At 43.8% G+C, this 72,089-nt stretch overlaps 1 protein-coding gene and 1 pseudogene across 1 annotated transcript; one reads left to right on the forward strand and one right to left on the reverse strand.

The window, feature by feature from the left end:
- Positions 1-16,454: 16,454 nt before the first annotated feature.
- Positions 16,455-29,623, reverse strand: MRPS5 (mitochondrial ribosomal protein S5). Its single transcript, XM_058534567.1, is given in 9 exon segments — positions 16,455-16,746; positions 19,228-19,364; positions 22,242-22,313; positions 22,620-22,668; positions 23,136-23,154; positions 23,156-23,180; positions 25,423-25,513; positions 26,905-26,939; positions 29,485-29,623. Coding segments are annotated over 9 exon segments (792 nt in total). The 3' UTR covers positions 16,455-16,521.
- Positions 29,624-46,580: 16,957 nt separating this feature from the next.
- LOC131399972 (MAL-like protein) lies at positions 46,581-50,901 on the forward strand (annotated as a pseudogene).
- The last annotated feature ends 21,188 nt before the right edge of the window (positions 50,902-72,089 follow it).

A 72,089-nucleotide genomic window follows, 5' to 3' on the forward strand; every position in this document is an offset into this window, starting at 1 on the left:
ATCAAAGACAGAACCTTCCAAAAAAAAGAAAAACCTGAAGCTTTCCAGTGTCACGTCACCCTATCACTGTGTCCCACTCTGTGCTTGACCGTGAAGCTCATGGGGTTTTTCTAAAGATGTTGTTTAACAACCACAGTCATCAGAGTTCTGGGTCCTTCACTCTGGCAGGGGTGGGTGTCCCCTACCCGTGTGTGCCTGGGGCCTCAGCTCTCTCTTGACACTCGGGTGCCACATAGGGGCAAGACACTGGTGTTCCCAGGGGAAATAGCATGCGTGGCTTCCGGGCCCCTCCCCCTTCAGAGAGCACCATGTCAGGAGGGGCATCTGGATAGGCACAGAACCCTCCTTAAACCACCAGCGGCTCAAACTTTCCCCGGGGCGGGGACTGCTTGATACCAAAGAACAAAGGCCCATTCCTGCACGGAGTCCAGCTGCCCAGCCAGGGGAGGTGGTAGGCCTGCTGCCCAGGTGTGGGGAGGGGGACGCCCGGGGGGCGCCAACCAGGACCCAAACATGAGCATGCCCCTGTGCCTGCCCTCCCTAACTCCGAGTTGGGGACTGTAAGGACTTCCACGACCCAGGGAGCCCAGGATGGACATCCTCGGGGCGCCTCCCCACCGGGACCTTTGGGCTCCGGGAAGCTCCAGGACTATAGCGGCCCCGCCAGCCAGGCGCCAAGGTCAGCGGGGGCGAGGCGGAGCTGGCCCGAGTCCCGGGCACTGTCAGGCACACCCGACAGGCGCTTGCCCGGCTGTCCACAGCTCCTCCCTCTGCTCCCCAAAAGCCCCCGCAGCCACGTGTCTCGGGATGGTTCAGGCCCCCCCGCCCCTCCCCCACCAGAGCCTCCAGCTAAGGCTCCGAACCAGCCACGTTCCCTGACTTCTGTGGGCGTCCACCCGCAGTCCCTCTGCCTGGAGGGCCCCTGACACACACCCACACAACTCCTACTCATCCCTTCAGACCCTACGCAAAAATCACTTCTCAGGGCTCCTGGAACTTTCTTCCCAAAGGCCTATGAAACCCGGTGACCTCCCCTTGACCCTCTGAGCTGGGCTTCTCCCCTCCACCCCCAGAAGGATTCTGGATAAAGGAACTTCTCCAGCCTTATTGGGGCAGCCTGGCCTTAGGGGCTGGGCACTGGAGCCAGCCCGCCTGGCTGTCAACCCTGATCTTGCCTCTTACCAGCTGTGTCACCTTCAACAAGTTATTTCATCTGGGAATCTCAGTGCTTAAGGGTTATTAGTTTAAATACGTAAGTGGATTACAACTCTGTGTAGTGCGTGTTAAGTGCTCAGTGAATGTTAGCCATCACCAAGCTCATTGTGAAAACACTGTTAGGGATCTGCCTGGTGGCGTAGTGGTTGAGTTCCAGCACTCCGCTTCCGTGGCCTGGGGTTCACAGGTTCAGATCCCAGGCGCGCACCCCACGTACCGCTTGTCAAGCCATGCTGTGGCGGCGTCCCATACAAAGTAGAGGAAGATGGCCACGGATGTTAGCCCAGGGCCAATCTTCCTCAGGAAAAAAACAGCAGAATTGGCCTTGGATGTTAGCTCAGGGCTAATCTTCCTCACAAAAAATAAAACAAAACAAAACAAAAAAACACTGTTAAAATCACAGGACATACGAACACGCCACACAACATTCTGGTAAGAATGAGAGTCTCACCATCAAAGCAATGAGCAAGTCTCTGAGGGTCTGGAATCACCTACTTAGCACCAATAAAAATGCAGGGGTTTCCCTGCCTGGCTCGGGTTGTAGCATAAAGACAGCTAATTACTCCCAGGAGTCTCAGAGGGAGGCACCTTCCTCCCTGTGCCCAGTTCACGTTTGCTGGCAAGTGCTGCCTTTTTCCGAAAGGATGAGCCTCTTAGCAGCAGCGGCGCTGGACTGTGAGAGAAGCTGGCTCCGCCTGACACGCCACAGGTCCAGGACGCCCGACTCAGAAGGCTCCACTCCCTGGCCTGCCCTCTGTCCCCTGCAGCCCCCCAGCCACCGCTCTCTCCTCTGCGTCCCTGGCTGGCATGCTTCCCTCCCTCCCCCAGCAGCTATACGGGCCCTGGGCTGCACTGGCGGGCCGTGTGGGTTTTATACACAACACTCGGGTGACGTAGAGCTCATTCCTCATTTTTAGAGAGCTGAGACTGGGGCTGGTGGTGGACAGAGTGGTTAAGCAACTTTACTGATGTCACACAGGGAGTTGATGGACTTTCAAGCTATATTTCCGGGATCCCACGTGCTTCCTGCAGCCGCCCCAGGACCCTGACTACACTTTGGTCTTGTGATAAAGGTCACCTTGAATGCAGTGACACGCAGCTGAAAGAAGTTTGAAAACAGCTCAGGAGAGGAAGAGAAGCAAATGTGATTCTTTCAAGACAGTCTTCGTAGCACAAATCTGGACGCGTCACTTGACTATGCTGCCAGTAGGGGCTTATAGCCCCTGGGGAGCCCGCGTCTAGCATTTCAGATGGGAGTGATTTTCCAGTGTGGTCGGCCAGCATTTTCTCCTGCAGATATTTCTCTGAGAGGAGAGCTGGGTTTCTGCTGGAATCTTCAGCTTCTGCCTCATTCAACAAACCCAACAGGGGCACCTGGGGAGCACTCCCTGCCCCCTGGTGGTTGTGACTGTAACTTGTTAACAGTGTTAGTGAGGTTTAAAGAACAAACTGCACATATTTAAAGCGCACACTTGGTAAGATTTGACATATGTGTACATGGTGAGACCATCACCACAACCAAGATCTATCACAACGGATCTATTACCCCAAAAGTTCCTTTGTGCCCCTTTGTCACCCTCCTCCTGCCCCTCCCCCCTCTCCTATCCCCAGGCAACTGCTGATTTACTTTCTGTTACTATAGATTAGTTTTCACTTTCTAGAATTTTATATAAATGGAATCATACAGTATGTGGTCATTTTGTCTGCCTTCTTTCACTCAACATCATTATTTTGAGATATATCTCTGTTGTGTGTGTACCAATAGTTCATTCTTTTTTATTGCTGAGTAGTAATCTTTATCTGTATAGAACACAATTTGTGTGTACATTCACCTGTTGAGATATATTTGCATTATTTCCAGTTTTGTCTATTACACTAAAGCTGTTGTGAACATCTCTATACAAGTCTTGGTAACGGCAGGGGCTTTTGTTTCTCTTGGATACATACTGAGGAAGGGGATGGCCAGGTTATACGGGTAAGTGTGTCTTTAACATTTTAAGAAACTGTCAAATTATTTTCCAAAGTGGCTGTAACATTTTACCTTCCCTCTAGCAACATATGAGAGTGTCAGTTGTCCCATATCTTCACCAACATTTGGTATAAGAATTTTTAATTTTAATTTTCTTATGACATTTGGTATAAGAATTTTAATTTGTAAATTCTAATAGAGGTGTAGTGATATCTCTGAGTGGTTTGAATTTGCATTTCCCTAATGATCGATAAACATCTTTTCATGCCTAACAGTGCACAAGGGTTCTGATATCTCCACATCCTCTCCAACAACTATGATTTTCTGTTTTTCTGACAGCAGCCATCCTAATGGGTGTGAGGTCATATCTCCTTGTGGTTTTGATTTACATTTCCCTAATAGTTAGTCATGTTGAGCATCTTTTCGTGTGCTCATTGGCCATTTGTGTGGCTTCTTTGTAGAAATGTTTATGAGAATTTCTTGCCCAATTTTGAATCAGATTTTTTGCTTTTTTGTTGTTGAGTTTTAGGAATCATCTCTATATTCTGGATATTAATCCATTAATCAGATATATGGTTTACAAATATTTTACCTCATTTTGTGGGTTACCATTTTACTGTGTTGACTGTGTCTTTTGATGCACAAAATTTTTAAATTTTCATGAAATCCAATTTGTCTATTTTTCCTTTGCTTGCCTGTGCCTTTGGTTTTCTATCCAAGAAATAATTGCCAAATCCAATGTTGTGAAGATTTTGTCCTATGTTTTCTTCTAAGAGTTTTATAGTTTTGGTTTTACACTTAGGCCTCTGATTCACTTTGAGTTAATTTGTGTATATGATATTAGGTAAGAGATCAACTTCACTCTTTTGCATGTGGATACCCAGTTTTCCCAGCGCCATTTGTTGAAAAGACTGTCCTTTCCCCATTGAATGGTCTTGGCGCCCTTGTCAAAAATCATTTGACCATATACGTGAGGGTTCATTTCTGGGGTCTCTATTCTATTCCATTGGTCTATGTGTCTGTCTTTATGCCAGTACCACACTGTTTTGATGACTATAGCTTTGTAGTAAGTTTTGAAATCAGGCAATGTGGGTCTTTTGGTTTTATTCTTCTTTTTCAAGATTGTTTTGGCTATTTGGGGTCCCTTGAGATTCCTTACGAACTTTTGGATGGGTTTTTCTATTTCTGCAAGAAAGATCGCTGGGATTTTGGTGGGGATTGCATGGAATCTGGAGATCACTTTGGGTAGTATTGACATCTTAACAATATTAAGTATCCCAACCCATGAACATGGGATGTATTTCCATTATTTATGTCTTGCTTAATATCTTTCATAATGTTTTGTAGTTTTCATTGTACAAGTCTTTGACCTCCTTGGTTAATTAATTACTAAGTATTCTATTCTTTTGATTCTATTTTATTTTTTTTTTGTGAGGAAGATCGGCCCTGAGCTAACATCTGCCAGTCCTCCTCTTTTTGCTGAGGAAGACTGGCCTTGTGCTAACATCCATGCTCATCTTCCTCCCCTTTATATGGGATGCCGCCAAAGCATGGCCTGACAAGCAGTGCATCAGCGCGTGCCCGGGATCCGAACCGGCGAACCCTGGGCCACCACAGTGGAGCGCGCACACTTAACCGCTTGCACCACCGGGCTGCCCCCTCTTTTGATCCTATTTTTTTTTTTTTTTTTTTTTTTTTGTGAGGAGATCAGCCCTGAGCTAACATCCGCCAATCCTCCTCCTTTTTTGCTGAGGAAGACGGCCCTGGGCTAACATCCGTGCCCATCCTCCTCCAACATCCGTGCCCATCCTCCTCCACTTTTATATGGGACGCCGCCACAGCATGGCTTACCAAGCAGTGCGTCGGTGCGCGCCCGGGATCCGAACCAGCGAACCCCGGGCCGCCGCAGCGGAGCGCGCGCACTTAACCGCTTGCGCCACCGGGCCGGCCCCTCTTTTGATCCTATTTTAAATGGAATTGTTTTCATAATTTCTTTTTAATTGTTCATTGTTCATTTATAGAAATAAAACCCATCCCAATTGGAAAGAAAGGAGTAAAATTATCTCTGTTTGCAGACCACATGATCTTATATGTAGAAAATTCTAAAGATTCCACAAAAAACTCTTATAATAATGAATTCAGCAAAGTAGCAGGATACAAAGTCAACAGGCAATTCAGTTACCCTGTTGGTGGGAATGTAAAATGGTATAGCCACTATGGGAAATAGTATGGGTGTTCCTCAAAAATTTCAAAATAGTATTTCCATATGATTCAGCAATTTGAATTCTAGGCATATGCCCAAAAGAATTGAAAGCAAGGTCTTGCAGAGTTATTTGTACACCCACATTCATAGCAGCATTATTCATAGCAGCTAAAATGTGGAAGCAACCCAAATGTCCATCAACAAATGAGTAAGTAAGCAAAATGTGGTCTATAAGTACAATGGAATATTATTCAGCCTTAAAAAAGAATGAACTTCTGACAAATGCTGTATCCTGGATGAACCTGAGGACATTGCGGTAAGTGAAAGTCAGTCACAAAAACAAATACTGTATGATTCAACTCATATAAGGAACTTAGAGTAGTCAGAATCATAGAGACAAAAGTAGAACGGTGGTCCCCAGGGGCAAGAGGGTGGACAGAATGTGGAGATATTGTTCAATTGGTATAGAGTTTCAGGTTTGCCAGATGAAAAGAGTTTTATAGATGGATGGTGGTAATGATTGTACAGCATTATGAATGCATTAAATACCACTGAACTGTATACTTAAAAATGGTTAAGATGGTAAATTTTATGTTATATATATGTATTACAACCTTAAATATTGTAAAGAAAAGGAACAAGGGAAATGAATAGAAAATGGAATGTGGTAGATATTAATCCAATTATATCCAAATAGACCTTTAAATGTCAAGGTCTAAATACATCACTTAAAAGACAGAAATTGTCAAAGTCAATCCCAAAACAATATTCAACTACAGTCCAGTCACTTAATGATGGGGATACATTCTGAGAAATGTGTCGTTAGGCAATTTTGTCATCGTGTGAACATGATAGAGTGTACTTACACAAACCTAGATGGTATAGCTTACTACACACCTAGGCTGTATGGTACTAATCGTATGTGACTGTCATTGACTGAAACATCATTATGTGGTGCATGACTGTACATGTCATCTATAAGAAACCCACTTTAAACATAAAGATACAAATATAAATATAGATTAAAACTAAATGGATGGAATAAAATGCACCATGATAACACTGATCAAAAGAAAGTGGGGGATAGCTATATTAATTTCAGACAGAACAGACTTTAGAGCAGGGAAAATATCAGGGATAAAGAGAGGCATTACATAGTGATAAAGGAATCCATTCTCCAAGAAGACATAACATTCCTTAATGTGTATGAGCCTAGCAACAGATCACTAAAATACATGAGGCAAAAACTGATAGAATTGCAAAAAGAAGTAGATGAATCCACTATTATTGGTGGAGACATCAACACCCCTCCATCAGAGGTGGACAGATCCAGCAGGCAGAACATCAGTAAGGACATGGTTGAACTCAACAGCACAATCAATCAACTGGATGCAATTGACTTTTTTAGACCACTTACAGTTAACGTGATTCTGGATTTGGTTGAGTTTAAATCCACCTTCCTGTGTCCCGTTTTCTATTTGGGCCATCTGTTCCTTGTTCCCCCTTTCCCCTCTTCCTGCCTTCTTATGGATCTAGTTCTTTTTTTTTTTTTTGTGAGGAATATCAGCCCTGAGCTAACATCCGATACCAAGCCTTCTCTTTTTGCTGAGGAAGATTGGCCCTGAACTAACATCTGTGCCCATCATCTTCTACTTCATATGGGACGCTGCCACAGCATGGCTTGACAAGCAGTGCATCAGTGCGTGCCCGGGATCCGAACCTGCGAACCCTGCGCCGCTGAAGTGGAGCGCGCGCACTTAACCACTATGCCACTGAGGCGGCCCCTTGAGTCCTTTTTAACGTTGCATTTTGTGCCCTTTTTGGCCTAATAGCTGTCACTCTGTGTCATTTTTAGTGGTTCCTTTAGGGTGTTTTTTTTGTGTGTGTGTGAGGAAGATCAGCCCTGAGCTAACATCTGCCAATCCTCCTCTTTTTGCTGAGGAAGAATGGCCCTGAGCTAACATCTGTGCCCATCTTCCTCCACTTTATGTGGGACGTTGCCACAGCATGGCCTGACAAGCGGTTCACCGGTGTGTGCCCAGGATCCGAACTGGCGAGCCCTGGGCCACTGCAGCTGAGCACACGCACTTAACCACTTGCGCCACCAGGCTGGCCCCTAGGGTGGGTTTTCTGATACATCTTTAACTTGACCAATCCACTGTGAAATGATACTGTATTACTTCACAGATATAAGAACTAGATGATAGTGTACTTCCATTTCTCCCCTCCTGGCCTTTGTGCTATTGTGATCATACATTTCTGTATATGTTTTAAACCACAGAATACATAATACATTGCTATTATTTTTGCTTTAAATAGTCAATTTTGTTTTACAGATATTTAATTTTAAGTAGTAAATATATATGTTTGTGTGTATATATATACATATATATGTATATTTACTTATGAAGTGACTATTTCCAGTGTTCATTGCTTTCTTGTTTCCATCTGTTATCATCTTCCTTCTGCTTGGAGAACTTCCTTTAACAATTCTTATAGTGAAGGTCTGCTGCTGATGAATTCTTTCAGATTTTATTATGTATGGAAAACCCTCCATTCTGCTTTCATTTTTGAAAGACATTTTCACTAGGCAAGGAATCCTAGGTTGGCAGTGTTTTTCTTTCAATCATATAGATATTGTCCACTGTCATATAGCTTGCATTGTTTCTGATGAGAAATCTGCCGTCATCTTTACCTTTGTTCCTCTGTGCTTAATGTCTATTTTTCTCTCCTGCTTTTAAGATTTCCTCTTTATCACTGGCTTAAAGAAATTTAATTATGATATGCATTGGTGTAATTTTCTTCATATTTCTTGTCCTTGGGTTCATTGAAATTCTTGGATCTGTGGATTTATAGTTGTCATCAATTTGAAAAAACTCAGTCATTATTTCTTCAAGTATTTTTTCATACCTCCCTTCTTCAAGGATCCCAGTTACTCATATATTTGGCTACTGAAGTTGTCCCATAGATCTCTAATGCTCTACTCCTCTGTCACCCCTTTCTTCTTCAGTCTTTTTCCTTTCTATTTAATTTTGAGTATTTTTTATTGCTATGTCTTCAAGTTCACTCACCTTTTCTTTTGCGATGTCCAACCTGCTGTTAATCCCATCTAGTATATTTTCCATCTCAGATATTGCAGTTTTCTTCTCTTTAAACTTAATTTACATGTTTTATACCTTCTCTTCTTAACATGTTTCTCTTCTTAACATGTTTATTTCTCTAGTTTTTTGAACATATGGAATACAGTCTTTGTCTACTAATCTATTTTAATGTCCTTGTCTCCTAATTATCATTGTGTTATTTCTGGGCCAGTTTCAATTGGTTGATTTCCTCTCTCATTATGAGTTTTATTTTTCATGCTTCTTTGCATGACTGGTGATTTCTTATTAGAGGTCAGGCATTGTGAACTTTACCTCATTGGGTGTTAGATATTTTTTGTATTCCTATACATATTCATGAGCTTTGTTCTAGAACACAGTTAAATTACTTGGAAAGAGTTGTGTTCCAGTTGGGTCTTGCTTCCAAGGTTTGTGAGCTGGGACCAGAGCTAGATTTAGCATAGGATTAATTCTTCCACTATCAAGGCAAAACTCTTCTTAGTACTCTTCCATTGCCACATGAATTAGGAGGTTTTCTGCTATGGCTCTTGAAAACAGACACTAATTTCAGCTCCAAATACTGTTCCCTCTAGTCCTTTTGGGTGGGTCTTTCCCTGATCTTGTGTCATTTCCTCACAGGCATGCACTGTTTAGTACACAATGGAGTATTCGATGGGAACCCTCTGCAGATCTCAGTTCTCTTGCTTTGCAAGAGAACTTTCTCCTCTAAGGAATTCTCCCCTCTGAACTCTAGCCACTCTGACTGCCCTTGACTCTCAACTCCATCTCCAGAACCCAGGGAGACCACCAGGTCCTGATGAGATGACCCTTCCTGGAGCCTTGAACTTTCTCCACATAGTAAGTGGGGATAATTTTATTTGTTTCTCATCTCTAAGGGATCATGGTCCTTTGTCACCTGAAGTTCAATATCTTGATATTTCTTAGATATTTAAGGAGGGAGAGTAACACAGCAAGACAGAACACTGTTTTTTTTTTTTTTAATAGAGTAGCTGTCTTTTTATTTTTTTTTATTTTTTTGAGGTCATATTGACTTATACTATTGTGTAAATTTCAGGTGTGCATTATTATATATCAGTTTCTGAGTAGACTGCATTATGTTCACCACCAATGGTTTAGTTTTATCTGTCACCATACGTATGTGCCCCTTGACCCCTTTCTCCCTCCCCCCAACCTCTTCTCCTCTGGTAACCACTAATCTGTTCTCCTTATCTATGTGTTTGTGTGTTTGTTTATCTTTCACATATGAATGAAATTACACAGTATTTGTCTGTGTCTGGCTTATTTTGCTTAGCATAATACCTTCGAAGTCCATTCATATTGTTGTAAATGGCATGATTTTGTCTTGTTTATGGCTGAGTAGTATTCCATTGTGTATATATACACTATATCTTCTTTATCCATTCATTTATAGATGGACATTTGGGTTGTTTCCATGTCTTATCTGTTGTGAATAATGCTGCGATGAACATAGGGATGCATAAATCTCTTTGAATTGTTGATTTCATGTTCTTTGGATAAATACTCAGTAGTAGGATAGCTGGATCATATGATATTTCCGTTTTCAATCTTTTGAGAAATCTAGATACTGTTTTCCATAGTGGCTGCACCAGTTTGCATTCCCATCAGCAGGATATGAGGGTTCCCTTTTCTTCACATTCTCTCCAATACTTGTTGTTTCTTGCCTTGTTAATTATAGCCATCCTGATGGGTGTAAGATAATATCTCATTGTAGTTTTGATTTGCATTTCCCTAATAATTAGTGATGTTGAACATCTTTTCATGCGCCTATTGGCCATCTGTATATCTTCTTTGGAAAAATGTATGTTCACATCCTCTGCCCATTTTTTGAGTAGGTTGTTTGTATTTTTGTTGTTGAGTTGTACAAGTTCTTTATATATTTCGGAAGTTAACCCCTTGTCAGATACATGATTTGCAAATATTTTCTCCTAGTTGGTGGGTTGTCTTTTTGTTTTGTTGATGGTGTCTTTTGCCTTGCAGAAGCTTTTTAGTCTGATGTAGTCCCATTTGGTTACAACATACTAACTCTTACAGGATTCAGCAAAAGCAGTACTAAGAGGGAAATTTATAGCAATACAGGCCTATGTCAACAAACAATAAAAATCTCAAATAAGTAATCTTAAACTATACCTAAAAGAAACAGGAAAAGAAGAACAAACAAGACTCAAAGTCAGTAGAAGGAGGGAAAAAATAAAAATCAGAGCATAAATAAATGAAATAGACACTAAAATAAAGTATAAAAGATCAATGAAACTAAGAACTGGTTCTTTGAGAAGATGAACAAAATTGGCAAACTGTTAGCCAGACTCCCTAAGAGAAAATAGAGAAGACTCAAATAAATAAAATTAGAAATGAAAGAGGATAAATTACAAAGGATATCAAAGAAATACAGAGGATTATAAAAGAATACTATGAAAAGCTATATGCCACCAAATTGGATAACTTAGAAGAAATGGATAAATTCTTAGAATCATACAACCTCCAAAAACTGAGTCAAGAAGAAATAGAGAATCTGAATAGACCATTCACAATTAAAGAGATTGAAACAGGAATCAAAAACCTTCCAAAAAACAAAAGTCCAGGACTAAATGGCTTCTCTGGAGAATTCTACCAAATATTCAAGCAAATTTAATACCTATCCTTCTTAAACTATTCTGAAAAATTGAAGAGTATGGGATGCTTCCTAACTCATTCTACGAGGCCAACGTTAACCTGATATCTAAACCAGACAACGACAATACAAAGAAGGAAAATTACAGGTCAATATTACTGAAGAACATAGATGCAAAAATCCTCAGCAAAACATTAGCAAATCAAATACAATACATTAAAAGGATCATACACCATGAACAAGTGGGATCTAGTTTAGGGATGAAGGGATGGTTCGATATCCACAAATCAATCAATGTGATACACCAAATTAACAAAATTAAAAGTAAAAATCACATAATCACCTCAATAGACACAGAAAGCATTTGACAAGATGCAACATCCATTTATGATAAAAACTCTGAATAAAATGGGTATAGAAGAAAAGTACCTCAACATAATAAAGGTCATATATGACAAACCCACAGCTAACATCATACTTAGTGATGAAAAACTGAAAATCATTCCTCTGAGAACAGGGGCAAGAGAAGGGTGCCCACACTTGCCACTCTTATTTAACATAGTACTGTAAGTTTTGGCCAGAGCAATTAGGCAAGAAAAAGAAATAAAAGGATGCAAATTGAAAAGGAAGTAGTAAAACTTCCACTGTTTGTGGACGACATGACTCTATGTATAGAAATACGTAAAGAATTCACCAGTAAACTATTAGAAATAATCAACTACAGCAATGGTGCAGGGTAAAAAATCAATGTACAAAAATCAGTTGCATTTCTAACACACGAATAATGAACTAGCAGAAAGAGAAGTCAAGAATACAATCCCATTTACAATTGCAGCAACAAGAATAAAATATCTAGGAATAAATTTAACCAAGGAGGTGAAAGATCTATACATTGAAAAGTAAAAGACATTATTGAAAGAAATCTGAGAAGACATAGAGAAATGGAAAGATATTCCATGCTCATGGATTGGAAGAATAAACATATTTAAAATGTCCATATTACCTAAAGAAATCTACAGATTCAATGCAATCCCAATCAGAATCCCCGTGACATTCTTCATGGAAATAGAACAAGAATCCTAAAATTTATATGGAACACTAAAAGACCCCAAATAGCCAAAGCAATCCTGAGGAAAAAGAACAAAGCTGGAGGCATCACAATCCCTGACTTCAAAATATACTACAAAGCTATAGTAATCAAAACAGCATGGTACTGGCACAAAAACAGACACATAGACCAATGGAACAGAACTGACAGCACAGAAATAAATCCACATATCTATGGATAACTAATCTTCCACAAAGGAGCCAAGAACATACAATGGGGAAAGGAAAGTCTCTTTAATAAATGGTGTTGGGAAAACTAGATAGCTGTGTGCAAAAGAATGTATCTTACACCATACATAAAAACTAACTCGAAATGGTAAAGATTTGAATGTAAGACCTGAAACCATAAAACTCCTGGAAGAAAATACAGGCAGTACACTCTTTGACATCAGTCTTAGCAGCATCTTTTCAAATACCATGTCTGCTCAGGCAAGGGAAACAAAAGAAAGGACAGAAAACTTTTAGACAATAACTACCTTCTTAAGCCAAATATCACCAAAACAGAATACTCATCTGATGATGTCACAAGCTGAGAACTTTCACCACCATCCAGGCTCACAAAGCCTTATCCCTATCCCATATGTCACTGGGTGCTCCTCCTCCTTCTAGGCAGAAGGGAAGCCTAGAGGGGACCCTCAGTAGGGAACGCAGACTTCCACTCCCACTTAGCAGTAAGGAGGTAGCACCCCCATTCCACCATCAGCACAGCCAAGAGGAAGCCTGCTAAAAGAGATTTAAAGAACACCCAGAATTTCATAACACAACCCCAAAAATGTCCACGATATAGTCAAAAACACTTTTGTCATACCAAAAATCAGAAAAATTTCAACTTGAATGAGAAAAGACAGTCAAAGGATGCCAACACTGAGATGACACAGATATTGGAATTATATGATAAAGGTTTTAAAGCAGCCACCATAAAAATGCTTCAGTGAACAATTACAAACATGCTTGAAACAACACAAAACTAAATCTCAGCAAAGAAATAGAAGATAAAAGAAGCAGCAAATGGAAATTTTAGAACTGAAGCATACACCAGCCAAAATAAAAATACTGAATGGATGGGCTCAAAAGCAGAATAGAGAGGAAACAGAAAATAAGCAGTGACCCTGATCTGAAGATAAAACAATAGAAATTACCCAATCTGAACAACAGAGAGTAAGCAGACTAGAAAAACCAAACAGAGCCTCAGGGACCTGTGGGGCTATCACAAAAGATCTAACATTTGTGTCATCTACGTCCCAGAAGGAGGATATGGTTGGGGTTGAAAAAATATTCAAAGAAATAAGAATATATCCCACAAAATGGGACGAAACTCTTGCAAGTCATACATCTGATAGGGGGCTTGTATCTAGAATCTACAAAGAACTATTACACTCAATAAAAACACAAATAACCCAATTATTTAAATGGGCAAAGGATCTCAATAGCTGTTTCTCCAAAGAACATAAACAAATGGCCAATAAGCACACGAAAAGATGCTCAATGTCATCAGCCGTTAGGAAAATGCAAATCAAAACCACAATGAGGAACCACCTCACGCCCACTAGGACAGCTCTCACCAAAAGACAGGACAAATGTTGATGAGGATGTGGAGAAACCCTCATATATCACTGGTGGAAATGTAACATGGTGCAGCCACTGTGGAAACAGTTTGGCAGTTCCTCAAAAAGTTAAACATAGAATTACCACACGACCCAGCAATTCCACTCCTAGGTATACATTCAGAAGAAAACATCTGTCCAAGCAAAAACTTGTACACAAATGTTCATAGCAGCATTATTTATAATAGTGAAAAAAGTAGAAACAACCCAAATGTCTATCAACTGACGTATGGAAAAAAAAAATGTGATATATCCATACAATGAAGTATTATTTGGAAATAAAGTGAAGTACTGATGCATACTACTACATGGATAAACCTTGAAAACATTATGCTAAGTGAAAGAAGCTAGTCACAGAAGACCATATATTGTATGAGTCCACCTATATGACATGTCCAGAATAGGCAAATCCGTAGAGAGGAGATCAGTGGTTACTAGGGACTAGGAAGAGGGGGTAATGGGGAATGACTGCTAATGGGTACAGAGTTTCTTACTGGGTGATGAAAGGTTCTTAAATTGATTGTGGTAATGGTTGCACAACTCTGTGAATACACTAAAAACCACTGAATTGTTAGGAAAAAATAAAAGAAGAAATAATGAGGGAAAATTTCCCAAGTGTGGCAAAAGATTGATAAAAGTGTGGATTCAAGGAGCTGAGCAAACCCCAAGTAGAATAAACTGAAAGAAATGCATCCCAAGACATGTCATAACCAGATTTCAGAAAACTAAACACAAAGGAAAATTCTTGAAAGCAGACGGAGCAAAAGAATACCTTGTCTGTAAGGGGAAAACAATTCAAATGAAACCAGATTTGTCATCAGAACCATGGAGGCCTGAAGGAAGCAGCACATTTTTCAAATTCTGAAAGAAAAGAACTGTCAACTTTGAATTCTCTACCTGGTGAAATTATTCTTTAGGAATGAAAGGAAAATACGTTCTCAGATGAAGGAAAACTAAGAGAATTTGTTGTCAATAGACATATCCTAAAAGAATAGCCAAAGAAGTTCTTGAAGCAGAAAGGAAATGTGTGAGATGATAGAAAATATACATATTGGTCTCTGCCCCTGGTTCCTGGCACAGAGTTCCTAAAACCCTTTTAATTTCCCAAGTGACAAGGACACTAGGAGCATCTTTTGTTCTAAGATTTGGTCTTTGACTCAGGTTTCTGGCAGAGTTCCTAAATCCCTTGGAATTTCCTGGGTGATGGCAAAGTGTTTTGTCCTAATGAGGTGACTCTGGATGGCTCCTGGATGGGGGCTGGACACCAGAAAGACTAAGCCACGATTAGAAGCTTGGAATTTTCAGCCTCATCTCCCACTCTCCAGAGAGGGGAGAGGGACTGGAAATGGAGTTAATGATCGATCATGCCTATGTGACGTACCCTCCACAAAATCCTGAAAGTACAGGTTCCGAGAGCTCCTGTGGTGAACACGTGGAGGTGCTGGGAGAATGGCACACTCGGAGAGGGTGTGGAAGCTCCGCCCCTTCCCACATGCCCTACCCTGTGCATCTCTTCCCTCTGGATGTTCATCTGTATCCACTATCATATCCTTTTATAATAAACTGGCAAACAGTACATAAACTATTTTCCTAGCAAGTTAAAACTATTTTTCTAGCAAATTAATCTCAACCAATGAAGGAGTCATGGGAACCTCCAATTTACAGCCAATTAGTCAGAAGCACAGGTGACAACTGGACTTGCGGTTGGCATCTGAAGTGGGGTCAGGCACTCTTGTGGGACTGAACCCCTAACCTGTGGGATCTGATGCTATCTCCAGGTGGACAGCGTCAGAATTGAGTTAAATTGTAGGACACCAGCTGGTGTTGCAGAGAATTGCTTGTTCTGGGGAAACGCCCCCAACATCAGGTGTCACAAGTGTTGTGGGCGTGGTGGTGGTGTGACAGTAGAGGAGAAACACAAGAGGATAGCTGGGTTTTCCTGACTCAAAATGCCTGAAGAAGGACCCTTGGAACATCAGGAAAGAAGAAAGAACAATTGGAAGGGCAAAAACACATGGATAAACACAACAGGTCTTTCTGCTCGAGTTTTCCATATTATGTTTGATGGTTGAAGCACAACGTGTAACTTTGTCTAATGTGGTTCTCAAGGTAGGCAAAGGAAACGTTAAAACAATTATGGGACGGGGAGGGTAAAGGGAGGAAAGATTTCGACACTTCACTAGAACTGGGAAAAGCCAACACCAGTAGACTGGTGGTAAGTGACATGTGTGTGTGTGATACCCAGAGCAACCACTAAAACATCCATGCAGAGGTTTAACAAAAAGAATTTCTAGAGTCAAAGAGAACAAGTTTTGCCTGTTTTCCTCTACTTTCTAGCTGTGTGACTAGAGTCAAGGAGCTATAACTTGACTGCATATTATTTTTGATTAGGTCAGACTATAAGCCCCGTCTCCCTAATGCGTTTATTTTTGTCAGTTTAAATGAATATTTAAAGTCACCTTGAACTAAGGTGTGTGTGTAAAGTTCTTATCAGAGTGACCAGAATATACCATGTGCTCACTAAATTAAAGCTATAATTATTTATTATTTGCAAATGAAGAAGCTGAGGTCGGCCTTTCCTTTAAAAACAAAGGTGAGATCCAAGGTGTGGCGCTGAGCGTCCTCCAGGTGCTGGACAGCACCAGACCCTGTGCTGCCCGAGGCCAGAGGGACGCTCAGGTGGCGGCTCTCTTTACACCCGACCACGCAGAGCACTTCATACCCTGTGCGGCCTTCACTTCTTCCCAGTCCAGGCTGACGTCTGCAACCTCATCTTCTGGCTCCGGATCCTTTCTCAAGGGGCCCAGGGGGGAGGCGACCACGATGGGCAGAGAGCCACACTCCTCCGGGAATTCCACAACATGGAGACTCTTCTTATCAGCCAGCTGTTGATGGGTTTCCTGGGCAAGACCAAGTTGAGAGCACGAGGTGAGGTCTCTGAGGTACATCTCGAACGTAAAGAGCAGGAATTTCCACCAGCCAGAGGGAAGTCAGCACTGAAAACACTGGACCACACGGGGGACTTAATACCATTTCAGTTAATTCTGGGCAATGTATTTTTTTGTGTGTGTGTGTGAGGAAGATCAGCCCTGAGCTAACAACTGTAGTCAATACTCCTCTTTTTTTGCTGAGGAAGACTGGCCCTGGGCTGACATCGTGCCCATCTTCCTCTACTTTATATGGAATGCCGCCACAGCATGGCTTGACAAGTGGTGCATCTGTGTGTGCCTGGGATCTGAACCCCGGGCTGCTGCAGCACAGCGCGCGCACTTAACTGCTATGCCACCGGGCCAGCCTCATCTGGGCAATGTATTTTGTGGCTAAATTATGGTTACCTGTTGTGGGTGTCATCATCTCAGCCCCATCTCCAACCCCCGACCCGGGACGGAGGAAGGACATTGGCCTCTGCTCTCTTGCCTTCCAAACCCTCCTAATTCTGTGCCATGCTGTGCCCAAAACAGCCAGCTCTAGCTACCAATTTACAGGACATGCAGGGAGAGAAGATGGTAAGGACCCACAGCAATTGAGTCAGCATCAGACTGGGAAACTATAGACGAACAACCTGGTTTCTTCAACAAAAGAATTGCAAGGAGAAAAAAGAAGAGGAGAACCTACAGATTAAAAGTGACTTAAAAGACATAGTGAAAACCTACCATGTATTGACCCTTTCTGAAATCTGATTCAAACTAATTGTGTAAAAAACACTTTACATCTGACCAATGGATACATTTCTATGAACACTGACTACATATTTGATGATATACCAGGTTACTGTTAATTTTTGGAGTATGATAATAGTATTTTGGGGTATTTCTAAATTCTTGTCTTTTAGAGATACATACTGAAATATTTATGGATGAAATAATATGATGTCTGAGATTTGGTTCAAAATAACTGGGGCAGGGTGGGGGTGGTATTGAGAACCAAGATTGGTGCATGAGCTGCAAACTCTTGACACTGAGTGAGAGGGCCGTGGGGAGTCGTTAGAGAAGGGAACCGTGAAGTCTGGAAACAGGCAAATAAATGTAGAGATGGTTTATTGATAGAACATTAAAATACTGAGACGTTGAATCTCATGTTTATGGACATTATGGCCACCTTGTACTATTCTCTCTAATTCTATACGTGTTTGAAATTGGGAAAGAGATGAACTGTTGCATAAAAACAAAATGAAATAATTTAAATTGGTGTGTCTTACAATCAATGGCATGTTGCTTACGTTGGTGGAATTTTTTTTCTGAGTAGCGCATTTAATAATGCAACTTTTTTGTGGCTGATGGCGTTTTAGAAGAGATGATACGTCGTAATTCCATCAGAACATTCAAAGTGCTAAGATAAGACAAAAATATCACACAGAAGAACAAATATACTTGATGATAAATATGACCTATCTAAAACTAATACCTTAGTTACATCAAACAATTAAACCTCTAGCAATAAGTTTGGATTTGGAAGTGCTGTTGAAGGATGCTTTCGATAGAACCAAAATACACACACACACACACACACACACACACACAAAGCTGTTCAAAAAAGACCTTTAAGCAAAGCTTTCTTTTTCTTTTAATTAATTTTCCTGTTTTAAACAGAGACATGTAAAATTAGTCCCTGGATCATTTTATTCAGAAGCAGCCCTTGCACTAAGTGTCGGAAGCCTGTCAAATTCCTCAACACACGGAGGTCAGCAAGTGGAGTCTCTTGAGCCTGGTTGTCTTTCTGCTTGTCCAGCTCTGCTAGGGTCCCCTCATCCCTTCAAGGGACAGGCCGCCCCTGCTGAGCAGGTAGGAGGGCAGCCCGGGAGGAGGTGCCCGTGCAGTCACAGGCCTCCGTCTCCGCTGTGGAGTGGAGTGACTGAGAGCCCAGCCCAGGCTGAGGGGCCAGCTGGGCAGAGGGCCAGGGCTCCACCCATATGGAGAAATACCCTGGCACATTAATGTTCGTGGTTCCTACTAACTCAGGCGCCCATCTGAATGACCAGTGCAGATAACGTGAGGACTGACTGTGCTTCTACTGAAGACGGCTCTCCTTCAGTGGAGAGTGGAGGTGCCCTGGGGTCTCCAACTGGAAGGATGAAATTAGGAAACAGACCTCCTCGTTTCACTTTACATGTCTATATTGTTGGAGTTCTAGAACTGGCTTTTAAAAATACTGGTTTTGAAACTTGAACACACCCATGAAGTATTTTCTAAAGGCTAATTTTCATGTACTAACTCTTCGGTTGAATTAACTAACCCAGTGCAGTCACAGACGGCAAAGAATGCCGGAGACCTCAGGGGGCCCCAGGAGAGCAGCTCCAGGAGACCCCAAGGACATCATGGTCTCATTGCACACACAACTGAAGTACAAACTAGAGCTTGTTTCACACCCCAGGGACGGGTTACCTGGCGGGAGAGCCCATGGAAGAGGCCCCGGGTGAGGTTGAGCATGTTCATGGACCCCGAGACCTTGGCATACATGTCTTTGATGCCAATGAACCGGCAGATGGTGATGATGGCCCGGTGGCAGCGGAGGCCGTAGCCTAGAAAAGGGAAAAAGAGGAGTCAGTCACCCTGCTGGCTTTCACACCTCTTCAGGCTCTGGGTTTAGGAGACACTGGTTCACATTCTGGCTTCATCACTTCCCAGCTGGGTGACCCTTGACAACTTACTTAACTTCCATGATGACACTTATTTAAATGAGATGTTATAAGGATTAAAGAAATAATATATATAATTTTCTTGAACACATGGGTAAAAAAACAGGGCTGTGATGAAGATTCACAGAGATGCCTGAGGTTCTGGGCACCCCACGCCCACATTAACTGAGGATTGAGGGACACACCTGTTCTCACTCTCCTTGACTGCTCAGGTGCCCTGGGCAGAGACGTCCACTTCCTCCTCCTGGAAAGACTCCTATTTTGGTTTCAGTAACGCCCCCTCTCCTGGACTTTCCCACAGCTACAGACCCAGCCTTCCTACCTCCTTGCTGGCCTCTGATCTTGGGTGGTCTCTCCTGCAGCCACTTGCCCTACTCTTGTCTGCCTGCCATCCCTTCTCCAGGAAGAGCTTTAAATACACAAACCAAATACGTCTCTCCCCGTTTAAAGCCCTTCACTTCCTGCTGTTCTCTGAATTAAAGTAAAATAACTAATACAGATCTCCACAGCCTACAAAGCCCTCCATGACCTGACATCTTGCTGACCTCATCCAGAGACACACCCTCCCCCTGCTGGCTTTCCCACCTCAAGGACGTGCACTTGGTGGTTCCCCTGACTTGTTCCCCTTCAAGGGGAACTTCTCACCTTCAAGGTCTCACTCAATACCTCTTCCTCAGGGAGGCTTTCTCTGACCCTGCTATTGCAGGTGGCATCCTCCCCACCCGCTCCTCCCAAAACACAGCATCTCCATTGCTGCTTTCAGGCACTTTAGTGGAACTTGTTGATCTGACCTTTCCCCCTCAGTAGAATTGGGCTCTGAGAGCTGTTTCTGATATTGTTTATTTCTACTGTATCCCAGAACCTGGCAGATGCAGGTGGGAGTGAGAAAGAGAAAAGAGCCCCAAGTTTAGACTCTAACATTTTGATTAGCCAGACATGAAACTCAGCACACACCTCCCTGCTTTAAGGCAGAAGATCTACTCCACAAGTTAAACATTACTGGCTTTCTAGTTTCCGATCTTTCAATTCAATATATGTGTGTGAAAACTGTATTTGGATACAAGTACGTAACATATTCTTACCTAGAGCTGTCCCTATTACTTGAAAGGAGCAGTTAAATGTGGACTCCATGGCTATGCCAGATCATGTGAGAACTGGGGACTTCAGAGGGTAGCTAAGACAGGCAACAACAGGCTGGTTTGTTCCTCCGTGTGTGGAGTTACACACATATAGAACATGTGTCCATGCATGCATTCATCCACAGATGTGTATAGATGCACACAGACCTGGAGAGACATGAACATGCAGAGGAGTGCAAGGCAGATCTTCGGAAGGGCCTGGAAGGCAGACTCTCCCCTGCCACTGCTTGCTGGATGACCCTGGGCAAGGTCCTCCCCTCCCTGCGACACCTACTGAGCAGAGCTGGTGGGGAATTTCTGAGGGGAGGGCTGCGCGCTGCAGAGCACCTATACAGCAATGTAAAAAATACAGCTTTGATTAGATGCCAGGGAAGATAAAAAAGGTAATTTCTGCAATTAAATTAAATTAAAATTGTACCAGTCTTTCAAAAATCATTCAGATATAAGTGTATCTAAACCAACACCGTCCAGCAGAATATGTGCAAGCCATACATGTAATCTTAAATTTTTTCATAGGTGCACTAAAAAAAGTTAAAAAATAAAATTAATTTTAATAATATGTTTTATTAACCCAATGTCCAAAAGATTATCATTTCAACATGTAATCAATACAATAATATTTTTGAGATATTCTGCGTTCTTTTTTTCATACTAAGTCTTTGAACTCTGCTGCGTATTTGGCACTGACAGCTGAGCTCAGTACCACACTTCAAGTGCTCAATAGCCTCTCAGGCGAGTGACTATGACACAACCCCATGCAGGTCTAGATCTTGATGTCTGAATGCTCAGTACTTTCTCTAATGATAAACTAAGTGATTTCTATCAGGCATATGAGTGATTAATTATGACTTTAAAGCAGAAAGCAAGATCTAGTATACTAGCACAATCAGTACTATGTTTGATTTTTTCTTGATTTATTTCCATGTCATAGCTCGAGCAGAGCTGCACTAGAAGCTTTGACATAAAAATTTTAAATGTAGCATTTTATCTTCTTCTGATGCAAACTTTTTAAGATATACCTACAGTTATATGAAATCATTTTTACTGTGGAGCCACAAGCAAAACGCAAATCAGAATGTTCAAGAATTCTACACCTGGAGTCCACTGGGCTTGACTGCCACAGCCCCGGGATCCTAAACGCTGCCTGCCTGCCTGCCTGCTCTCCCACAGGACAGGAGGAAGGCCCATCTCTGCATCCGCACAGCTAAGCGTAGCACCTGGATCACAGAAGACAGTCAATCAATACCCGATGATGAGAGGAAATGACTGGAACCGAATGAGCTCTAAGAACAGAACCGTCTAAGAGCGTCAATGACACATCCTGAAGGAACTAAGGTTCCCACTCTTCCAAACCCACCTCCTCACTCAGTGGCTATTTCCTATTCTTAATGTGCTCTTTCTACCTGGAATTACCCCTGGAACATGCTGGTGCTCACGGGAGCTGGAGTAGGTTGACTACTTTTTATTTCTGAGATCCTCAGCTTTCTTCAATCTAATTTAGGCCTTTGATTCTGGTATTTTCAAAATGAGTTCTAGTAAAGGTGAGCGAAAACAGAGGACAGGATGGAACTACTATATTTCTCTGCTTTATCTTCACAAATGATAAGAGTTTTTTACTTACCTCTGGGTTGTTTCTTCATCTTGATATATGTCCTTTTAAACGTTAAAGGAAGATCTTGGAACACCGAATGGTAAGCACATAAACACAAGAAGGATTAGGGGTGTAGTTTTGATGCCCTTGCAAATATCACAAAGCAGCTAATACCACCCGAGGCAGCCAGCACAGCCTGGCCCAGGATGAGGGACAGACTCTGATTTCCCTCATCACTAACCTTCTCAGGAGAGAAAGTTTGTCTCTACACTTCATATATTTATTTGTAGGAACATAGCAACAAGCAGAGAAACACAAACATACGTATAGAGACATATTGCCTCACATAAAGAAACAAGTGTAATCCTGTGTGTGTTAAAAGAAAAGACTAACACTCACTTGTAGGGTCTTCATATCGTTCTATATAACGCAGATAGTGAACTGCTTTGTTCTTTGCCTGAAAGAAGGGAAATATTTTTCTTAAATCTATTGTTGGAATTTACATTTTATCAGAGATTTCAAAAAATACCTTTCATAAAATATTTTATTGTGGAAAATTTCAAACTTACAGAAAAATTTCAGTATAGACTTCTAAAAGCTAAGGATTTAATTTTAAAAATTAAAGCCACAATATCACTATCATACCTAAAAAAATTGACAACAGTTCCTTAGTATTTTTCAACATTCCGTCAGTGTGCAAATTTTCCCGGCTGTCTCACAATCTTGTCATGATCGCAAGTCTGATAAAAATGATGCAAAACAATACAGGTCCTTCTAAAATTGCTTTTTATGAGATAAGTAACCTTTGACAGCGAGCCTCAGGGGAGGGTTCTTATTTTTTTAATTTTTATTTTTTGTGGTTCTGAGGTGTCTAGCACCTAGCTTGTTGACCCTTTACCGTCAACAAAGGAAAATTTGACATACTTTTCTGAAAGCGTCTCCATTCAGTGGTTTTCCCAATGGCAAAACCTGTAAGAGAAAAAGCAAAAATATGAAAAGGGGCATAAATTTGGCATATAATGTCTTTCAAGTTTCAGCTCCTACAATACTTCATAGCACTTCATTTTTCTTCTGCCCACAGAAAACCTGCTGTGCAAAACAAATGACAAAGTGTGAGACTACGGAGATTTGCTTCTCTGTATTGGGGCATCTGGGAAATGTTACATTCGAAAGTATCTATGAAATCCAAGGTTAGATGCATAACATCACGTTTTATAAATCTCTAGATAAAACTAAATACACTCAATTAAAAAAATGCTCTAAATTAATAAGATAAATGGTTTTGAACATTTTTGAAAATAGATTAAAATAACCAGAAAGGTTGGGAAAAAACATACGCTGCTATAGAGTAAAACCACGACTTCACTGGAACTTTCAAATGCAGTTCAGATTTCAATTAACCAGGAAATAAAATCAATGATTCAAGAGTTTGTGAGTGCTTAACCCCATGCAATGGAAATGCTTCCATTATTTGCTGTCACCACTAATTATTTATTTTGAAGAATGTATTTCATTTTTAAATTATACCCAAGAAAGTAACATAAGACAATACTGCTCCATGACATACGCAAAACATCTTACGACCTGGGACAAAAGGGGCTGAGGATTCCAATTTCTTGTTTAAACAAAACAAATTAAACTATATAAGTCCTACAGGAGAATATGGGTGAACTTATTTATAATCTTCAAATGAAGGCTTTCTAAGTAAGACACTAAACCAGAAGTCATAAAAGACTGATAAACTTGCCATATAAGGTTTAAAAGTCCTGTGGATTTAAAATTTTATGTAGAAAAAAATTGAAAACTAAATCAAAAATATGATAGACAAAGGGCTAATGTCCTTAACTTACAAAGAGCTTATACAGTCAATAAGAAAGAAAAATCACCCAATAGAAAAAGGGGTGAAACACATGAACTTACAGATCTCAAAAAGTGAATGATAATGGCCAATAAACGTGTAAAATGGTGTCCAAACTTGCCTAATTAAAGAAATGCAAATCAGAACTAAGCGATATGTTGCCCGTATCGTATTGACAGTCAGTACAGTTTGATCATATCCAGGTCTGGCAAGGGTGTGACGGCCCAGATGAAGATAAACTGATGTAACATTTAGGAGGGCAATCTGGCAACACTCATCAACATTTAAAATGCTTAGAACTTTGAGGCAGTAATTTCAGAGAGAAATTTCCCCTATTGATATACTCGCAAAAGTACAACAAATTACATGTACAAGAAGCTCATTATTTTTTATAAACAGTAAAAAAATGGAAACAACATAAATATTCAGGAATAGGGAAAAGGTTACAAAAATTATGTTTATCCACCCAGTGGAGCATTATGCAATAGGTACAAAGAATGCAGGGGAATCTGTTTCTGCTAATACAGGAAGATCTTTGGGCATAATACTAAGCAAGAAAAACATGGTGCTAAATTATGGATATATGATCTCTTTGTGTCAATTTTTTAAAAAGATATATGAATACAGAATTTATAGAAAGATACAAAAGTAACTGTTAACAGTGGTTTCCTTTGGCAGATACTATCTGTACCTAGTACTTGTTTTGAAAGTGTTGGTATGGGTTAAACAGACAGATTTACCATTTTTTCCCTTACACATTCATACGTACGTTTCAAAAACAGATGTTCACCGTGAAGACTTTACAAATAAAGATGAACACTTAAATGATTGGCAAACCTACTAATTAGAGTAAACATTATTAACTTTTTCATTGTGTATACTTCTAGTCTTTGCATATAAACATATTTTTAAAAAAAACAAATTGGGATTATATTATACAGTCTTATATGAGGTTTTTTTAGTGTAGCATTATTTTGTAAGTGATTTTCCATAATTCTTTAATGGCCACAGAACATTACAATGTGTGGCTACACTCTTTCTGTAACTATTTCTCTATTGTTGAATCTTTAGTGTTTTATTTCTCCCTAATTTTTCACTTTTAAACATTATACAATAGTGTCTTAAGCCTTTTTGAGTATCCATTGTCCTCAAAGAGCAGATGTAGGAAGATCTTTTCCCTCTAAGGGATTTCCCGGGTTTACCACAAGACTTGTGAGCCCAAACCACTAACAGATTTAATCAGGAGGAAAAGTCTGGCTGCAGCATGAACCCGCAGACCCCACAGCCGTGCCTGGACACGCCTGTCCTCTGCCACCACCACCAGCACCGCGTGTACCATCACACCCCGTTCACCTGCAGCTCCTCTGCCGTTCCCCACAGCGACCAGGACTCGGACTGATTTTTTCCTTCCCTCTTCTGCTGTCATATTGAAAACATTTCTGACCTAAAAGACAAAGTGTTTCACAAATACTACACCTTAATAACATTCTGGAGTAGAAAACTGGGGTGACCTCCTTACACACATGCACACGTGCTGAATCGTACATCATCCTCCAAGTCCACGAGCACAAACAGCAAACTTTCTCCAAAGGAAACCTCTCTCCAGATGTTTCTTCAGGAGCAAAATGGAAACAAGACTTTCTCCTCCTATTTCACAGGGTTGTTAGAAGGTTACACCGAGATAACTTTTAAAGGGATCTGAAAATATACAACTCAACATACCCTATTTTAATGAATGTACCGCAAGAAAGAAAAAAATGTTGCTGATTATACTTTGACATGGTTTATAACTGATTGACTATAAGACATATCCCAATATCAGAGATGTTAAAATATGAAAAAATGTGTACTTAAAAATGATAAAATGCAGTCTACAGAAAGAATTAGCATAGGACTGGATCCCTGTGCTTAGGACTAGGCCCAACTGAGAAGAGAGAATCTGGAAATATCTGCTTATTATGATCTACAGGAAAATCTGCATTTGGGGGCATATTTAAAAAAGGCAGGAACTATGAAACTGTGAGCTAAACTGCTCACCTGGCAGCCCCTTTCCCATAAAATGGGTTCAAGGAAACGGGAGCTCCCGTCCACCCTGTGGGCGACCTGACAGGAAACCACCACACACACAGGATGCTTCAAAGGAATTAACTTCCAAAAGGTACAAACTGGGACCAAAGACATAAAACACTGGTGACCAGATGTTAAATTCTATGATGCAACTGACATTGAAGAAACAATATACATACTCAATCACGAACTCAATAAATGGTCATTCCTTATGGTATTTAACACCCAGTGTGCAGCACTAGCTCAAAGGGAAGTTCACTCTTTTAGGGAATTTCCTGGAGAGAGTGACTGAATTCACCACATTCCTGTGCCTGCAAGCAGCCCAGCAGGTCATTTCCCATCAAGAGCTGGACATTCACAGCAACTCCAAGCTTCCTACCCCCACCCCACGGCTCCTCTCAGGCTCTGCTCCCTGCATTGAGTGCCAGATAGAGCCAGTGTATAATTTGAGGACAGATTGCTAATGCTACTTTAGCTTTAGGAAGGAGCAAATTTAAAGGTAATCTCCAAATTCAGTTACTGACAATATCACCGAAGTTGCCTTGTCCTGGGACCTCAACTGGTAGCCCCCACAAAGGGCGGCAGTCAGGAAAGCCAATACCAAGACACTGAAATTCAAGGTTCATTATTTACTTACTCAAATCAGCTCTGTGTCTAGAAAAAGTCATGCATCAAAGCTTTCCCTCACAGTTCCTCTTGCCCTATCCCCACTCCACCCACCCAAACTTCTCCAAAGGCTTAACTGGGTATTTAACGCAGCATGCCTACCTCAAGATACCTGGCATCAAAATCGTCATATGTTTCTGCAGGGAGAGAAGAAACAGGCATACAGGTAAATGTGTCTGTACAGTTAGTGTGTGAAAGCACTTTTCAACACAGGCTCCATCACCGACTTTTAAGTGAGAAAGAATCTCAGATCTTTTGGTGCCGCTCCCAAGGCCACGCCCTGGTCCTCCACCATCACCAGAGGCTGCTCCACCACTGACTTCATCAGCTCGGTCACCATCTCCCTGACTGCATCCTCCTAACCCCCCAGCTCTCGCACTCAACGACTCCCAAGACAATGGTTCTTGGAGCTCCCCAGCACCTCCAGACTCTTGACCACTATTTTCCCCTTCCCTCTCACCCCCTCTGCTCTTCACAGCCTCTCCCAGTCAGCCAGGACACCATAGTCCATCACCTCCACTACATCTTGTGAATGTTGATGGACTTCAGGGCAGGCCACCCCAAGATGTGCCACTCTAGTATGCAGATTATTTTGAGTTGAAGACAATAAAGGCTCAGAAGACTCAGAAAGAAACTTTGACCTCCCTCACCAAGTAACTGCCTAAAAGAATTTGAGATGGAAGGCATGTCCCCAGGACAGACCATCATAATAGATAATTCTGTGTATGGATAGACTGGGAGCGTCCTTGTTAAGCCCATTCTTATCAAAGCTTGGAAAACCAAGTAAAAGTAGAAATTATCCTTTGTAAGAGACATTTACATTTATAAGGGAAATATCCATTTGTACAGGTGTCTCCCTCTCTGTACCAGGAAGAAGGAGGGATGACCTTATCTCTAGAAACTCTTATCAGTGCAGAAGGCAAGGATTTAAATCTGCATATTAACCTTACTCTTGTTTACTGTGCTTTTCTGGTAATCTCCCATAGCTGACTCCCCCCACCCCCAACATCCTCCTTTGTCTTTAGCTGAAGATAGTATTTAAGATGAGAACCTCTGCCATTTTGTTGAGTTACCCAGTTTTCCTGGGTCTCTCCCATGTATACACATTATAAATCTTTTTTTTGATTTTCTCCTGCTATTCGATCTTATGTCAATTTAATTTGTAGCCCAGCCAGAAAGGACTCAGAGTGGGTACAGGATAGTCTTCCTCCCCTACAATGTCCTCAACTCCCTCACCCCTTTCTCTCTCCACCACACCATCCAGGCCTGAATCTATGCAGCTGTCTGCCACACCTGGCCTGCTGGGTGCTGCTGGAGAAAAGTCAAAACAGAGTACACACTTGGGCCACTAAAAATCCATGGTCTCCAACTCAATCGAGTCCTCCCTGCTGCCTGTTGGCCCTTCGTGTCCTTTAGTTAGATCTCTCTCCACTCACCACAGAAGCCATTTCAAGCACTCTCTGTGTTCTTTTATTTTTATTAACTGTTTACCATAGAAAATTTCAATCATAGACAAAAATAGGGAGAACAGCAAAATAAAAGCTTATATACACATTAGCCAGCTTCAACAGCTATCAACTCATGACCAGTCTTCTTTCTTCTAAACTCTGTCCAACTTCCACTCCCCTGGATAATTTTGAAGCCAGTCCAGATAGCTTTCATCAAAATATTCTGTTGACCGTGTCATCAATGCCCCCATCCTACTTTCAGCAGATGACCCCAGCTCCTCCTCACAGATTAAATGAGGTCACCAGAGAGATATCACTCACACACTCCACCCCCACGCACATTTCCACTGCCAACAACACAGGCCCACCTGAATCTGTACCTTCCCCTTTCTTCTGTCAGGAGTTAATCCACTTATCTACACTCTGGATCTGGGCTCTCATTAGGGTCGGAGTTTGTAGGTTTTTTCCTCTACCTCCCATATCTTTATCCTCCCAACTGAGCATTTTGCTCAGTTCTAAGCATGTTGCCTAAGCGTCTCCATCTTGACCTCTCCTCTCCTCTTTAAGCCAAACTTAAGGAAGCAGCCAAACTCTTGTCTCTCTCTTCATCTCCTACTCATTGACAAGAACGACTTTTTCAGATGATTTTTACTTCTTTACATACGTGGGGCAGGGGGAGGACTTTGTTTTCTAATTTGGCTTGATAAGTATTATCAATTTTTATTTCATGTGTGCTTTTATGAGACTTAATGACAGCTATCTGGTTGGTTTATTTTCGATTATGGAGACAGCACTCCCGAGCTATGCTGCTCCATAGACACCCCCTGACCAACTGTGTTTGGGAAACTGCATCCTGTAGGTGGCTTGTATAGAGCCACAATGCACACCACCACATTAAGGCTCTGAGAAGCTACACAATAAAGATACCAGTATCCAGTGCTTTGCATCTTGTTTGTGGAATACTTCTTCGTTACGGGCCTCTAGTGTTCCATAAAATACAGTTGGATAATAAAGTGAAGTTATTTCAATGATTTTCAAATCATGTTTTGGAAAAAGGCAAACTAAACAGACAAGTAAATAAAGTCATAAGAAGGAATTCTAGAACTACAAATACTCTCTCTGTCACAAAGGTAAGCAAAACCAGGGCTCTGCTACCTCCAGGGGGACCAGGGTCTGGGGCGCCGAGACTGACACCTCCCCACGTGTTTCCACTCCATCCTCGCTCCCTTTTAACCTTCATCTTCCTCTTCCGGTCCCACTCCTGTCTCTGCTGGACCATATCAGCCTCCACCTTCTCCTGCTCTTTCTTGCTTCTCTGGGCAATGGTCTGCACAGCTCCATTTCTCATAAGAGGGACGTTCAAACCAGGCCATAGGAAATCATGAAAGCCCTGAAGGTTTAAAAACATACACAAATAAGAATTTTTAAAAATTCTTCATTTCTTGAGTGCTAAAATGCCAGGCAATAGGCGTACAGATAGTGATACTGCTAGTCGGAGCTTAAAATAACATAATCACTTGGCAGACCACTTTGCACTGTCCATTAAAATTGTAAATGTACCCACCCTAACAGCTGGTAATTCCACATCATGGTGTTACCTCGAGAAACGCTCCCATACAGGTACAAGGCACATGTGTGCTTGGACAAGGATGTCCACTGAAGCGTTATTTGTAAAGCAAAAAATGAAAACAATCTAAATGGCCAACAGTATTGGGATAATTAAATGAAATATGGCATATCCAACCTATGAAATGTTCTGCACCAAATTGAAAAAGTGAGGTAGCTCTATAGGTTCTCAAGTGGAACAATTTCCAAGACCTACTATTGAGTGAAAAAGTAAATTATAAGACAGTATGTACCATATGATATAATTTAATTATTTCTAAAAAGAAGAAATTATATATTTCTTTTAGAGTATTTATGTATATAAAAGCATTAAAAGATGTCAGAAGGAAAGACACCAAAATGAGATCAGTGGTTTCCTTGTGGGTGGCAACTGGGATTGGGGTAGAGAGAAAGGGCATCAAGGGGGACTTTAGGTTTCTCTATAGTCTTTGAATTCTTTACTGAGAAATTATACATATGTGATTGTTATAATTTTAAAAAATGTTAAAAAATAAAATAAGATACAAGGTAAGTCATGGAGAAAAACATCCAAGTAGACATGCAACAGCGAGAAGGGCAGTGAGAGATGTTTGCTTTATGCCCAAAAGGCTGGTTCTATCACAGATGATTTGTTAGCAGCCACAGTACAAATGTCGATTCAAGTACACTATATTTTTCTTCTTCAAAATACACGAGTGTAAACAACCATGTGTTCCCAGGGTGGGCAAACTAACGCCCATGGGCCAAATCCAGCCCGCCACCTGTTTTTGTAAATAAAGTTTTATTGGAACACAGCTATGCCCATTCAATTACGTATTGTCTGACTGTTTTTGTGTCCCAACAGCAGAGTTAGATAGTTGTAACAGAGACCATGTGGCTCACAAAACTGAAAATAGTTACTCTATGGCCCTTTGCAGAGAAAGTCTGCCAACTCTCCATTTATTCCATTTTCTGTCACTGAATCATAAGCTCTTTGAGGGCAGGGGCTGTCACAGCGGATGCCACACAAGGGCATCTTCTAAGGTTGACTCTTGTGCTCAATATATTCCCAGGAAGTATTTAATGTGTGCCATGTGTCAGGATTTTAAAGTACTCACTTGTCATGTTTCCAGATTATTATTTTGAAATCTCAATATTGAAATTTTGTTTCCATTTTCTTATTCCTAATTATTTTCTTCTTTTTGACACTAGTCTAAATGGAATTGTTTTCATTTCCTTTTCGAATTGTTCATTCTTAGTGTATAGAAACATGATTGATTTTTATAGGTTGATTTTATATCCTGAAACTTTGCTAAATTTATTAGCTCTAATAATTTTTTTGTGTGAAATCTTTAGGGTTTTCTACATATAAGATCATATAATCTGTGAACAGAGATAATTTTACTTCTTCTTTTCCAGTTTGGATGCCTTTATTCATTTGTCTTGCCTGGTTGCTCTGGTTAGGACTTCCAGTAACATGTTGAATAGAAGTGGTGAAAGCAGGCATCCTTTTCTTGTTCCTCATCTTAGAGGAAAAGCCTTTGGTTTTTCACCATTAAATATGATGTTGGCTGTGGGATTTTCATATATGACCTTTATTATATTGAGGGAGTTTCCTTCTACTCCTAGTTTATTGAGTGTTTTTATTATGAAAATGTGTTGAATTTTGTCAAATGCTTTTTCAGCATCAATTGAGAAGATCAGGTGAGTGTGTTTCTCCATTCTGTTAATGCAGTTTATTACGCTGATTGATTTTCTCACTTTGAACCATTCTTCCATTCCAGAAATAAATACCACTTGGTGTGTAAACCTTTTAATGTACTGTTGAATTCTGTTTGCTAGTATTTTGTTGAAGATTTTTGTATCAATATTCATTAGGGATATTGGTCTGTAGTTTTCTTCTCTTGTAGTGTCTTTGTCTAGCTTTGGTATCAGGATAATGCTGGTCTCTTAGAATGACTTAGAAAGTGTTCTCTCCTATTCAACTTTTTGGAAAAGTTTGAGAAGGATTGCTATTAGTTCTTCTTTAAATGTTTAGTAGAATCCCCCAATAAAGCCATCAAGTCCAGGGCTTTTCTTTGTTGGTAGATTTTTTTTTATTTCTGATTCATACTCATTACTAGTTATCAGGCTATTCAGATTTTCTATTTCTTTGTGATTTAGTCTTAGTAGGTTTTGTGTTTGTAGGAATTTGTCCATCTTATCTAGATTATCCAATTTTTTGGCTTACAGTTGTTCATAGTACTCTCTTATAATCCTTTTTATTTCTGTAGAATCAGAAGTAATATCCTCATGTTCAGTTCTGTTTTGAGTCTTTTATTTTTGTACATCTAGCTAAAGGTTTGTCAATTTGGTGACCTTTTCGAAGAAACAACTTTTGGTTTAATCGAATTTTTCTATTGTTTTTCAAATCTCTATTTTATTTATCTCTGCTCTAATATTTATTATTTCCTTTCTTCTGCTAGCTTTGGGTTTAGTTTGTTCTTCTTTTTCTAGTTCTTTATGTTGTAAAGTTAGGTTATTTATTTGAGATCTTTCTTATTTTTTAATATGAATGTTTATAGCTATACATTTCCCCCTTAACACTGCTTTCACTATGTCCCTTAATTTTTGGTATGTTGTGTTTTCTTTTTCATTCACCTCTGTATTTTTTAATTTACCTTGTGATTTCTTCTTTGATCCATTGGTTGTTTAAGAGTGTGTTGTTTAATCTCCACATATTTGTGAATTTTCTAGGTTTCTGCTATTGATTTCTACTTTCATTCCATTTGATCAGAAAAGATATTTTGCACGATTTCAGTCTTCTAAGTTTACTAAGACTTGTTTTGTGGCCTAATATATGGTCTATCCTGGAGAATGTTCCATGTACACTTGAGAAAAATGTGTATTCTGTTATTGTTGGGCAGAGTGTTCTGTATATGTCTGTTAATTATAATTGGTCTATAGTGTCATTCAAGTCCTCTATTTCCTTATTGATCTTCTGTCTGGTTGTTCTGTCCCTTATTGAAAGTGGGGTATTGAAATGTCCTACTATTATTGTAGATCTGTCTATTTCTCTCTTCAATTTTGTCAATGTTTGCTTCGTGTATTTAGGAGCTCTACTGTTTGGTGCATATATATTTATAATTATTATATCTTCTTGGTGAATTGACTCTTTTATCAACATGTAATTCCCTCCTTTGTCTCTTGTAACAGTTTTTTGGCTTAAAATCTGTTTTGTCTGATATTATTATAGCCACCCCTGCTCTCTTTTGTTTACTGTTTGCATGGAATATCTTTGTCCATCCTTTCATTTTCAACCTATGAGTGTCCTTAGATCTAAATTGAGTCTCTTGTAGGTAGAATATAGTTGGATCCTGTCATCCATTCTGCTCATCTATGTCTTTTGATTGAAGAATTTGATCCGTTTACATTTAAGGTAATTACTGATCAAAAAAGACTTATTATTGCCATTTTGTTATTTGTTTTCTGTATGTCTTATAGATGTTTTGTCCCTCATTTCCTCTCTTACTGCCTTCCTTTGTGTTTGATTTTTTTTTTTTTTGTAGTGTCACATTTGGATTCCATTTTCATTTCTTTTTGTATATATTCTATAGATTTTTTTCCTGCAGTTACCCTGGGGATTACCTATAACATCCTAAAGTTATAACAATCTATTTCAAACTGATACTTACAATATTGAATTTTTTTTCTGTTTTTGAGCCCTTACAGTGTACCAGGCATTGCATTAAGCACTCCACATTTATCTCATTTTAATCCTTTTAGTAACCTTCTGAAATGCAGGTATTACTATCTGCATTCTACAAATGAGGAAACCAAAACACAAGGAAAATAGTTAATTAACCCAAAGTCTCATAGCTAGGAAGTAGCAAAGTTAGAATTCAGTCCAGGTCTGCCACACCCTCCCATGTTCCACCCAGCACCATGAACAGTCCGAACTTGTGTGTCCTCCACATTCATCACATAAAGTGGAGTGGCCAATTGGCTTTGTTAAAACTTGTAGCTGACTACTCCCTTTCTATCCAAAACAATAATTGGTGACTTTCCTTTTTTATTTGACATTTACCATGGGTGTATATGCTAAAATGGAAGCAGAGGAATGGCAACAGAGTTGAGACTTGAAAGTGTACACATAAAAATATAAGTTATCTGAAGTTTAATGTGGCCAACTTATAGCAGAAATTTTCCTTAAAATTGTTACAATATTTTCTAATAATGAAGCAAAACTTGAAACTGTTCATTAAAGCAAAAGTATACATTTAAAAAGCATTGTAGGTTGGATTGTAGGGAATTGTTTAATGAATATTATTTTTTCTTCTTTAATAGTCTACTGCCAGAAACGTTAATTGGAAGTATGTGCTCCGTTGACTTGTTGAAAGTTTATTGCCAAATTCTTGGAGATGTACTCCTGAAAGGAAGGATGAGCACACTAACTACTGGTAAGGGGTCTTTGCAATTTCCTTATGTTCAATAACGCGTCATGCTTTGAGTAAATGTAACCTATGCCAGCCTATATCTTCTGCTTCTGAAGGTGACATTTGAAATAAACTATTTATAATAGCATCAACGTCAATAAATTACTTCAGATACAAAACACTGTGCTTGGTGTGTATTCTGTGTGAGCTCAGTATATATTCAATTCTTTGCAATGTATGTACTTGCACATTTCAAATTCTGGAGAGCTGAGATCCTAAAACTCAGATGTAATTGTATTTTCCCTTACTATCTCTGAATAATCTGTTTTTACCGTGTGTTTGGTATGCACATCATCGTTTTGGCAAGAGACTGAAATCACCCAAAATAACTGGTTGTTAATGTATACGTTTTAAGTATCGGTGGATTAGTTAATATTGGTGAATCTGGGTGAGAGATATTCAGGAATTCTACATACTTATTTTTATTCTCACAACTTTTTTGTAAGAGTAAAAGTTTTTCCAAGTCAAATGTGAAAAAATAATCTTAAAAAGTCAATGAGTTGTCACACATGATTGAACTCGCAAAGAGGAATGCATGTGTTATAAGAATTGCCTCCAAAAAAAAGTTTAACTTTATTGGCTATTCTTTGAATTCAATAAATCAGTAAGCAGATAGGCATTGAGTGCCTACTGTATGCCAGGCATTGTGCTGGGCCCAGCAATGAATGAGACAGGCATGATCACCCCTATCCTACTGGAGCAACAGACCTAAACACAAAATTACGTGAGTAATTCTTTTCACCTTTTAAAATAAGTGTTCTGAGATACACAATGAATGCATACAGTAGGAAGACCTGAATTAATGTGTAGGATGAGGGAAGCCTTCCCTGGGCAGGTAATATTTAGAAAGACTAGGAAGAAGAACAAAATTTTCTAGTCTTATTCTGTCGGAGCTACTTCACTCCCAGCCTAGAAGCTCTGTCTACTTGGGCCAAGAATCATTCCAGAGCTCCCTGGGTGTGGATGTAGGGGCAGGTGGAGGTTGAGGGGACAGCTTTGAGCTCTCCTGGGGGTTAAAGTGTGCAGAATGTGTTATCAATACATCATGTGGCACAATAATTTGATGTTTTATGTCTATTGCAGTAAAACAGATGGGATAAAGTTTGTATAAAACCTTTGTTCTTCTTTCATATTCAGATTTAACGAGTAATCCTGTGCTGGCCACCTTCCCCACGCTCTTGGAGCAGCCTGACGTGATGGATGCTCTCAGGGTGGGTAGCGGGCATCGTGATGGAAACCTGATGGGCTCTGAAAGCAGTTAAACTCACCACATTAGTGAGTTCTGACACCGGCTCTATGTTGTTTTCTCACATTCAGATGATGTCTCCCAATCCTTGTCCACTGTTTAGCTAACTTGGTCTCATCCTTCCTTTCTTAGTATGAATGTTGCTTGCCCAGGGCCACCTTCCTGACCCAGTACGTAGATGGAATGTGAGCTATGTATACTGTTGCAATCTCTTGTCTGCCATTTGTTCCTTGACTTAAGATGGCCACTAATTGCATCCCAAGAGCAAAATTCCAAAATGGTTTGTTAGATAAATCAACTGAGTTTTCAGGGTAGAGTCAGCGAACGCATATCATTTGTAATTTAATTCAATATATACTGTCTATGAGATAGCAACTGGGTATTAGTTTGAACCATACAAAATCTTTAATTTTCAGCCATTTTTTGACCTTCAAAAATGGCAGTTTCATATAGCTCAACTTAATATATCAAGGGCAACAAATATTAGAAGACCTGTATGCCTACAAGGCAAATACTCAGATAACATGACAAGTGCCCCAGGGGGAGTATAATCCAGGTCCCTGGAGATTTAAAGAAGGTAGCAAATGAGGACCAGGAATCTGATTCATTAAAGAGGTCCTTGATTAGATGGCCGTAATAAGAGGCTGAGGGCCCAGTCAGATTTTGACGTGCTGAGATGGGAGTGGAAGACATTACAAGTGGAAGGATCATCGTGAGCAAACATTCTGAGGCAGGACAGAATAGAGTGTGTTCTTGAGAAGAGCAAATGATCCACTTGGCATGTCAGGTGTCCTCTGTAGGTGGGCAAGGTCCATCAGGGTCTCATGCTGTGGGTGAGGGGTGTGGTAGGTGGTGGGTAACCCGTGAAGGTGTTTGCTTTAGGAGAACTCCTGACAGCACAGCGAGGTGGAAAAGCACCCGTGCAGGAGGGAGGTGAGCTGTGTTAGGAGGCGGCTCCTGTTGATAAGGAGGGAGGTCATGTGGGCCTGACAGAGACATAGAAGGAGAAAGGACTCACCTGCAGAGATTTGTGTTAGACTTTGAAGCTGATTTCGTGTGCTGGTCTGCCTAGGGTGAGGGGGTCATCAATAATGATGAAGTCTTCAGCAAAAAGACTTAAGAAAATGTTCACGGCATATGATTACCTATAATTTCAGACAAATTACGTTGGCACTATAGCTAGATAATGCAGAATTTCTCATTCTTCCTTTGTGAGATCATTAGTATCACAATATTCATTCATTATACAGAACATACATAATTTATTCATTCAACAAATATTTCAGGAGACCCCGCTATGGCTAAGGCACTGGAATATTTCTCTAGAAGTGGAACAGTCGCAGAATCTGGACTTTGGTGTCAGGATGAACCTAAGGCTAATCTGGCCTAAATTCTGCATTTCCTGATGAGCAGGTGGCTCAGAGAAGTGCAGTGACCTGGCGGCCGTGGAGCTCAGCAGCGGCCAGGCCAGGGCTGTCGCTGCAGGTCAGCTCTGGGTGTCCAGATCCGCCACAGGCTCCTCGAGAGAAGGCCTGTGGGTGAAGTTGTTCACACATATTGTGAAGTGAAAACACCCAACTTTGAGTTATAATAGTATATTTAAACATATATATGTGTATATCTGACTGAAAAGATCTGGAAGAATATACCCTAGGAAGGTAGCAATGATTACCTCTGGATTTTGTTGATCTGTATTTTCTTAATTTTTCCACGGTGAATTATTTGTATAATGAATGATAGAAATAGAAAAGAGTGGTTTGTTCCTGTCCTCTTGAGCCTTCTCTTCATGGCATCCTGTGTTACTTAGGATAAGCCAGGCTGTGCGGTGGTAGCTGCACAGGTTTATTTCTCACTCGTGGTACCTTCCAGAATGGGTCAATGGAAGACCCTGCTCCATGGTCATCCCAGGGCGCAGGCTGGTGGAGGCTCCACTTTCTTACAGCATCATCTGAAGGAGTGGATTCTCTGCTGCCAGCTGCCCCTCCAGGAGAAAAGGGAATGGAGAACTGCCCTTGGACTCTCCTCTGCCTTTGCTCCCAGGCAGCATGGGCACCTCTGCTCAGATTTCTTTGGCCAGAACCAGTCATGTGGCCCCACTTAACTTCAGGAAGCTGGGAGGTCTAGTCCTCCATCTGCTCCAGAAGGAAGGGAGAAGAGGATCTTGATGCATAATAGTGATTCCCCCCACATGTTTGCTGTTCCCCCCTGAGTTACTGCAAATGAAACACCCTACTGCTCGTTGGGACTCAGTGCAAATGAGGTGGGACATTGATGCTTTACTAGCAAACAATAGGCAAAGTTTACCAGACAGTAAGTCAAAAGTTGCCTAGTGATAGTCATGTTAAGCCAGATACCATTTAAAGTTTACATTATGAGGGGCCGGCCTGGTGGCATAGCAGTTAAGTTCCCACATTCCGCTTTCGCAGCCTGGGGTTCGCTGGTTCGGATCCTGGGTGTGGACGTACTCACCGCTTATCAAGCCATGCTGAGGCTTCTCATATAGAAGAGCTACAACTCTACAACTATGATACACAACTATGCACTGGGGCTTTGGGGAGAAAACAAAAGAGGAACGTTGGCAACAGATGTTAGGGCAGGGCCAATTTTCCTTTAAAAAAAAAGTTTACATTATGAAGTGTGTGAGCCTCCTAGTGTTAACTTAGGTAAGTTCAGTTTGTTGTTGGTGTTTTAATTATAATAGTGGCACCTGGCCTGTTTAGTGAAACACTCTGGCTCTCTAAGGGTCCTCTTCAAACTCTCCGGGACCCACAGGCACAGTAGTCAAGAGAGTGGAGGACCACAGTCCCATAAGATAGGTCTTTCACGCTAATAACCATGACCATTCCAAGACGCGGCTTGTGAGGGCACAGCCTGTGGTCTCTTGGTGGAATCTTCTCCTTTATTTCACGGAGAATCTCTTCCTTGGTGCCATATATCATATTCACCCCAGGGCCTCCCTACTGAAAAGGGGCTGATGCTTTCATGTAACCCATGAAATCAGGCACCAGCAGGAGGACACCTGCAAACAGGCACAAAACCGAGGCCCTGGAAGAACCAGCTGGCACACTTCCCACTCTCACAGTTTGCCCAGAACTGGCACTGTGAACGTCTTCAATTCATGCTTCTGTGGGACTAATTGAACTCTGGGTTTTCTATTTCTTTAAAGAAGAGTTTGTGAAGCTTTGTGGACAGATTGAAAATATTTACTTGCAAAGCTGTATCACCTTGACCATTGTCATCATCATGGCAGACAGAATTGTAGAGAAGCAGGGTATTTGGCAGAGTTTTCTGTTTACATTAGTGCTTTGCCTTAAAAGCTTACTGGTATTTTACTGTTCAGCTGCTGCATTTGCATGGATGTGTTAGTGTTTCACTGATTCTGTCCTCAAATTAGTTTTGACTTGTAAGAATCATGGGCTCTGACGTATCTTTCACTGCCTAGTCAGTCTGGTTCTGGGTTGTTAGAGTAGATGCAACAGATTCACTTGTTACATGTGTAGGTTCTGTGGGAGATCAAGATTTGGCCACCCTGAAATCTATCTCTTTACCTTGATTGTTTTCTCTGAGGGACATTTGACCTCCCCCACTAACTGCCTAAAGAATTTGACATGGTGGCTCCTTCCTGGAACAGATCTTCTATCATGATGGCTGTAATGATAATGTAAAATAGATGTTACAATGGAAGGGGCACCAAGCCCCTTTTATCAAAAAAACTCTATCTCTCCCTGACCACATTATCTATAGATGATCCTGAAAAGAATTATCTTCTTGCCCTCTGAAGTCCCAGACCACTACCCACCCCCAACACCTTCCTCGCCTTTAGCTACAATACTTAAGCAAGCAGCTTAGACAGAGGGACGAGTTGCTCATTTCTGAGTTTCTCCCATGTATACATGCTATTAAACTTGGTATTATTTTCGCCTGCTAACCTGTCTTGTTGATTATTTGGCCAGCCATAAGAACCTTAAGGGAAAGGGCAGAGGGGGATTCTCCCTCTCTCCCCACAGTTCTATACAGTGTTTTTAACTCTGTCTGAAACTTTAAATACAGTGAAGTTGCAGAAGTGTGGCAAAGACTTGTGAACACTCGGATTAATATGTTTCTATTTGCTTTGTAGAGTTCATGGGCAGAGAAAGAAAGCACATTAAAAAGATCAGAGACGGTAATCTGATTTTCCATGCTGAACTTAATATTTGCTGTGCTCACTGTTTGCTTGCACGTTCTAATAATGCCTTGTTTTTAGCTCAAGTAGCCAGAGTCATAATCCCTCTTAATCAGTTACACTGTGTCATTATGGTTGCAAAGACACTTTCAAGAAGGGTGTGGGTGATCTACTCCTAATGTGAAAAGAAACACTGGATCAAGACAGTCATTTCAGATCATTGAGTTTTATTTATTTGAAGGAAAGTTTCTAAACAAAAGTCTTCTACTTGGCTATCAAATTTCTCTTGTTTTTAAAAAATTCCTCTAGCTCTCAAAGTCCATATCAGGTAAGGAGAAGGACAAAGAAAACTGGCCTGAGCCGTATGGGACTTTGAAAAAGTTCACAGCTCCTGCTTACATTGCCGTAGAGGTCTGCTCATCACCACACGGAACTTGCATTAGTCAGCGAGTAGTGGCTTGACTGCTCTGACCCAGGGTTCAACAGACTTGTTCTGTAAAGGGTCGCATCGTGAATATTTTTGGCTTTGTGGGCCATGTGGTCTCTGTCACAGCTACTCACCTCTGCCATTGTAATGCAAAGGCAGCTACTGACTACATAAATATCTGAGCACGGCTGTGTTCTATAAAACTTTATTTATAAAAAGAGGCAGTGGGCCGCATTTGACCCATGCTCCATGGTTTTCAGACTTCTAATCTAAAATGTTAATTATCTACAAGGAACAGGGGACAACAAAGAAACTAAAATCCTAAAAATTGAAAACAAAATGTATTCACATTGTATCCTCATTTGAGCTTCAATTTGAGCAGTACCGTCTGCACTTGACTTGTGCTAAAATCAGCAGGTTTAATGCTATTCTGGTACAGCAGTCGGCACGGGGCTGTGCCTCAGGCCTGTAGAAATTGCCCCTACACACGTGCTGTGCGTGGAGAGGTGATGTCTGTGTGCAGACTCTGCTGCGTACAGACACCTCCACCCTCAGACTGCTGTGCTCTCTGAGATCCAGCCCCGCCTGTTGGGGTCAGGGGCTGACTGACTGTGCTGATACTGCAGTCCTCGTGTTATCCGGGGAGGGTCTCACCACAAATCCTTACTCCCTGGGTCTCCTTTCTCTGGATTTCATGCAGAACGCTTGTTACACTTTTCTTATAACCACTTGACAATGATCCCTGATATGCTGTAATCGAATTAAGTGCATACAGCTGACTTCACATTGTATTTGAGTTATATTTACCTGGAGTCACATCCTTGTCACCAGAATTAGAGTCCAGCCCCCCATTTTCCTTGATGGAATGTGTGGGACACCCTCAGTGGAGCTTAGGAGACCCCCTGGTCTCAAGGAGCCGCTCCCAGACTCTCAGGGAGAAGTGCTCATCTCTACTCTGTGGTGGCTCTTTCTTCTTCCCCTTCAGAGAGAGCTGCTTCCTGACTGAGTAGCTGGTTCAGAGCCATCACCTGCCAGGCACTAATGGCCCCTCCATCCTACCCCTTAGATGGCTTTAGTTAACAGAGTCTGTAGAATTTAACACTGAAAAAATAACGATGCAGATCCGCTCATAGTTATTTGTGGTGCTCGTGTTTCCCAGAGAGACAAAGAGTTCCTGAAGGCCACGTTTCTCCTGGTCTATCACGACTGTGTGGTCCCTCTTCTCCATTCTACTTTCCTGCCCCCATTCAGGTGGGCAGAAGAAGAGACTGAGGCTGCCCGATGGAAAGCAATCGCTGACTTCCTTAAGCAAAACCAAGAAAATGAGAGCACCCTCCAAGCTCTACTGTCCCCAGATGGAGTCCATGAACCTTTTGACATTTCAGAGCAGACCTATGACTTCTTGGGTGAAATAAGGAAGACCGCAGCCTGACAGTGGTGGCCCTGGTGGACCCTCCATCATGGCCTGAATAAAATGACAGAACCAAAAGTAACTGTCACGTTATAACTTAGGCTTTGTTCTTTTTTGTACAGACCACTTTCTATAAGAAATATTTATCTGATAATTTGAATATGTTTTAATACAATAAAATAATTTTTTATAAGGAATACTATATATCTAAATTTAAAGAGAATTTTTTTTCAAAAATCAAGTAACAAATTTAAGTTGATTGTCTCTACAGATTTGTATAAAAACAAGATTTTATCAAAAGCTAAATTTATGTTTATTCAAGAAAGTGAAAACACAATCCACACAGTGGGAGAAGATATTTGAAAATCATATATCTGATAAGTGTTTAGTATCCAGAATACATACACGTATGGTTATTGCTAATAAAATTTATGTTGTGAAATGAAGGGAAAATCAGAGTAATCTATTTGAGAAAGTTGTGTTATTAATCACATAATTCAGTATAATATTTGGATGTAATTTATCCTAATTACATATAAAAACAGAATCTAGTTTTGCCTTTTCAAGTCTATAAGTGCCTCATGGCATAGTGGTTAAGCTTGCGCACTCCTCTTCAGCAGCCTGGGGTTCATGGGTTCAGATCCCAGACACGGACCTACAAACTGCTCATCAAGCTATGCTGTGGTGGCATCCCACATATAAAATGGAGGAAGACTGGCACAGATGTTAGCTCAAGGCCGATCTTCCTCAAACAACAAGGGTAAGATTGGCAACAGATGTCAGCTCAGGGCCAATCTTCCTCACACACACACACAAGTCTTAAAAAGAAGAAAAAAACCACACAAATTTCAGGCTTAGGGGAATGAGTTAATCCACCAGTGTATCAAAGAACAAAGGTTTTAGTGCATTTCAAATAAACTTGTGACTGCTGGTAAATTGTCCCAAGCCTCACTGTTCATAACAATAGTATAGTGGGCATTTATTAAGTGCCTACTGTATGTGTTCTCAATTCACTGGGTTAATCTCACAACTCCTGTGGGAGGTAGTTACTGGCTTTTTCTATGTTACTGCTGAAGAAACAGGCCAGGCGGGTTAGATAATTTGCCTAAGGTCAGAGCTGGCAGGTGGCACTGCTACTACACCAAGTAAAGATACCATGGATCACTTCCTACAACCTAAGATGTTCCCCCCATCAGTGCAAATCTTTAAGAATTGCATGTGAATACAAAACATGAGAAGGCTGTTTGAAGAAAAACATGGTCAGATTAGAAAGAGTTTAACCTAAATAATCAGAGTACCATTTGAGGTACTTTTTGTGATGGTATGCTGCCTTAAAAGAGGCATTTATCTTTAGAGATCCATCATGTTAGGAAACTTCTGGGCTACGTCTTAGTCAGCTTACCCTAAACCCTTAACCTAAACTTAACTTGGGCCTTCACCTGAGAAATTGACGTGGTATGAAAGAGTTCCCACCACAAACATGACAAGAGAGCTTGGCCTTGGAAAAGACGTTTCACTCCATCTCCAAGAGCTGGTTTCCAGAGATTATGTCCTTCTACATCCCCTCTGCCCTCAGTGACGTGGGAAGCTGAGCCTCCAGACACGGTTCATTTGCCCATCACAATGCATCTGCCATCTCCCCTCCTCAGGTGATGGCTCCCCTTCCTCTGGGACCCTCATCAGGGATGGAGTGACACATCTGTGTCTATATATTGTTTGTTTGTGAGATGAGAACTGCCGGTCCCAGAAAGCCAGGGAGATGTTACGAAAAGAAGAACCTGAAACTTGCATATCTTTCAGCTGAGCTAGACAGGAGTGAATGGAGTTGTTTAGTCCAGAAGGTCTCTAACAGCATCATTCAGAACTGAGCTACTCCCAGAGTCATGAGCTCACAATCAAAGTTCACTAAACATGGGAGGGAAAAAGTGAACAGGAGTGAAAGTTAACAGAAACCACGAAATGCAGAATCAGGCTACCAAGACTGAAATAATGGAATTATCAGATATGGAATATAAAATCGATACCAAGAAACATTAGTGAAGAGATACCCACACCTCAACACATTGTATCACAATCACATAAACTGCGGAACACCAAAGACAGAGAGAAGACTCTAAAAGCAGCCAAATACCAGAGACAGAGTCCAACAAGGGAGCAGCAGTTCAGCTGACAGCTGACCTCTCAGCAGCAACAATGGGAGCCAGACTACAGTGGAACAATATGGAAACACGCAGAACAGAGGGGAAGATATCTTAGAAGTGCTGAGAGGACATAATGGTCAGGGAAAAATAAGGACATTTTCTGACAAACCAAACTGACTACCACCAACTGAACTTTCCTAAAGAAACTGCTAACAGTTGTACTTCAGGAAGAAAAAATATAGTCCCAAAAGGAATATCTGAGATGCAAGAATATCTTCATGACTCCAGGTAGAGAAGGATTTCTTAAACTTGACTCAAAAACCACAATCTATAAAGAAAAAGATTAACATATTCAGTTACATTAGAATGTAGAACTCAGGTCGTTAAAAGACACCATAAAATGTGTGAGACGTGTGCTGGCAGAATACATCTGCAATATTTATAATTGTCAACGAGATCCACATTGTTAGAAAAAATTCCAAAGAATCAGAAGAAGAAGACAAACCTATAGGAAATTTGTAACCAATAAAAAAATGAAAAAATTTCACAGAAGAGGAAATATGAAATATATGAAAGTACGTTCAATTTAATGAGTAACCGTAAAAATTAAAATTTAGTGAAATACATAGAAAATCCCAAGGAATCTACCAAACAACCAAAAAAACTCTTCTTGAACTAATAAGTGAGTTTAGCAAGTTGTAGGACACAATGCCAACACACACACAAAAATCAATCATGTTTCTATTTACTAACAATGGACAATTAGGAAAGGAATTTTTTTTGTGTGTGTGTGAGGAAGATTAGCCCTGAGCTAACATCCACTGCCAATCCTCCTCTTTTTTCTGAGGAAGATTGGCCCTGGGCTAACATCCATGCCCATCTTCCTCTACTTTATATGAGATGCCACCACAGCATGGCTTGATAAGCAGTGCACAGGTCTGTGCCCGGGATCTGAACCCACGAACCCCGGGCCACTGAAGCAGAGCTCACGAACCCAACTACTAGGCCACTGAGCTGGCCCCCGGGGAAAGGAAATTTTTAAAAAGTGATACTGTTTACAATAGCTCACCCAAAGTGAAATAGATAGGCATAAATATAAGAAAATATGTACAGCACTTGTATGCTAAAAACTACAAAACATTGATAAAAGAAGTAAAGAACATCTTAATAATTGGCAAGGCATACCACGGTCATGGATTAGAGAATTCATCATAGTAAAGATGTCAGTTCTCCCCAAATTGACCTATAGATTTAACCGAATCAAAATCCCAGCAGATAGATATTGTTGATATTTACGAGCTGATTCTAAAATTTCTGTGGAAAGGCAACGGAACTAGGGAAGGGGATGAGCTATCTCCTGAGATGGGCAGAAATGTGAGTCACCTGCTCTAGCAACTCTTTTGATTATTGTAACTTTAGAAAGTGTTAACATCTGGTAGTGTGATTCCTCCAAACCACAAACACAGGAGCCAACCTTGGCTCCCCCTCCCCATGACCACGAATCTCCAATGGTCTCATAGTCCAACAAGTTCTTCTTCTTTTTCAAAATTATTTTATTACTTTATAAGAGATAAACAAACTCCTGTGTACCCACTATATGATGTAAGAAATAGAACACCATCATGATCTTTGGAGAGCTCTGTACCCTCATTCTCAATCCCATATTCCCTCTCAGCAGGTGCTGAGGCAGGTGGGTTTGAAGGAATTTGGGAGTGCCCGTGAGTTCAGATTTCCTACCTGCTGGATTTGAGGAGCTTGAGGGGCAGGGCCAGGACTGGGGGGAGGCACGTGAGGTTCCTGGGTGCACAATGTACTGAGGCACTCTCTCTCAGGGTCATGCAAATGCAGAGTTGGCCCTACAGAGGGATGCCCAAGTGGAGACGTCCTGTGGGCAAGTGGATGTGTGGGGCTGAAGGCCACAGAGAGAAATGGGCTGAGGGGGGTTCCCAGGATTGCCAGCCTATGTGGGGCCTAAACACAGATGTAACAGGAGTGAGGAGAAGAGAACTGAGGAGGCTCACAGTGACATCCCAAGGAGGCCCAGGAAGGAGAGGAGCTCAGAATGTCTGAGACAAACCAACAACAAAACACTTGGTGCTCGTGTCCATCTTCTCTCCAGGCCTCTAACTAAACATGCCATCAGATGGACATTTACTTCCTCCCTTGGGCTCACCAGTGTGGGTGCAAGCCCAGCCCCAAAGCAAACACAGGCAGAGCCCAACAGGACAGGACAAAGGTGTGGTTTCTCCACCAAGGATGTAATCAATGGCTAGTCAGCTGGTAACTGACCCCAAGGTATCTGATACTATAATCCTGGAGGCTCCAAACCAAATGCCCACAAGACCAGGGAGGCACTGTCAGTGGATGAAGGAAGCCAGGAGAAGGAGAATAGTATTCCACAGTGAAAGTGAGCAACAGGGAACCTGCCACACAATGGCATAGGGTTAGGGAGAAGGGGATGTGGTCCACTGAGGAGTCCAGACCCTTTTTAAAGAGATAGTCACAACTTTTTTCATCCTGCTATCGCCTGGGAAATGGGTTCACTGTGGCCAGAACTATGGTTTTCTCAAGAAATGTCTGAAATCTGAAATTTTTCATGTGAAATATTCTGCTTTAAATGTTGGCAACTTATTCAGAAATGTTTAAACAACTGTATATGCCAACACCATTTGGGCCAAGAAGACAGGTCCACAGGCAAAATTTGGCCAAGTCCTTCCCTTGGCAACCTCTGTGTAGCCCCTTGAATTTTCTAACAATAGGACCTGAGTTTACTGTGACTCAGGGACCAGCCTTCCTTCCCCATTCCCTCCATTCCCACCTAACTTCACCCGAAGAGCTTTTAACCAGAGACGGAGGAGAAGAAAGATGCCCTGCACAGGGAAACATGTCCGCACAAGCAAATGAAGCCCCTCTTTATGGTTTTCTCTTACAGGTGTTTGGGTGCTGGGTCTGGATCCTGGTGGCCGCCACCCAGGTAGCAAACCCGTTGCTGCAAGGATGGGTGATGTACGTCTCATTAACCTCGTTCCTCATCTCCCTCATGTTCCTCTTGACTTACTTGTTTGGATTTTACAAAAAATACGAGTCCTGGAAAGTCCTGGTGAGAACCAGCGAGGGTGGCCCAGGCCCTCGGGCTCCTCCCAGACCGATGTGCTGGGTGATGTGAGGACAACGGGCCTTCTGGGAGGGGAGGGAGAACCAGAGACCAGGGACCAGAGACCTTTCCTGGGCCTCTGATGGAACCAAGACTTTTTATTTTCATGTGTTTACTATTAAACTGGAATGAAAGCGTTCCTCTCCAGAGTAAACCTTCCATTGCCGGCCCCTCCACGGCCTCCCTTGTCAGGAGCACACACAGTCTGTATGTTCCTGCACCAAGCACATCCTGACACACTTTCCTCTAAATTCTGTTTATGGTACAATCATTGGAGCAGCATTGAAGGAAATGTTGTAGGAAAAAAATCACCATAATCTCAAGGTCCTATCATAATCATTGGGTTCAGTCTTCAATATTCCTGGAAAATTTTATGCAAAATGTGTATATAATCACATTGAACCAATAATTTTGGATATAGATTCTTTCATTTAAAATGAGGTCATTAAATTCTTTTCATGTTGTCCACATTATCTTGATAACCATTTAAAATTTTCCTGTACTGAATAATTTGAAACATATACAAAAGTAGGGAGGATTTTATCATGGACCCTCATGTAACCATAACCCAGACTCCAGCATTATCAAGACTTTGCCACAGTGGCTTCATCAAGCCTTGGTTTTTTCCTGAAGAATTAAAGCAAACCCCAAGCATCGTGTCATTCCATTCTACATGTGTCCGTATGCCTCCAAAAACCCTGGAAACTTTCTACATTATCACACTTACATAAAGCTAACGGGAATTCCTCTGCACCGTCTAAGACCCAGGTCCCATTCACATTTTCCCAGTTTTATCTGAAATTCTTTTGCAGTTGGCCTGTTTGAATCAGGGTCCTCCCGGGGGCCGTGTGTTGAACTTGGTAGTTATGGTTGCTGGGTCCCTTTCATCTAGAAGGTCTCTCCTCGCCAGTCACTTGTTGAGGAACCTGGGTCAGCCATCCTGTAGAAGGTGCCCCATTTGGGGTTTGTCTGTTTGCTTCTTCCTGGTGTGATTTGAATTGCTCCTCTAGTCCCTGAATTTCTCTCTACTAGAAGTCAGCACTAAAGGCTTCATGCAGACGGGTTAAACCTTTCTGGCAAGAATGCTTCATTAGTGGCTTCAAGTCACATCACACACAAGTGATTGGTGGTCCCTCTTTCAGTGTGACAGCCTTATCCCATCAATTTTTTCTCTAATGCTTTCTTTCATCTACTGATGAGTTTTCCTGAATTGAATATTTCATTAGGGGTTGTGTAATGCCAATTTGCCTATTATGACATTCCTTCTAGAATTGATAATCATTTTTAATGACCACATGACATTGTTGTTGAGTTGAAGAACACTGCTGAGAGTTAACACAGAGTTTCAAAAATTGAAATCTAGAGTTAGATTAGCCCGACTCTGTTACCAAGCAAGGGCTCAATCTGCTCGCCTGAAGACAAGAGCTAACCAGTCCAGAGGCAAGGCGGTGGATAGAAGAACTTTATTAAGCAATGAGCTTACTGATCCGAAGATGGTGGACTATCATCCAAAAAAAAAACCGTCTTAAAGGTGAATTGATTTGGAAACAACTTGTATAAGGCAAACGGCGGGGTGGGGGTGGGGGGCTCAGGAGCGTCAGGTGATAGATGACCACAGACCATTGGGTGCCTCTCCATAGACAAAAGTTTATGCTGAATGTGACATTCCTGAGGAATCTAAGAAAACATCAGTTACTTCCTTATCTGGGACACAAGGAGCAGTATGGGCAGAGGACATAAATTTTCTGCTAACAAGTTATTCTTTCTACTGGTTACTGATTAACTTGCCTACGTGCAGTTCTAAGCATTTTTCCAAAGCGTATTGTGAGAATAAGATGGGGAGGAACAGCATGTGCTGGGGCTTTTGGTTGGCGCCTTCTCACCAGCCTGCATTTGGCATTGAAACCTGAATTTCTTGACATTTGGATCTTGACTTTCTGGGAAAGACAGCTCAGTTATATACTAAGGAGGGACAGAAAGACCTGCTTAGTTTTAAACAAAAGTTGGTTATGCTGAATATGCACTGCTGCAGTTAGCAAAGCTTATCTCAAATTTTTTGCTCTAGGGAAGATTTTTTTTAACTCCTCTGTTCTCAGCTTCAACTCTACCAGCTCTAACATGTTAGCTAAGCCTCAGTTTCCCCATCTGTGAATTGGAGATAGTAATAGCAGCCTTATGAAATTAGCTGTGGAAATACAATGAGACAACATGTGTACACTGTGAGGACGGTGCCCAGCACATGGTAGGTCTTCACAAAGCTTATGGTTAAGAGCGTTGCAGTTAATGTGGCCTGGGTTCAAATCCTAGCTCATCATTGACCTTAACCTTGAGTTTCCATTTTCTCAAAATTGACAAGGTTACATGAGATAAATGAGAGAAGTGCTTGGCATAGAGCTTGGCACGGGATAAGCACCCAATCAGTGTTGGCAGGTGTTAATATTATTATTGCCATTTATTACTCCACTATTGTTGGCTACATAGATATTTCATTAGAAACGCTGCCAAATGAAAGAAGCAGGAGTTTTGGGAGCTGGCTTGTCTCTTTTCCTCACTCTTCTCAGCTATATAGTCTGAGTGGGAAGTGCTCACCTGTCTACGTGCCCCCGTGACGAGGCCTCTGCTCTGCCTTTCCAGGACAGCCTGTACCACGGGGCCACTGCCATCCTGTACATGAGTGCACGCCATGATCATCTCTGAGACCCAGAACCTAAGCAATTACTACATCAACACCACAGCCTCGGTGAGGGCCAGGGAACATGACCACCATAGAGGGAGGGCATCATCTGAGGCTGAGTTCTGTCTCATGTGTACAGACAGCCTGACCCTCAGGCTGAGGGAGCCTGGAGGACGGAGGAGGGGTGTGTGTGTCAGTGTGTTTGTGCCCATGTAAAGAGGTGTGCCCAGCTCATGGAGCACCAAGCCCAAGTTCAGGGGACACTCTCGTCTTCTGTTTTTCCTGCCTCAGCCTTGAGCCCTCTTCCATCCACTACACTGTCCTCGGAATATTTTTTTTCCAAAACGCAAACTGGAACATATCTTTCTCTTGTGTTGAAGATCCTTCTATGGCTCCCACTGCTTGTGGCATGGAGCCCAAAGTCCTCAGCATGGTGAACTGCGTGTCCTGCAGTGACCGAGGTCCACAGGAGGACGGTGGTGGCTGATGGACCCAAGGCAGGTGGTCCAGACGAATCGTGGGAGGAGCAGGACCCGGAGACCTCAGGCCCCCTGGGACCAGAGACTCGAGGCCAGCTCTGCCTCCCCTTTCCAGGCTCTGCCCAGCGGCCTCTTTTCTGTTTGTGGAACGGCGCCCTCACGTGGCAGGGAGCTCAGAGCCAGAAGATTCCTCCTCTGGAGCAGCCTAACCCTCCTCCTTCTCCCACCTTGAAAACTTCCCAGGAAGCACTCTCATGTGCAGGATGGGTGTGAGCCCATCCCTGACCTAAAAGATATTTATTTGTTGAATGAATGAGTGAATGAATGAATGAGATCACAGTGTGAGTGGGCAGCGGGGCAGAGTGAGGCTGGAGCGGGCGGCCGGGCCGGAAGGCGTGTTGGGGCGATGGCCTCTGCCCTGAGAGGCGGGAGGCATCACAGGGTTTTACTGCATGATGCGGCCACGAGCGCACGTGTCCTCTGCGGTGGATTGAGGGGGCGGAGGGCAGAAGAGGACAGGCCGAGGCCACGAGGAGTCCTGGCGAGGGACGAGGGCGGCTGAGACGAGGGAGAGGTGGACACACCGGGAGACGGTCAGGCAGGACGATCAGGCGACTCTGGGGGGCTCTGGCCGTGGCGGGTGGGGAGGAGGAGTGGGGGGGGGGCTGAGGGCCCTGGGGGGGGGGCGCAGGGGGCGGCGTCTCTAACACGGTCCTTCTCCCGTCCTCTCCCAGTTCCTCGCCTTTATCACCACCCTGCTGTACACCCTCCACGCCTTCAGCAACTACTACCACTGAAGAGGCGGGGAGCCGCGCCGACGCGAGAGAGGCTCCATAAAACCCGGATTATTGGCTCCCAAAAGCAGTGATCAACATTCGCCATCTGGATGATAAACAGAAGATCAACAAAAATACCAACGGGATTATCAGACCATCTTTTCAGACTGAGCGATGAAGTCACACTCTGGCATATCTGTTTGGACATTTAAATTCATTATGATGAATATGAAAAATTTGTGTTTCTGGGTTTTTTTTGCCCGGAAAAGTAACTGTGTCTTGGAATTATCTGACAACAAAACTCCATCTTCTAGAAAATGAATATCCGAAGCCCTCACCGTTGAGAATCCCAGACCTCCCACCGTCTGGCCTCTCTGGGGATTCCTCCTCAGCAGTGAGATTCCCTACAGCAGGTTTATGGGAACATTCAGTCTCATTTTCTTAAATCGAAATGGTGCCGTCAACGCCTCCAGATCCAAAGAAGATCCACAGACCTTGTTCCCGCTCCGCGGTTCCACCTCTGCTCTGGAGAGTGGTCCAGACCCGCTCCCCCTCCCGGGGAGGCTGACAGGGACGAGCACACTGCCCGCCCCCCGTTCCACTTCCTTCCCTTCCCTCCTCGGCTGTGGGATCCAAGGGGAATTGGCGTAAAATCAACTTTGAGTGTAGATTTGCGGGGAAAATAAGTGATTGACTCTACAAAATTGTCAGACAGGAAGACCTGGGGAGGGGAGGAGGGTCCAGGGAGGGGAGAGTGTAACCTGCTTCTCCACAAGTCAGGCCTCTCAGAAAACTGTGGGGCTGCGGGACGCCTGTGTCAGGCCTCCAAGTCCCCACCCCGTAAGGACTAGAGCTTCCTGTCCCTCAGAAAAGGCCATCAGGGAAGGCGGCAACACGTTACGTGCAAGGATTCTCCTCTGCGCTCCTGTCACACCAGTGGGACATCTCAGGAGGCCGGAAAGGACCCCGCCCCAGGGTCCGTGCTCTTGTGTGTGTACCCACTCCCCTCCATCCCCTGAGTGGTGTCGGCTGGGGGCCTGGACCACTCAGCGCCTCATGAATGAAGGGCTCACACGGGCCTGGACACGCAAAGGCGTCTGCACTGTGGGGCCATTCTCAAGGAAAAGGTTGGCGTTGCGCACACGGAAACGCAGCATCGAGGCGCTTGGTTTCAAAGTAAATGTTTTTCAACAGAAAGCTGTGCTCTGGCGTTTCTCCACCTGCGGGGGCTCCAGCCACTTGTCCCCGGTGTCTGTGCTGGGGCTCCTTCCCCAGGCCAGTCGGGCACAGCCCCGTGACCACACGTGCCTGCTGTTGTATTGAAATGAAATGAATTGTTACGTGGAAGGGACTTGTCTCACCGACTCTGGGGCTTACAGTTGTGTGTCAGCTTTTTCCTGCTCCTGGCGGGGGAGGGGCACAGGCATCACCTAAGAGAAACTCTGGCCTCTGTCCTTGACGGCTCACTGTCTAATCGCCCCGAGATCTTGAAAAGCCACCGTTTATCTCTCACCTTATTGCCTGGCAGCTGTCTGGGAGGATCCCTGTTCAAGATTTACGGAGTAGCCACATCCAAAGAAAGGTGTTGAGACAGTAGAAAGTATTGAGTTGGTGCTTTTGTGACGGCACAGCTGGAACTGGCCACCAGGTCATAGGTCCTGACAGCAACTCCACCACAGCCCCCCGTGGAGGGTTTGAAGGCCCAGCCCACCCGCCTTGCTTGTGGGGCAGCCGCACGGGGAGGCCGAGTGTGTCCCCAGGGCTTGGGCTTGTGGTGTCACTTCAGTAAGGACCGTTTGGGTGTAAGTTACAGAAAACAATCCCGCATAGCTTAGGCAAAGATGGGGAGGCACTGCCCGGTACTGGGAGGTGAGGAGGCCTCGGTGGGCGGGGAGTGGACCCCTGCCGGCCTCTGCCTCCTGTTCCTGCTCCTCTGCACGGGGCGCTGTCTTGCTCTCCCCACACTGCAAGCCCCCACCCACTGTAGGACACTGTGGACCAGCCCTGAGCCCTGGCCCCGCGTCACCTGCAGCTGCTGCAGTTCCCAGCTCACCGCCCCCTTCCCACTTGGGGGCGGCTCCCCTCTCTGTCCAGGGCCTCCCCAGGCTCCTGTCTTCTGCAGGGAGACCCGAGGGGCCACATGGTCCTCAGAGGCCCCGGCAGGAGTGCACCCCCCTGGGCCGGGGCTCAGGCTTTACTGGCTCTTCTCCTTTACCTCATCTGCACCCACTCCCCACGGGGCTCCCAGGACCTTGCACCCAAGTCCTTGTCTCAGAATCGGCCTTGGGGGAACTCAGACTAAGACATCCCACAGTCATGTCCTGAGCACCAAGAGTGTGCTGGGCCCTGGGGTCACAGGGCGTTGGGACGCAGGGTCCACAAGCCACACTCCGTGCCCCACGATGAGCAAGCCAGTGGCAGGTTTGGTCTGTGGCTTTGTCCAGAACACCCAGAGGTTCCGCTTCGTCCAATAACCTGGCTGTGATTTTTTAAAAAAGAGGAAAAATAATAAAATGTTAAAATTTGAAAAACAAACACCGTCCTCACCTCTGGGGTCGGCCACAGCGAGACTGGACAATCCCTCAGCTGACGGGGTATTGGTCCCCTCCTCCTGCCCCGAATCTGCCCCTGCCCCTCGAGTGAGGAATTGGAAGGGGAGCGCGTCTCAGTGAGAAGTGGACGCTGACCATGAAGACCACGTGCAGGCTCGAGGTCAACGTGATGGGCAGTGAGGGAGCAGCGCCGACTCCCCCAGATCTGCAGAGCTCAAGTCCCGTGTTCTGCTGCTGGATTCTCCCTCTGCTGCATCTGGTCCTTCCTGGGACCCCAGAGGATGACAAGTCCCCTTGCTCCCTGCACACCTGTCCCTCTGTCACCCATCTCCAAGGCTGCTTGTCCGTCCTCTCTCCAAGCCTGAGCATCGCACAGCAGCTGGCCCATCATCTCTCAGCAGTTCACGGCTGGGGGTGCGGGGTGACGTTTCTGTGGTGACACTGGACCACCCAGAGGCTTAACTTCCAGGAACATTTACTGACTCAGTGGGCCAGGGCCTCACTGCATTGAGGTTTATCTCTGTGTGCGAGTCTGGAACCGACTGTAAGCCCCTCCATCTCCCACATGTGTGTGTGTCCTCAGAGAAGGGGTGTCGGGGTTAGTGATTAAGACCCTGGGGTGAGTCAAGGCCCCACCCTGATGCTTCTTTTATTCTAACACACCCACCAGGGGCATCCAGGAAGCACACTGGTTTCTGCCCACACACAGTGTCACGTTGACCCAAGTCCCCCGACCTTCCACCTTTGCTCCAGAGCCTGTGGCCGCATCTCACAGGGGATTGGAGCAGGAGGGGCATCTCTGGCCCCTCCTTCCCCTCCCTGCTCTGTCCCCACGGAGCCCCATCCCTGCTCCCCAGGCCTCTCCACCAGGCCCTGCTCCCTGTCTCCGCCCACTCAGAGGCACCTCATCCTCACCCTACAGAAGAGGGAAGGTCCTGGATTTCACAGCCAGAACGCTGCACTTTCAAGTCACAGATCGAGGCCTCTTAACCGTCAACCCCAGTGTTTCTCCACATTTTCTTCCTTGTCTTGACCCTTAGCCATAAGGAGAAGTTTTCAAAGCATCGGAAAATGTGGCCCAATTTATCAAAACATGCAGAATGTGGTCCCAGGAACGTTAACTAGCCCTGAGCCAGGCTCTTTTCCCACTTTCACATCAGCTGCAGGTTGATGAATTAAGTAGGTGTCACAGTCACGGCCCTGACACCCATTTCTGGCTTCTCCTTTGCTAACAGGATCCTGCTGCTCCCGAGGGCGGCAATGTATCCAGGCTTCCTCCCAGCTCAGGATCAATTCTGGCCACTGAGAGAGGAGCAGAGACCTGCTCCAGGGGAGGGCCGGGAGGGGGGTCTGGGAGACCTGTTGCTTTCCTGATAAAGGGCTCAGACAGAACTGGCTGGCTTAGATGACGTTTCCTGGACACGGACTCTGAGACTGAGGCTGTGTGCGCAGGCTTACTGGGGAGGGCTCATGGAAGATGCACCTGGGACAGGCAAGGAAGGCAGGACCGTGCAGAGGGGGGAGCTGGCCCACGATGAGGTTGCTTCCGAGGCCCTGGCCCATGAGATGATGGCCCCTGCAGAGGGTCCCTGCCTGAGTCAAGAGGGCAGAGCCTGTGTCTCCCACATCAGCCGTCATTGATTCCAGGGTGGGGGCGTAATGTGTCAGTGCTGACTGCTCTCCCCAGCAGCTGGGGGTCCATCAGCCTGAAGAGGTGACCTGGGCAGGCCCCACCGTACCCGCTACACTGCCACCTCCTCCTCCTGCCTTGAACAAGGACGTCAGGGCCGGGGCTACTGCCAAGGAGATGGCACGGCCGGCCGGACACTGATGCCTGTTGGACCAACACCAGCCCCCTCTCTCCTCGGACTTCTCATTATGTGAGAAAGACGACAGTCTGTGTAATCCCTCGTGGTCAGCTTGCTAATGCAGCAGCTGAAGACACTGCTTCCTGAGAGGTGGATTCCTTCCCACCTTCCCCTCCACCTCCAAAGCCTGGCCTCCCTCGGGCCTGACCCCAGAGACTCTACCTCCTGAAGAATCTGGAATCCGTCTTCTCCCTACTGCCTCCCAGGCCCTCATCACTGGGAATCACAGGACCTGCGTCCCCAGAGCCAGGCACCGCCTCCAGGAAGACCTGCCCAGTCCACCAGCCATGGATCAGATTCTCAGATAAAGTCTAAATCCCTTGGGAAGTGGCCCCCAGGCCCTAAATGCAGGTCTGACCCCGGCCCCATGTCCAACTCCACCCCTGCCCCACCCACCCTGCCCTCCCCCAGCCCTGTGTGTCAGGAGGGCTGCTGGGGCAGCTCAGCCTGCTGCTGTGTCCCTGCATGTGGTGACATTCCACTCCCTCCTCCCAGGAACAGGAAGGCCCTGACCCTCTGGTCTACAGGAAAACTCCGCTTTATCTTGCAGGACGTCTCTCTCATCCCCTGGAGTTAATCCTGCCTCCTCGGGCGGCCTCTGCCCCGGGGCATGTGCCGCTGTCCCCTGCGCTGCCCCCTGTGCTATGGGGTCTCCCCGCTAGACCAGGAAACGTCAAGGGTAGGGGTTTGGCTCTTGGATGTTTTTATCATCTTTGCCCTTCCCCACCCTCCCTGGCCGGGCCCCCCAACCTCAGCTGAGTGCTCTGTCCCAGCACCAGTGACAGGGACGGGGACTTGCAAAGGCCACAGCCAGCCTCCAGGGAAATCGCAGAGGTGACTCCTGAGCCCTCCAGGTCCTCAGCTCCATCCCACGGTCTGACATCCTGGGGACAAAGGGCTGTTCTCTGCCCCATTCCGTTTCCTCCTGGACTTCCCCGTGGCAGTTCAGCCCTTGTCACCCCAGAACCTCATCTACAATGAGGAAGAGCCCAGCTGCCTCCCCTAGGCCCAGTGCAGCTCTGGGGGCCTTGCAGGGCCCTGCTGCGGGCAGCACATGGACGGCTGGAGCTTGCCGGGCTGACACTCGCTCCCCAGTCCGCCCCTGGCCCTGGGCCAGCACTGAGCAGGGCTAATAAACAGGCACTAAGCGTCCCAGGAGCCCCAAGGGCTCACGTGTCAGGGAGCTATTCTGAGGGAGCTGCTGAAACCAGGCCTCCAGGACATCAGGGCCGAACCTGAGAGGCGTGTGGATTTGGGGCCAGGCGGGGCCAGGGTGGCCTCCGAGTGCAACTGGGCAGGGCCCTCGTCACTCCCCGTGTGGAGGAGGCTGGCAGCCGCGGCAGCTCTTTTCAGGCCCCTCCTTCCTAGTGCCTTTGTTTCTGTACGTGGAGACCCACTGCCCCCTCTAGGAAGAAGGGAGGGCAGGGCGGCCTCCCTGGAGCAACTCCCCCCAGCTCCCTGCCCGGCCCCTTGGGCCGATGGTGGAGGGCAGCGAGGAGAGCGCAGAGGAGGCTGCTCCTGCCTCTTCCAGCCATGTGACCTCAGGCAGGGATGTCACTACTTCAAGACACATGTCTTATCCATGACCTGGGAGGCGTGGGTGTCCCCACCCTGTAACACCAGGTGCAGGCACATCACGATGGAGATGTGTCAGGCGGGGTTATGCCAGGGTGAGGTTGGCAGAGGCACCTGTAGGTCCAGGCACAGTCAGGTTCAGGTGTAATTCTGCCAAGGTGTAGCAACGTCACGGTGCGTTTAAGTCAAGACGCAGCTGTGCAAGATTTAGAGACGTCAGGGGCAGCTCTGTCAAGGTGCTGAGAGGTGAAGGGGCAGCTATACCAGGACGCAGTTACGTTAAGCCGCATTTACGTCAGGCCATCTCAAGGTGCAGTTAGGGTCGGGGCGGCTGCGAGGTCCATGTGAAGCCAGGTCAGCAGTGGGTGTGGGAGCCTGTGAGGTGTGAGCATCACTGACTTGTATGATCCAACCTGGCAGGAGCGCGCGAGGGCGCCCCCGGAGTAATGTCCCTTCCTTCAGCAATGATAGGAGACAACCTCACTGCCCTTAAGATGATGGGAGTATTTCACCTTTCAGAGTGAAGACTCCTTTTAAGGGAATATCATTCAGGAGCCTGATTGAGGCAGGGAACTGGTAGAAAGAGCTCAGTGCAGTTACCCAAGTTCTCCACTGGAGGGCTTGCGAGCTCCACTCTGACGCCAGAGGAGCTGTCCTTCCTGGTGGTACCAGGTGGTCAGAGTCAGAAGGGGCCTGACCCAGGCAGAGTCTTTGGGGATCTCACCAGGGAAGGCTGCCCCTGCTGCACAGAGGTGCCCCCAGCCCTTGGAGGTTTGCCCACTGCCTCACACGTGGGGAAACTGATGCCCAGGGACAGACTGTGCCTTCACACAGTTTGCATGTTGGTTCAGAGCTGAAGGAAGGGGGTGGGTATCACACAGAGCCCCCTCTGTCGATCCCCTGTCACTGTGACGGGGTGTTGGCTGGGCCCAAGCTATGGGGAAAGGTCTGCTCTGCCTGGAAGGGGGAGGAGGGGCTCCTGTCTGATGCCCTTCCTGCCCGTCCTCACCTCCTTGCCCCTTTCTGCTCAGCTATGTTCACCGAGTGCCCGCAGCCTCCTGGGCCCTGGGTGACGGGCCTGTGCTGGAGAGGGACACACGCTGGGCTGGAGCTGAGCCACAATGGTGGCTCCCACGGGCAGCTGAGGGAGGGGTAATGATGTCAGGTCAGAGGGTCACAGGAGAAGAATCGCAATGTCACCACACTGTTAAAAACCAACCTGTTCATTTAATCAGCTTCTGCCTATCTGGTATATGCCCAGGTTTCCAGAAGCTTCCAGTGGCACCCCTGACCTGCCCCACTCCCCAACCTCCCCCTCCAGTGACCCTGAACAGATGCATTTACGCGGGTGTTTCAGACCTCAGCCCTGTTATCTGGCCCTAACATTGCTGAGATTCTGCAGCTGGATCCGAGGAGGGGCCGCCGTCGTGTGCACGTGCCTTTTCTTTGTGCCTTGGTCTACTTCTCACGGACTGAGGGCCATGCAAAGATGCCCTCTAAGGCCCTCTGGGGCCACTACCTCCTCCGAGAGAGGGGGACAGGGAGGGTGGAGGAGAACATCAGGAGGGAGACCCCAGGCTACTGTTGTGCAGTGAGAGGCAGGTCATGAGGCCCAAGTCAAACCCATGGTCCCTCCGAGTCAGGCTCCTGTCGTGTGGATTCAGGAGACACAGGGGTGGGACAAGCTGAGACCTTCAGGCAAGGTCAGAGCCCTGCGGGGCACGTGCCTTCGGGGAGCAGCCATGGTGTGTGCCTTTCAGCCATAACTCACAGGTTTGGTTCTAGTGCATGCATGTTCGCTGAGCGTCTGCTGCGTGCCTGCTCTGGGCAGGGCTCCTGCTCTCGGGATCCAGAGAGTGGGGTAGGACAGGGACCAGGGGGCTCACGTCTTAGGGTGACAGGGCACTGACTCCAACTGAAAGTGGAGGGAAGGGATTTACAAAGGGCCTCCTAGAAAACAGGACCTCCATAAAGTTACCAGAATGATCAATGGTCAACCACATGCCCTTCCCCAGCCTAGAGTCGCCCTGGCTGGAGATCTAAAGGATGAGGTGCAGCCGGGTAGGGAGGGCAATCAGGATGGGGAACAGCATAAGGAAGGGTCTGGAGGCCCGAGGCAGCTGTGTTTCAGGAGCCAACAGCAGCCAGGTTGGGGGTGAGTGGTGACTGGGCTGGGCTGGAGTCTGTGGAGCTCACAGCTCTGAGCTGTGACTATGATTCTCCTGAGAGACGAGGAGCTTGGAGCGGAGATGGGCGGTCAGGCTGGGATGGCAGGTCCTTGTGCCTATACTGGCCACCCTGCAGGCCTTGTGTCCTTTTCGAAAATCTGTGCACTTTGAGTTCTTTAAGAACTAAACACTAGAGTTCTGGTTTCCACGTCATGATACACATGTAAGGAGGATTACACCTTCCATGTTAGTAATAAATGAGTAATTTACATCAGTAATTATGATAATAGCCAACATTCTCTAGAGCCTTGTAGGATCTAAGCCCTCACATGGACGTTTCTCCCTGGTCATCAGGATGTCTACCTGTGAGTAGAGGTGGCAGGTACTAACTAACACTCTCGCTGTCTCCCAGCAAGTGAGTGGGAGGTGCTGTCTTCTGGTGGGGGCTTCCAGGCTGAGGGCTTGTTTCTAAGGTGCCCATCCTGCCACAGCCGGCTCAGTCACCTGGTGCCCACCCTGGGCTGGAGGTTTGGGTCCTTACTCCGTGTGGGCTGAGGGCTCTGGACAGTGAGAGAAGGGACACAGGCAGCCAACAGCTCACAGAGTGGATGACCAGTGGGGCCGTGCTCAGGCCTAGAACTGACCAGCAGAAGCCCCCATGGCCTGTACTGCTGAGGGGAAGGTCCAGAGGGCTGAGGGCTCCTCCCCTGACCTCCCTGGCTCCTGGGTCCTCAGGTGGCTTGTGTGAGAAATGGGCTAGCAACATCTCCCATGCATTCCAGAAGAGGGCAAGATAAAGCAGGGGTGAATGGCCCCAGCTCTGGGGGGCACGTTGTCTGCAAAGAGGGGGGCTGCCCCCAGGAAGCTGCTGGCTCCCCTCCGGCCTGAGTGCAGTCACAGTTCCCAAGGCAGGTGGATTCATCTGCCCAAGACTGGCACCTTCTGTGTCCTCAGTGCTGGATTAGACCAGAGTGTTCTGCAGCCCCAGGTGGAAACACTTGTATGGCTGAAACCAGCCAGCCTCACAGGCGTCTCTTACTGTGCAGTTTAAGTGGAGCATGTGCCTTTCATTTCACAAGTAGAGGTGAAATAATGCTCTAGAAATAAATTCACTCTACAGTGTAAATGGAGATACAGGCCATTCCTTCCTCAGCAAGTGTTTGTTGAGGGCCGATGGGCTGACAACCAGAGGCTCCATCCTGGGCAGTCACTCTCTTTCCTGCCCCTCTGTTGTGAGAACTAAGTGAGGTGTGTGGATCACAGCCTGGCACGCGGCAGAACCTCCTGACATCTTACTTCCCAATCTTCTTTTACACCTCGTGGATCACATAAAGGATAATACATGTTTTTGCACATTGGGATAAACTGGGATAACTATATGGGGCTTAGTGAAAAAATTCATTACATTGTGTTTATATATACATTTAATTATGAGAAAAATAAAGTAAAAAGTATTAGACGAGATTTTGAATGTGGAATTGATATGAAATGTCAAAATAAAGTCTTTTCCAAAAAACCTGCACTTGTATTTTTGAACAAACTTTTTGGTGCAAGTTTGTTTGCTTGAACTGGCTACAGTCAGTTCCTATCAGGACCTTTAGATCCTGCTCAGCTGAGTGGGTGGAATGGCCCCAAGGGCTGCAGGTACCCGGACGGTAACGGTAACTGCCCTCCCAGCAGACGCCCAAATGCCCATCTCAGAAGCACTGTGCGTGAGTTCAGAATGTTTAGACACTAGGGTCTGGGTGTCAACAAGGAATATCATATCTGTAATTTTATGCAAGTAATGTATTAGAGATTTGAGACTCTCAGACTCTAGTGTGTAATTGCATAATTGCTTTAGACTTGTGGTTTTAGTCAGAAATCTGTTTGTAAACAGTATTGGAACATTTAAGACAATGTAAGGTTCATCATATTTCAAATTCAATATTTGACATTAAAAGGCTAAGAATGACTTTGTTCTCAGACCATTGAAGTCCTTAAAAGGAAATTACGTATGTTAAACTTATAAAGGCAGTTTAAAATATTGGAAGGTATTTCCTTAACTAAGTTTTCAATTGAAACCAAATGTTTATCAAAGACCTCTTAAAAATGATTGCTGGCTATATACTAGCAGTGAATAATCCAAAATTAAAATTAAGAAAACAATTTCAGGTACAATAGCATCAAAAAGAATAATATACTTAGGAATAAATTTAATTTAAAACGTGCAAGATGAGCGACATCAGCATCATGCAGAGTGAGTTGTTCCCTTTGTCTCTCCCGTCTAAGTTACAACCAAATGAACAGCCCTTGACCAACAGAGGCTTCCCTACACAGCACAATAAGTCACCTAAGAGATCCATGCAGCTATACATCTGAAGGTGGGCGGACTGGCAGTGGGACTAGGGGAGCAGCCCCCACTCCCAGCAGCAGCAATGCAGGACATGGATGCTCACATAGCAGCCCACGTGACTGTGAGTGTAGACGAGGGTGACCCAGCATGCATGTGAGTGCCCGCAGAGTGGTGGTGGCGGTGGTCCAGCCCATGCAACTGCTATCGGAGTGGTGGCAGCCCAACCTGAACAACAAGGAGGACACGGCGGGAGCTGAAAAAGCAGCCCCTGCCCCACCTGGCAGTGGCAGGTAAAACCTGCAACCAGAGGCATCAGGAACCACAGCAGAACCAGTTACCCAGCCCCCAGTGGCAGCAACCCTGACGCCAGCTCTACCAGCTGCAGAGGCTGCATCCAAGTCCCTGGGTCCCTGGGCACCTGCCAGTGACAGGGACACTTATGAACTCAGTACCCCAAGCAGCAGTGCAACAAACACCCCCACACAACCCAGGAACAGCAGTGCAGGTGGTGCATGGGGCAGCAGCATCTGAGCCTGCTGAGAGCCAGTGGAGGAACACGAGACCCAGGTGACCTCAGAAGTAGCAGAAGCGAGTCCTGGTGACCCTGGTGGTGTCACCTGAGACTGCAGCAACATCATAAACAGCAAGGCACTAGCAACCCCAGAGGCACGAGTGGCACAAGGACGGCACCAACAATGCCTCTGGCAGAGGCAATGGAGGATGGAAAGCACAGGCTCTAAATACAATCAGAAGCAGCTCAGAATCAAGGTAACCAAAGCTGTACCCAAATAAGAGATGTGGTTACTACCACAAATGCACCAGCAGAGCATCAGTTCATCAAACAACATGAAGAACTACAGTAAACATGAGAGAAAAGAAGAAAAATGACAACTCTTCAGAAACTAAACCTGAAGTCGCAGAAGATTACAATCTAACTGACAGAGAATTCAAAATAGCTGTCATAAAGAAACTCAATGAGTTACAAGAAAACTCAGAAAGACAGTTCAAGGAGCTCAATTAAAATTAATGAACATAAGAAGTACTTCACCAAAGACATTGAAGCTCTAAAAAAAAAAAAACCAAAAAGAAATACTGGATATGAAGAATACAATTAATGAGATAAGAAAATAATGTAGAAAGCATGAAGAATAAAGCAGACCTTATGGAGGAGAGAATTGTGAGCTCAAAGATAGAAACCTAGAAATGATTCAGGTGGAGGAGGAGAGAGAACTAAGATTTTTAAAAAATGAAGAAATTCTTTGAGAAATATATAGAAAACCCTAAAGAATCCATCAGAAAACTATTAGAAATAATCAACCATTACAGCAAAGTTGCAGGGTACAAAATCAACTTCCAAAAATCAGGTGCATTTCTGTACCCTAATAACGAACTAACAGAGAACTCAAGAATACAATCCCATTTGCAATTGCAGCAAAAAGAATAAAATATCTAGGAATAAATTTAACCAAGGAGGTGAAAGACCTATACAAAGAAAACTATAAGACATTATTGAAAGAAATCGCTGATGACATAAAGAAATGGAAAGCTAGTCCATGCACATGGATTGGAAGAATAAACATAGTTAAAATGTTCATATTACCTAAAGCAATCTACAGATTCAATGCAATCCCAATCAGAATTCCAATGACATTCTTCACAGAAATAGAACAAAGAATCCTAAAATTCATATGAGGCAAGAGAAGACCCCTAATAGCTAAAGCAATCCTGAGAAAAAAGAACAAAGCTGGAGGCATCACAATCCCTGACTTGAAAATCTACTACAAAGCTATAGTAATCAAAACAGCATGGTACTGGTACAAAAACAGACACCTAGATCCATGGAACAGAATTGAAAGCCCAGAAATAAAACCACACATCTATGGACAGCTAATCTTTGACAAAGGAGCTAAGAACATATGATGGAGAAAGGAAAGTCTCTTCAATAAATGGTTGTAGGAGGGGCCAACCCGGTGGTGCAAGCGGTTAAGTGTGCGCGCTCTGCTGCAGCGGCCCAGGGTTTGCCAGTTCAGATCCCGGGCGCACACCGCAGCACCGCTTGTCAAGCCATGCTGTGGCAGCGTCCCATATAAAGTGGAGGAAGATGGGCATGGATGTTAGCCCAGGGCCAGTCTTCCTCAGCAAAAAAGAGGAGGATTGGCAGATGTTAGCTTAGGGCCGATCTTCCTCACAAAAATAAATAAATAAATAAATAAAAATAAATGGTGTGGGGAAACTGGACAGCCACGTGCAAAAAAATGAAAGTAGACCATTATCTCTCACCATACACAAAAATTGACTCAAAATGGATCAAATTTACTTGAAGGTAAGAACTGAAACTATAAAAATCCTAGAAGAAAATATAGGCAGTATGCTCTTTGACATTGGTCTTATAGAGATCTTTTCAAATTCCATGTCAATTTGGACAAGGGAAATAAAAGAAAAAATAAACAAGTGGGACTTCATCAGACTAAAGAGCTTCAGCAGGGCAAATGAAACCAGGATCAAAATGAGAAGATAATCCACCAGCTGGAAGAAAATATTTGAAAATCGTATATCCTACAAGCGGTTAATCTCCATAATATATAAAGAACTTACACAACTGAACAACAAAAAACCAAAGAACCCCATCAGAAAATGGGCAGAGGATATGAACAGACATTTTTCCAAGGAAGATACACAGATGTTCAATAGGCACATGAAAAGATGTTCAACATCACTAATCATCAGGGAAATGGAAATCAAAACTACACTACGATATCACCTCTTACCCATTAGAATGGCTATAATCACCAAGACAAAAAAATAACAAATGTTGGAGAGGTTGTGGAGAAAAGGGAACCTTCATTCACTGCTAGTGGGAATGCAAACCAGTGCAACCTCTATGGAAAACGGTATGGAGACTCCTCAAAAAATTAAAAATAGAAATACCTTTTGTTCCAGCTATCCCAGTACTGGGTATTTATCCAAAGAACTTTAAATCAACAATCCAAAGAGACTTATGAAGCGCTATGTTCACTGGAACATTACAGCGATAGCCAAGAAATGGAAGTAACCCAAGTGCCCATCAACTGATGATTGGGTAAAGGAGATGTGGTATATACATACAATGAAATACTTCTCAGCCATAAAAAATGACAAAATCATCCCATTTGCAACAACATGGATGGACCTGGAGGGTGTTATTTTAAGCAAAATAAGCCAGATGGAGAAAGACAAACACTGTATGATTTCACTCATATGTGGAAGATAAACTAACACACGGACAGAGAGAACAGTTTGGTGGTTACCAGGGGCAAGGGGGTTGGGAGGTGGACACAAGGGGTGAAGGGGTGTATTTATATGGTGACTGAGAAATAATAATGTACAAATGAAATTTCACAATATTATAAACTATTATCACATCAATAAAAAAAAAAAAACTGAAAAAAAAAACTCCCAAAAAACAAAAGTCCACAAGCAGATGGCTTCCTTGATGAAGTCTACCAAACATTCAAAGAAGATTTAATACCTACTCTTCTCAAACTCTTCCAAAAAATTGAACAGGATAGGATGCATCCTAACTCATTTTATGAGGCCAAAATTACCCGGATAACTAAACCAGACAAGGACAACACAAAAAAGGAAAATTATAGGCCAATATCGCTGATGAACATAGATGCAAAAATCCCCAACAAAATATTAGCAAATTGAATACAACAGTACGTTAAAAAGATCATACACCATGATCAAGTGGGATTTATACCAGGGATGAAGGGATGTTTCAACATCCAGAAGTCAATGTGATACACCATATTAAGTGAAGAATAAAAATCACATGCTTATATCAATAAAAAGAGAAAACATTTGACAAGATCCAACATCCATTTATGATAAAGACTCTGAATAAAATGGATATAGAAGGAATGTACCTCAACATAATAAAGGCCATATATAACAAACCCACAGCCAACATCATACTTGACAGTGAAAAACTGAAAGCTATTCCACCGAGAACAGGAGCAAGACAAGGATGCCCACTCTTACCACTCTTGTTCAACATAGTCCCAGAAGTTTTGGCCAGAGTAATTAGGCAAGAAAAAGAAACAAAAGGGATCCAAATTGGAAAGGAAAACGTACAACTGTCGCTATTTGTGGATGACAAGATTCCAAATATAGAAAACCCTAAAGAATCCACAAAAAACTATTAGAAGTCATTAATGAACACAGTAAAGCTGTAGGGTACAAAATCAACATACAAAAATCAGTTGCATTTCTACACACTAATAATGAATTAGCAGAAAGAGAAATCAAGAATATAAACCTGGGGCTGACCTTGGCCAACCGTGTTGCTGAGTGGTTCAAGTTCTGCGTGCTCCACTTCAGCAGCCCAGGTTCATGAGTTTGGATCCCAGGTGCAGACCTACACCATTTGTCATTTGTCAAGCCATGCTGTGGCAGTGACCCAAATACAAAATAGAGGAAGATTGGCACAGATGTTAGCTCAGGGATAGTCTTCCTTAAGCAAAAAAAAAAAAAAAAAAAAAGGAGAAAGATTGGTAATGGATGTTAGCAAAGGGCTAATCTTCCTCAGCAAAAAAAAAAAAGAAAAAAGAACACAATTTCATTTACCATGGCAACAAAAAGAATAAACTACTTAGGAATAAATTTAACCAAAGGAAGTGAAAGACATACACACTGAAAATGATAAGACATTATTGAAAGAAATTGAAGAAGACATAAAGAAATGAAAAAGATATTCCATGCTCATGGACTGGAAGAATAAACATAATTAAAATGTCCACATACCTAAAGCAATCTACAGATTCAATGTAATCCCAATCAAAATCTCAATGACGTTCTTCACAGAAATAGAACAAAGAATCCTAAAATTTATGTGGAACAACAAAGATCCCAAATAGCCAAAGCAATTCTGAGAAAAAAAGTTGAGGGTATCACACTCCCTGAATTCAAAATATACTACAAACCTATAGTAATCAAAGCAGCAAGGTACTGGCAGAAGAACAGACACACAGATCAATGGAACAGAATTGAGAGCTCAGAAATAAATCCACACATCAATGGACAGCTAATCTTCGACAAAGGGGCCAAGAACATACAATGGAGAAAGGAAAGTGTCTTCGATAGTGTTGGGAAAACTAGACAGCCATGTGCAGAAGAATGAAAGTAGATAGTTATCTTACACAATATACAAAAATTAACTCAAAATGGATTAAAGACTTGAATGTAAGACCTGAAACCATCAAACTCCTAGGAGAAAACATAGTCAGTCTTTTGATCTCTGTCTTTGATATCAGTCTTTTGATCTCAGTATCTTTTTGAATACCATGTCTACGCAGGCAAGGGAAACAAAAGAAAATATAAACAAATGAGGCTATATCAGACTAAAAACCTTCTGCATGGCAAAGGAAACCATCAACAAAACAGAAAGAAAACCCACCATCTGGGAGAATGTATTTGCAAATCATATACCTGAGAAGGGGTTAATTTCCAAAATATATAAAGAACTCATATAACTCAACAACAACAACAAAAAAGTGAACAACTCAATCAAAGATGGGCAGAGGATATGAACAGACATTTTTCCAAAGAAGATATACAGATGGACAACAGGCGCATGAAAAGATGTTCAACATCACTAATTATTAGGGAAATGCAAATCAAAACTACAATGAAATATCACCTCACACCCGTCAGAATGGCTATAATTAACAAGACAGAAAATAAGTTTTGGAGAGGATGTGGAGAAAAGGGAACCCTCATACACTGCTGGTGGGAATGCAAACTGGTGCAGCCACTATGGTAAACAGTATGGAGATTTCTCAAAAGGTTAAAAATAGAAATACCACATGATCCAGCTATCCCACTACTGAATATTTATCCAAAGAATAACAAATCAACAATTCAAAGAGATTTATGCATCCCTATCTTCATTGCAGCTTTATTCACAATAACCAAATGCAGAAGTAACCCAACTGCCCATCAATAGATGAATGGATAAAGAAGATGTGGTATATACATACAATGGAATACTACTCAGCCACAAAAAAGACAAAATCATTCCATTTGTGACAACATGGATGGACCTTGAGGGTATTATGCTAAGCAAAATAAGTCAGACAAAGACAGATACTGTATGATTTCCCTCATATGTGGAAGATAAACACATAGATAAGGAGAACAGATTAGTGATGACCAGAGGAGAAGGGGATAGGGAGAAGGCAAAAGGGATAAAGGGGCACATATGGTATGGTGATGGATAAAACCTAGACTATTGGTGGTGAACAGGATGCAGTCTATATAGAAACTGAAATATAATAATGTACACCTGAAATTTACACAATGTTATAAACCAATATGACCTCAATAAAATAAAAAAAGTGCAAGACTTACACACTGAAAACTACAAAGCATTGTTGAAAGAACTTTTAAAAGACCTAAATAAATAGAAAGACATCCTGTGTTTATGGGTCAGAAGACTTAATATTGCTAAGATGGCAATATTCCTCCAAATTCACCAACAGATTCAGTGCAATCCCTATCAAAATCCCACTGGCAGTTTTGCAGAAATTGAGAAACTGACCTCAAAATTCATAAAGAAATTCACAGGACCCAGAATAACGAAAACAATTTCGAAAAAGAAAAACAAATTTGGAGGACTCACATTTCCCAATTTCAAAACTTAATACAAAGTACAGTAATCAACACAGTGTGGGACTGGCAAAATGTTAGACATATAGATCAAGGGAATAGAATTGAAAATCCAGAATTAAACTCTCACATTTATGGTCAATTGATTTTTGACACAAATGTCAAGAAAATTCAGTGGGATAAGAATCATCTTTTCGACCAATGGTGCTGGGACAAGTGGGTATCCACATGCAGAAGAATGACAGTGGACTCCCACTTCACACCAGATACAAAATTAACTCAAAATGGATCAAAGACTTAAATGTAAGAGCTAAAACTACTAAAGTGTGATAAGAAAACATAGGAGTAAACGTTCATGACCTTGGATCAGGCAGTGGTTTCTTAGATATGACACTAAAAGCACAAGCAAAACAAAGAAAAAATAAACTAAACTTGAGTGAAATGACAACTCACAGATGGGAGAAGATATTTGCAAATCGTATATCTGATAAGGGGCTTGTATCTAGAATATATAAACTCGATAATAAAACAACTCAATAATAAAAAGACAGAATCCCACTAAAAAGTGGACAAAGGATCTGAGTGAAAAAAAAAGATATACAAGTGGCCAATAAGCATATACATTGTTTAACTTCGTTCACCCTAGGGAAATGCAAATTAAACCCATACACCTATCAGTACGGCTAAAATTTAAAATAATGACAACACCGAAAGCTGGCAAAGATGCAGAAAAACTCAATCATTTACACATTGCTGATGGGAATGCACGTAAAACGGTACATAAAACTGTGAAACTAAACATGAAACTACACACGATCCAGTAATTGCACTCCTGGGCACTCGTCCCAGAGAAATGAAAACTTACATTCACACAAAACCTTTGTGCTCACAGCAGCTTTATTTGTAATAGGACCAGACTGGAAACAAGCCAGCTGCCCTTCAACAGATGGATGGTTAAACAACTGCAGTCCATCCACACCACAGAATACAGTTCAGTAATTAAAAGGAACACACTATTGATACACACAACAACCTGGATAAATCTCCCGAGAATTTTGCTGAGCTGGAAAAAAACAATCCCCAAATGTTATATAGTGTATGATTCCATGGAAATATTCTTAAAATGACAACATTATAGAAATGGAGAAGAGATTAGGGGGCCAGGGGTTAAGGAGGGGTGGGGCGGGAGGGAAGGGAGTGTGATTATAAAAGGGCTCAGGAGGGGTCCTTGTGGGATGGAAGTGTTCTGTGTCTTGACTGTGGTGGTGGATACACAAATCTACACATGTGGGAAAATCGTATAGAACTAAATACACTCACATGCACACAATAAGTACAAGCGAACCAGGACCATCTGAACAGATCAGTGACTGTGTCGATGTCCATGTCCTGGTTGTGACAGTGACTATGGTTTTGCAAAATGTTACTATTGAGGGAACCTGGTCAAAGGGTACACGGGGTTTCTCTGTATTATTTCTTCAATTGCATGGAAATCTACAATGATCTAAATTAAAAGTTGGGTTTTTAAAAGTGCTTTGGATGAGGAGGCAGGAGACCTGGGATCTGGCCATGGCTGCTCCACCAAGTCACTGTGTGACCCTGGGCACGTCCTTTCTCCTCTCTGCTTCCATTTCACTTTTGTTTCCTTATCTGGAATATAAAGGTTTAAATATCCAAGGGTGTCCTTCAGTGTGGACAGTCTGGAGTCACGGCTATGACGTAGGTGTGGCCTGAGGCCACAGGTGAGAGGCCCCTCAGGTGTACAGAATAGACAGGCCTCCAGGGGTGGCCCTGTCCCCTGGGGGGCAGGGGATGCGGGGTTGGAGGGTCTCAGGGCCAGGCAGAGCACAGGATGTTAGGTGCTAGAGACCAGGAGTCCTGGTCTGCAGAGTCACTTGCCACAGCAGGCCCAGGGCCAGGTGCTCCATGTTCTGACCACACACCTGCTCCCTGTGGAGGCAGAGAACCCGGCCCGGGGTGGAGCAGCCAGGAGCTGCAGAGTGGAGAGTGAGGAGAAGGATGCTGGGCCCACACAGCTGCCCAGGCTGATGTGGGGAAAGTGCTCGGCGAACTGAATCAGCCAGAGTCCAGTCTGGAAAACAGATACCGTAACCAAACTCCATGAGTTCGTCTCTTGGTGAGTGCAGAGCCGAAAAGCACAGCCAAGGCTGAAGCGGGTGAAGAAAAGGTTTATTGCTTGCACAAGCAAGGGAGAACACCAAGGATAGCTCCCGAAGCAGTGTTGTCCCCCGACCCACCTAGTGCCAGTGGAGACTTTATACACAAGAGTGCAGAGGATATGTTACACTGTGTAACAACTGGGCTCCGTCAGGGAGCATGTGCAGGCTATTACATAAGGAGTTCAGTGTAACATGCCATTACATAATGAGTTTGAGGAACGTGTCATTACATAACGGGGCCACGGGAACCTGGACAACTGGAGCTGGAGCAACCTGCAGGGGTCTTGCTGCAACCGTGTAAATTTCACTGTAAGAAAGCAACATCTGCAAAACGGGGACATCAGCCTCTGAAAACAGCACATTTAGTTTTTTCCTTGTCTGGAAAACATTTGACAGACCATGTTAGTTATTGATCAGATCCTTAGTAACCCTTTCCTTGCCTGGTTTCTGGTCACAAATTCATGTTAGGTGTTTCACAGAGAGGGGATTTAATTCAAGGAACTGGTTACAAATGGTGTGAAGGGCCAAAGGAGTCAAGAGGGGAATGAGAGGTAACCCAGAGATTAGTAACTGCAGGAAGTCAGGACAGCCCTGAGGGCCGGAGGGACACAAGAGGGGAGGTGGTGACACCATAGTCCAGGGGGACATTGCTGTTGACGCTGTGGCAGTGGGACCACTGCTAGAGGAAACCACCAGAGCCCACGGCTGCTGCTGCAGCCAGAACCACCACCAGAAGCAGAGGGAAAGAGCGACGGCTTCTTCCCTCCACCACCTTTCACTGTCCCGCCAGCGCCCACCTTGGCCAAACGTCACAGAACACCAGCAGCGAGGAGCTGGGGGATGACGCAGAGCAGAGCAGAGACAGGCAGGGGAGGGGCTGTTTGAGAAGCTGTACTTCCAGATACACAGCCTCCTGTTTACACACACGTGTGTGCACAGACACTGCACACGCACACCTGCTGTTTACTTCTCTCTTGATGCATATTTTTCTAGATATTCATATCCTTATTATATTTGGCTCCCAGGCATCATTGATTTTCTCAGATGAAATTCTCATTACAGAAATAATAAATTGTAGACATCTGAAAAATATTTTAGAAAATTCCAAGAAGCAAAAGTGAAAATAAAAATCACTTGTAATGCTTCTCCCCAGGGATGGCCAATGTTAATATTTCGGTGTGGGTGTGCCCTTCCTGACTGTATTTGTAAATGTGATAGGGTGATAACAGGGTCCTTACCCACTTTGATGGTAGAGGGTAAGGGAGGGTGCCACCTGACCAAATAAACTGGCAGCAAAAGAGTTTCCAGAACACTTGTCTGGCTCCCCTGGAATATGAGGAGGTGGGCACCAGAGCCCAGCACCAGATTTGCACCTGGGAAATCTGAGAGCCAGAGAGGGGGCTGGAGGTGCCTCTCCAGTAGAGGGAGGAGAGAGTGATGGAGGGCGTCACTGCCTTCCCTGGGCAGCAGGGGCAGCCGTAGGAATGAGCATCTCCAAGGGGCCCCGGAGGCCTGGAGAGGCAAGGTGACCTCCCCTGGGGAACCCAGCGGGGGGTGGACAGCCAGCAGCCCAGAGCGAGGCGCAAACAGCCAGCAGAGGAGGAGCCCCGTGGAGGAAGCACAGGTGGAGGCCCCAGCACCAAAGCTCACAGTGAGGGAGTGGCTGCCCGGGCACGACCCCCAGAGAGAACTGCGGGGAGACCTGGTGGCCCGGGATTCTGTCCTTGTCCTCTAATGGCCTCTGCCCCCTGGTCCCAGCAGAGGAAGAGGGGTGAGGTGGGGGCAGAAGAACAGCTCTCAAGTGGAAGAAACGGTGAAGTGAGGAAGAGAGAAGAGCCCCCCAGCTTCCCTCCCCTGCAGGGGCCAAGCCCACGTCACCCTGGGCTGGGAGGGGGACGTGTGAATGGGGTAAAAGATCACAGCTTTGGTTCCAGACTGGACTGGATATTTTAACACTTGAAATCAAAACAATTCCTTGATATCA

Source organism: Diceros bicornis, chromosome 40 (genome assembly GCF_020826845.1).
Source record: "Diceros bicornis minor isolate mBicDic1 chromosome 40, mDicBic1.mat.cur, whole genome shotgun sequence".
NCBI lineage: Eukaryota > Metazoa > Chordata > Mammalia > Perissodactyla > Rhinocerotidae > Diceros > Diceros bicornis.